Source organism: Ochlerotatus camptorhynchus, unplaced genomic scaffold (genome assembly GCF_037179485.1).
Source record: "Ochlerotatus camptorhynchus isolate MF236.1 unplaced genomic scaffold, CSIRO-AGI_Acam_v1.1 ptg000276l, whole genome shotgun sequence".
Taxonomy (NCBI): domain Eukaryota; kingdom Metazoa; phylum Arthropoda; class Insecta; order Diptera; family Culicidae; genus Ochlerotatus; species Ochlerotatus camptorhynchus.
In genome coordinates, this window is record NW_027040765.1 from 1,917,857 (window position 1) to 1,972,566 (window position 54,710).

The 54,710-nt window shown below is 39.5% G+C and overlaps 1 protein-coding gene across 1 annotated transcript; it reads left to right on the top strand.

The window, feature by feature from the left end:
* The first annotated feature begins 21,396 nt into the window (after positions 1 to 21,396).
* On the top strand, positions 21,397 to 45,553 carry LOC135706241 (uncharacterized). Its single transcript, XM_065227807.1, has 5 exons — positions 21,397 to 22,039; positions 35,143 to 35,215; positions 35,681 to 36,155; positions 45,205 to 45,351; positions 45,413 to 45,553. The coding sequence occupies exons 1-5, from the start codon at positions 21,593 to 21,595 to the stop codon at positions 45,492 to 45,494; spliced, it is 1,224 nt and encodes a 407-aa protein (XP_065083879.1). The 5' UTR covers positions 21,397 to 21,592; the 3' UTR covers positions 45,495 to 45,553.
* The last annotated feature ends 9,157 nt before the right edge of the window (positions 45,554 to 54,710 follow it).

The window sequence follows — 54,710 nt, forward strand, 5'->3', positions numbered from 1 at the left end:
TAAAATCATGTTATTCTTTTTTTTTTTCTTTTTAATGATGGCAACTGGAAAACAACTTTCGGTCTGATTTTTGGCGACCAAATTTCATCTCACTTTCTTCAACAATGGCTGAAGCCATCCACAATTTTGAGTGGATCTATGAACACTCTATGCGCTCATCAGATGCTTTAAAGCAGGGTTGCCAGGTTTTTTTTTAATATCAGAAAGCTAGAGATAAAAAATCTGGATTTATCTGTACAGGCATCAGTGTTGGTAAAATCACCAATCAAATGATATTTTTCTGCTCTCATACGCACTCAATGCATTGGAACGAAATATCATGATATTGATTTTACAAGCTACTTCACAACATGCAAATATCAAGTTGAGAGTTAACACGATACATAAATGATTCCGTTGCACATCGTTTTTTAGAAAGAGAAAGTATAGTTTGCTATCTTTATTTACTCTTCACCGATGGCAGACAAGAAGATACGGCTGCCAGCAGTGGCGGTAGTTTTGAGTCACATTGGCGTTGACGGCACTGTCGAAAAATTTGCTCTTCCAGCAAATGTAGACAGTTTCTTATGGGAATTTTCGGTGGAGCGAAAGGATAGTACAAAGTCCGCCATGTTTCACGCACAGTCTGACGTTTGCTTATGGATTTTCTCATAGGAGTAAAGAGCTACAGAGTCGCCGTCAACGCCAATTCGGATGTAAAACAGAAATCACTAAACTCAAACTCACCACTTTTTGGTTAGAATTGTAGCTGGTGAGTTTTGTTACCTTGATATTTGTAGCTACGATATCACGGTTTGTAAAATCATCCGCTGTTGTCACGGCCGCCGACATCGACCTCCCCCAGTGGCCAAAGTCCATTGGCATGGAGAGAAAAGTTGGCACTCTTCACGAATCCAATTGAACAATCGGATCAAGAACCGCTTCAAAGCAGGGGATGCATCCATGATTTTGCGCAGATCGGTCGCCGAGTTACTTGGGTCCAACTATGCCGACCACGTACACCGGTACACCGACGGCTCCCGATCGATAAACGGTGTAGGTATCGGAATTTTTGGAGACGGTATTGCTGAAAGCAGCAGTCTTCCTCCACAGTGCTCGGTTTTCTCGGCCGAGGCTGCAGCGATCTTCCGTGCCGCTACGACGCCAGCCAACAAACCGATACTTATATTAACCGACTCACACAGCGTCGTTCAAGCGCCAAAACACCCATGTATCCAGGCGATTATCACCGAACACCGTGTACACATGGATTCCCGGACACTGCGGAGTGCCAGGTAGCAAGTTTGCTGATCACCTTGCCGGAACCGGACTCACCGATAAGGTACCCCTGCAGGACGTCAGACGGTGGATCATGCGGACCATTCGAGCGGCATGGGAAGCCGAGTGATTCCGCAACAGAACTGCCTTCATCCGCAAAGTCAAAGGTTCAGTTGAACCATAGGGCGAACTGGACAACCTGAGGGATCAACGCGTGATTTCGCGGCTTCAAACCGGGCATACCAAACTCTACTATAACTATGGTGGCCTGCCGTTCCGCAGAAGCTGCATCATCTGTGGGGTACCCTACACCGTCGAACACATCCTGTGCAACTGCCCGGAGTTCCAAAATCTTCGTGAGTCACTCTGCCTAACTTCCAGCATCAGCGATCTGCTCGGGAATGAAACTTCGGCCTCGGCAGCACTAGTAACCTTCTTAAAAGAAGCTAAAATCCACCACTTGGTATAGCAGGAATTTCTTTCGGCCGTCGGGACACCTCAGGGTGATGGATTTCCTCTATTGGACCCATGCCAGCTGAGCTCTGTTTTGTTTGGATAATTCGTTTGTAGCTTGTTTTAAATCATTTTGTTTTCTGTTGTTCCTCTGTTCCATTATTTTATATTTTGTTATTTTTTCCATACAAGTTGAAGAGCCAGCAACCAAAGTTATTTACAACATTTTAATATGCCATGTATTTAGAGGTTACTCACTCTGAGTCCTCTCCTTTCTCCGGAGATGAACTAGCCATAGGCTAAAAATCTCCTTAATAAAGAACTAAAAACAAATCCGCAGTTGCTTGCTTGTTGATTTTTGACTGCGAAAATCAAGCCTGATCTTGGGCATTGGTGAGTTTTGATTTTTTGATATTTTCCCAACACAGATAGGCATTTTGGATATCAAGTGGAACAGTCTCAGTCCGCATCGTGCTCTCTTGCCGTGTGGATCTATTTGCTTTTTGCTGAAGGAAATGTTACTACTACCTAAAGCTACAACAAATTTAAACAGCACTTTTCAGTGCTCAATATACCTGTAAATTTTCTACCTTTTTTGACTCTTATTCCTCTTTGATCCTTGTTTGGACCCTACCCGAGGTAATCCTTCTTGGATATCGATTTGGAAAATTCCTTCAAATTCTTATACGAATCTGCTTGGAAGTTGCTTTGGATAAAAAATTTAATGCCGCCATGGCGCCTAAGCTCAAAAGAAAAGGGCAATCTCTTGATCCCCCTTCTGATGAAATTAATTTTTAGCAATCAATTTGATTTGCTCATGGATGATAAGAATGATCCATCATCCAGAAAAAATTCTAGTAAACTTTCCCAGCTTAATGCCAAGAAGGAAAAGATTCCCTCTATTGTGATAACCACTTCCGATTTCCATGCTCTTCGCATGGAACTTTTGAACTTCGTGAAAGTTAAGTTTTCACTACAAATTGGACGTCGGGGTGTCTTCTCAAGTATCTTACTGAGAAGCAGCACAAATTTTTTACTTACGACCCCAAAACTGAACCTGTGTTCAAGGTTGTCATGAAAGGACTGCCTAGTGGTGAATCCCTGGATCAGATCAAAGATGAACTGGCAAAATTACTTGGAGTTGTGCCACTCCAAGTAATCAAAATGAAAATGAAATCCCGTCCTGGCGATTCGCGCAACGGGATTTCTAATGATTTTTATTTAGTTCACTTCAAGTCTAGTGAACTAAACAACCTTAAGGCCTTAGAAAAAGCTAGCCTTATGCTCCATGTCCGAGTGAAGTGGAAACACTTCAGGAAGACTGGAGGAAATTTCCAAAACCTCACCCAGTTCCGTAAGTGCCAGGGATGGGGTCACGGAACTAAAAATTGCTACATGCCAGCCAAATGCATGAATTGTGGTGATTCCTCTCACACAAAGGACGACTGTCCGGTGAAGGAAGATCCTTAGAAATTTGAATGTTCAAATTGTGGTGAAAACCACAAATCCCATTTTTGGGAATGTAAGACTCGCAAAGCGATCCTTCAATCTTGTTCTAAGCGACAGGTATGAAACGCTCCACGTTTCCGACCAGGTAAAAATTACTCTGCTGTTAACAACGGTCAGCGAGGAACAAATTCTATATTCGTACCCGTAGGTACAAATACCACCCCTGCTTCAAATTTTTCATCTTTACCTACCAACAATCAATTCGAAACTAACGATTTTAAATTGGCTCACTACTTGACTAGCCCATTGGTCCCAAGCAAATCGATTACCGTATCCCATTCTAGTATAAATTCCAGTACTACACTATGTTTGTTTTGATTCGCTATGAAAGTTTGGCAGATAAAACGAGGGGTTCGTGGATTTTCCAATGTTTCGAGAGTTGCATCGATTAGCTTGGGAACGAAGATAGTACCAGAGCTGAGCCAAAAATTTGAACCTCTATGTACCTACTCACCTCGCTACAAACAATGTTCAGCGAGTAAATGGAGCTACCTATGCTTCTATTGCAACGGGTTGAAATCAAAATACTAGCCAACGTAATTCTAAAGGACATTTTGAAAATTTTGACTTAGGAAGCATTACTGCTCCTAAAATGGAATTGTTACTGAAATCATTAGTTGACATGATTACTGATATGCTTAAATCTAACTCCATGTTTGATGCTATTCAAACTGGAGTGAAATTTGCGAACAATACCGTCATGACTTTGAAATTCAGCAATGGATTTTAAATCATTAAATATTTTAAATTGAAATGCTCGATCTCTTAAGATAATGAAGACGAGCTATTTTACTTTTTGGAAGTTCATAACGTGCATATTGCCGTTATAACTGAAAAGTTCCTTAAACCTGACCATAAGGTTAAAAGGGACGCAAATTATTTCATTTATAGAAATGATCGTCTTGATGATGATGGACCGAATCAAACATAAAATTCTTTCTTCATTTGAAACCAAAGTTTTTGAAACTTTGGGTGTTTCTGTTGAAACAAAATTTGAACAACTTACGTTTATAGTTGCCTATTTGCCATTCCTATTCGTAGGCCAGCAAAAGAATTTGCTCAAGGGTGACCTTCAGAAACTTTCCCGTCATAGGTCAAAATTCTTCATTATTGGTGATTTTAATGCTAAACACCGCTCATGGAATAATGCTCAAAGCAATTCCAATGGTAATATTCTGTTTGATGATTGTTCTGCAGGTTATTACACTATTCAATATCCAAACAGCCCAACATGCTTTTCTTCAGCACGAAATCCCTCAACTATTGATTTGGTCTTAACTGATTCATGTCAAATTTGTAGCCAATTGGTTACCCATGCTGACTTCGGTTCTGATCACATTCTAATAACTTTTGAAATATCACAAGAAATAATGTGTAATCCCAACAGCTCTACTTTCAATTACCATAGAGCTGACTGGGAGCAATATCGAACATTTATGGAATATAACTTCGATCCAAACATTCCTTTGCAAACCAAAGATGAAATTAATTATGCTCTTGAATCTCTGACTACTTCTATAGTTGAAGCAAGAGCTGCCTCAGTACCAAAATGCGAGGTTAAATTCGATTCAATTATAATAGACGACGATCTTCAGCTCTTGATCCGTCTTAAAAATGTCCGTAGGAGACAATATCAAAGAACACGCGATCCTGCCATGAAGGTTATCTGGCGGGATTTGCAAAAACAAATTAAAAAGCGATTCTCTGCCCTAAGGAACAAAACTTTTGAAAATAATGTTTCTAAATTAGACCCGAGTTCCAAACCCTTTTGGAAACTCACAAAAATTTTGAAAAAAACCTCAAAAGCCTATTCCAGCGCTTAAAGAAGGTGGTAAAATTTTGATCACAAATTTGGAAAAAGCTCAGAAACTTGCTAAGCAATTCGAGAGTTCCCATAATTTCAGTTTGGGTCTTACTAGTCCTATTGAGAATCAGGTTGCTCGGGATTTTCTGAATATTTTCTCTCGGGAAAATATTTTTGATGATTCCTGGGGGACTGATTTGGACGAAGTAAGGTCTATAACTAAAAATTTTCAAAGTATGAAAGCTCCAGGTGATGATGGAATTTTCTATATCCTCATCAAAAAACTCCCAGAGAGTACCTTGTCTTTCTTGGTAAAATTATTTAACAGATGTTTCCATTTGGCATACTTTCCTGATAAATGGAAAAATGCAAAAGTTGTTCCAATTTTGAAGCCGGATAAAAATCCAGCTGAAGCTTCTAGCTACCGTCCAATAAGTTTGCTTTCTTCAATAAGTAAACTTTTTGAAAAAAGATAATTTTGAATACAATGATGCTTCACATCAATACGAACTCAATTTTTGCAGATGAGTAGTTTAGATTTCGCCATGGGCATTCAACTACTCATCAAGTCTTAAGAGTTAACAATTTAATTCGTTCAAACAAATCTGAAGGCTGCTCAACTGAAGGTGCTCTTTTAGACATAGAAAAAGCATTGGACAGGGTTTGGCATGAAGCTTTGATTGCTAAATTGAAAAAGTTTAATTTTCCACTCTATAATATGAAATTAGATCAAACTTATTGAACTGGCAGAACTCTGAAGGTAAATTATCAAAATTCCAAATCTAATCGACTACCTGTTAGAGCAGGAGTTCCTCAGGGTAGCATTCTTGGGCCTATATTGTATAACATTTTCACTTCGGACCTCCCTGATTTGCCTCAGGGTTGCAACAAATCTTTGTTCGCTGATGATACAGGCATTTCCGCTAAAGGAAGAAGTCTTCGTGTTATTTGCAGCAGACTGCAGAAAAGTTTCGATATATGCTCTTCTTATTTACAAAAATAAAAAAATCCTCCCAACGCTTCCAAAACTCAACTTATAATATTTCCACATAATCCTAGAGCTTCCTTTTTGAAACCTAGTAGTAGTCACATAGTCACTATGAACGGAGTTCCAATTTCCTGGTCAAACCAAGTGAAATATATTGGATTAGTACTTGACCAAAAATTAACTTTTAAAGATCACATTGAGGGCATTCAAGCCAAATGTAACAAATATATAAAATGTTTGTATCCTCTTATAAATAGGAAATCCAAACTTTGCCTGACGAATAAACTTCTAATATTTAAACAAGTTTTTAGACCGACCATGCTTTACGCTGTGCCAATATGGTCTAGTTGTTGCACGACCAAGAAAAAAGCACTTCAAAGGATGCAGAACAAAGTTCTGAAGATGATTTTGAAGTTGCCTCCCTGGTGCAGTACTACCGAGGTACACAATCCTCAATTGCAATGCTTAATTCCCTTTATACTTAGATAAGATTTAGTGTAAGTTTTTAGTTTTAAGATGTAAATTGTTATACTGACATACAGGTTAAAAAACAAAAAAAAATGTTTAAAATAATGAATTGCCAAGGCAGGAACAATGTAAAAACACTTAGATATAAATCATAACAATTAAGGCTGGTAAGTTACTGTAGTAACTGGAGCACCTAGGTTAAAATGTAATGTAATTTATTTTGAATTTGGAACAAATAAAGAGTTTAAAAAATAGGTATGCGCGATAATTTGAGAAAATGCCCATATAAGTGGGGACGCTGCTTACATTCTCAAAAATACGTAAAAGGGAAAAATATATTTAAAAAAAAGTACATTTTTATGTACATAGTAAACACGCCGAAATGTTGCAAATCAGCCCGCCGGCTGCTTGCCAGCGCATTGCCGGCGCGCTTTTGGGCGAGCATGTCTAAAGGGGTAGCGTGCGTGATGATTTGCGCCTTTTGTTATACTGCATCCAATAGCAAAATGAGCGCAGAGCAAAAAGTACACCGCCGTACAATATTGCATCCAACTTCAACGAGCCAATCATATACAAACATGCTAACGAGCTCGGTCGCCGCATCACGTTTCCTTTAGTACATAATGTTCAATAAAAGTGAAAGAACTTGGCATTTGTTCTTATAGAAAAAAATCTACTACAACATTTACACGAACACTGAACTTGTGTTCTGTTGAGGCTAATGCCGAGGACGCTTTCCATATGGTTTACTGCACATACCTTGATCGGGAGTTGCAACCCAATCACTGACACGTGGTCAACGACGTGTTATATTCCGTTTTCAAAATCAATACAGCATAGACCTTGCCTGGCCAAACCCATCACCCATCAATTTAACTCAATAATTAGAAAATGGTGCACCATAAAGATATCTCTTTATTGAACCGGATGAAACAATCGTAGTGTAGTTGAACAATGAAAACTAAGCGTGGGCATGGACAAGGAGTGGGCAGTGACCGTGAACTTCCCACGGCTTTCGGCTTTAACTGATAGGGAATCTGAAAATTCGATTATATTGTCCACAAAATAGTAGCATACAATCAGGAACATCGACGAGCGATGCCTATCATTAGACAATTCCAATAAAATGTTAAGGGCAATCGAATCACTCGGCCGTAATAGCTTAAGTGCGATCATTTCAAAGAAAGACACGGCACGGCAGCAGAGAGAGAAAAAAAAGCGTGTGTGTGTATGCACCTGTGTCCGAATGGTGGTGCGTCAAAACAACGTGAGTGCAACACGCAGCGCGGAATTTGGTCTTGGAGAGGTTACTATACCTTTGTGGTAGCCCCAGTAGCCTACTGCTGCCTTCCAGTCAATGAGACCGGAAAATTGGTTTGAGTGGAAGTGAGGAAGCATTTATCAGCACGTGACGGATCTCGTAGTAGACACAAATTGTATCGTTCTGTCAACCAGTTGTTCGCGTCCATAAGATTGCGATTGAGAATTATTGGTAGGAAGTTCCAATTCAAGGCGTACCCAGACTATTTTTGGATGAAGTCCACGTGTTATCCTATGTATTGCAATGAAACCATTTAGAGGAAATTCGTTGCAATTTTATAACACCTGGGTAAAATAAGTTGAACCTAATGATATAAGCACTAGTCTAGACTGCAAATGGTAAATGAACCTCTCGCAAAACAAATTTCTCTTACATTTGCTGCATATGATTCATAAAACTAATGTAATGGCAGGTCTTGCAGGTTTGCAGAATGCATATTTTTGAAGAAAACCTTCATGAGATGATTTCTGAAGTGTGACATAGTAGCCATGATTTTTGTGCTCTATTCTAGGCGCCAGAAACACCAATGCTGCTTGATGAACAGTTGCTTGTGCATAATCATAAGACATCAGTGACTTGAACCATTCATAACTTTTATTCCTTACATTTTATCGAAAATTGGTCTTCAACAAAGTTGTAGCGGAGAAAATTTTCTGCAAGCACAACTATCTTTTATTTTCGATAGATATTGACAAAAGTCAATATCATCAGCATCAGTCTAATGAGTCGAAGATGCTGATTTAGAAAAGGGAGGTCAACGGTGGATGCAATTCGGAGAGTGATCGAGAGAACCGAGAAGTCGTCCAAACATTGCGCTATGATAATGATCAGACGTCAAGAATGCATTCAATAGTGAAAGCTGAGAAACCATTGCCGAAGCGTCACACAGACGTCGGTTGATGAAATAAATAAATCTAAAGAAACAAAATAATGAGGAACCTGACACACAGGCAGGATACTGAGGAGTTATTTTCAGAGCCGGGTTCTGGTCTACGAGACAGACATGGGACAGCGAAGGATTAAGATCAAGGCGGGAGATCCACAAGGCTGCATTCATCCTTGGTACAACACTCTGGAAAGGGATGTACATCAGCGTGCTGATGCTCAAACTAACCAAAGATGTCGTGATCGTTTGTATATTTTACAAAGTGTCTAACAACTTTGTCCAAGGATGTGCGCTGTTATAATGTCTCTAAAAAAGTTATAACTGCTCAAAGATCGATGTTTCGAATTATATTCCAAAAACCACTTTTCCTGCTACCCAAAAGGCAATACTAAGGAAAGTAGCAGGGCAAAGGAAGGAAAGAACCAAACCAAAGTTTGGCAATTGCTTATTCAGACCAATTGCATATGAAATTTATTTGTAAAAACCAGCATACGGTTGACTGGTACCACCTCTGATAGCGATGACTTTGTTTCAACCTCGTTTTTCAGCTCAGATGACGTTCGATAGAATTATTTACATTTTCGTTTTGGATGATCTGCGTTATGGGCCGTTATTCTAATGTTGGTCGATTTCCCTGCGCTTTGGTCAGATAGCGTATAGGGCGTCGTTGTGCCAATTTGGTCGTGGCACATTTCGGGTATGAGAGAGTGATTGCAGTTTGCTCAAAAGTGCCTGAGTAAAATGCAAGTACTTTCGATGATTGCCCGTAGTTGTTACAGTGAAGATATACACCCATATTCTCGTTTATGTCTGGACGTGTTTGTCATACAGAAACATTTTTATTTGATTTTGTGTGGGGGATGGGTTTCGGGCGTGGACGGTAGAGTGATGCAAAATTTGAAATTTTCGCTCCACAATACTTAAACGATTCCAAATTGGATCCTGACTAACCTCTCAAAATTTGAACCCATTTGGTGAGAAACTGAGATGGCACAAACCATTTAAAGTTTGTATGGGAATTACTATGGTAAAACCAAGATTTTTGTTCATGTCTATCTAATAATTCACCATATCGGTCTGCTTCAAAAGCTTTCAACTGTACTTGTAGGAAATTTTCGCAGCTACAAATTTGCTGAAGACCACTTTTTGATTAAATGCAAGGATCGAATGTTATCAATGGTTCAATGCGCTGATGTCTTATGATCATGCTCAATCAACTGCTCTGCAGGCAACATTGGTGTTTCTGGCGCGTTGAATAGGACACAAAAATCATGACTACTATGTCACACTGCAAAATACAGTGTTGCCTACAGAGCAGTTGCTTGATCATGTCATAAGTTTATCAATCTCTTAAATAATTAATAACATTTTCCTGCCTCGTTTTACATAGAAACGATCTTGAGCAAAGTTGTAGCTGAGAAAATTTTCTATAAGAATGGCTATCGAACTGTTTCGTAGCTCAATATTAAAAAAGACTAGAAGGCAATGAACAGAAAGTTGAGATTTCCCATATTAATTTACATGTAAACTTCAAATGGCTTGTGCGAAGCCTGTTTCTAACCAATTGAGTTGTAACTTTGGGAGGCTAATCAGGACACGATTTGAAACCATTTAAGCACTGTGGAGCGAAAAAGTTAAATTTTGCATCAGTCTAGTGGACGGGCATATGGGTCATAATATTAAGTTTAAATTAGGATAACGTTGAAAAATTGAGAAATGTATCGCTTCAGTTTGAGAAGCACTTCACTTCACAACCGATGAACCATTCCACAGTGGTCCAGAATGCAGATTTAGGTGGAATGATATGTTTTGAACCTGAAATTTAAACTTTAGACTAAAAGTCTCTTCTACAAAGTTGTTCCTTATAGTTAGGCCTTCATTTTTATGGCAATGAATTCTAGGGTGGTTCCTATTATCATTAAAATCAAAAATGTAACATTTTTGTTCGAATAAATTAAGGTATACATTCTCCGGCAAAGTTATAGCTGAGCTAATTTCAAGCAACTTTGTTGAAAATAACTTTTTTTTATCTCTTAAATTGGCCGATTTAGAGCTATTTTCTTGAATTGAGTTAGGGTGGCTATTAAAAAAACAGTTGTTTTGCTCTAATTTTCTTATTTCGAATTTCTCAGCAAAGGTGTCTCCAAATAACTTTTAGATCTTAAGAAGGCGTAAATTTTTGCTGCACAAAGCTTGTCAATATCTTTCGCCGATCAAGAGTTATCGACGGTTTTATACTAAAAATATGCACTTTTCAAATGTTAATATCTCTGGTTGGGGCAAACAAAATTTGAAAGGGCGTATATTAGTATAAAACCGTCGATAACTCTTGATCGGCGAAAGATATTGACAAGCTTTGTGCAGCAAAAATTTGCGCCTTCTTAAGATCTAAAAGTTATTTGGAATCATCTTTGCTGAGAAATTCGAAATAAGAAAACTAGAGCAAAACAACTGTTTTTTTAAGAGCCACCCTAACTCAATTCAAGAAAATAGCTCTAAATCGGCCAATTTAAGAGATACAAAAACGTTATTTTCAACGAAGTTGCTTGAAATTAGCTCAGCTATAACTTTGCCGGAGAATGTATACCTTAATTTATTCGAACAAAAATGTTACATTTTTGATGCTCAGCTATAACTTTGCCCAGAAATGTATACCTTAATTTATTCAAACAAAAAAGTTAGCTTTTTTATTTTAATGATAATAGGAACCACCCTAGAATTCATCGTCATAAAAATGAGGGCCTAGCTATAAGGAACAACTTTGTAGAAGAGACTTTTAGTCTAAAGTTTAAATTTCAGGCTCAAAACATATCATTCCATCTAAATCTGCATTCTGGACCACTGTGCATTCTGACGGCCCACATTACCGTGCAGGCGCCGTGTGTTGGCAGGGTCCAATATTGGACAGTTTGATATTTATAAATTACCATCAGTTAAAACTGTATTTTGAGCTTTATCTCTATACTTTGTTAGGTGTTCCTTAGAAGATTATTATGTTTGTATACGCTGATTCAAGGAGTAAATGGTATTAACATTGAGCTGTCCATAGTTAGACGTTGTTGAACTTATAGTACTTGCACAACATTTTATGTGAGTACCAAAGTAACCATATAATCACAAAATAAATTTTAATGTAGGTTTAGAGTGAGACAATGTCACTGAGATATGGTTAGTTGGGTATTCAGATGACTATTACTTTAAAAAACTAATCCTGGTTGTATCTCTTTTTCGATTTTTTCGTTTGCATGTAACACTGTTTGATATTACTAACCGCACCGAGGCTTCATTCCGGGTGGTGAGCGCACCTGAAGAAGAAGAAGATGACCATCAGCCCCTTCTCGGAACGAGTGTTTTGATGATGGACCTGGTCTACGATTCAAGGTTGGATTATGTGATGATGAGTATTACAAAAAAGGTAAAATAAGTAGCACGATCTTCATTGAAATGTAAGTATTATTGACAATAATCATAACAATCAATTCGTATATACATTGAAATACATATACCCGATTGAAGCGATTTGGACGGGGAGAGTGGGAATGCCAACCCTGCCCTGTTGATAACATTTCGTGGATAAAGGGCGAGCTCTTCTCCCCACTCATTGGGGCATCTTCCTGTTCGGGGGCTTGTTTTTTGACCAATTGGCTGATCAAGTTGCTGGAAGGAGATTTTTTATTGTTCCGTAGATGCGTATAGGCGACTTTGCCTATCGATCTACCCAATCCGTTTTTGGCCCTTCATACAGCGACATGTTGAGGACAATCAGAGGTTATTAAGCTTGATCAAGACAAACAGAGAAGAGAGCCCACTGCTGTCGGATTTAGTTTCCGTGCTACAATGGGTGGTAAACCACAATCATATCATATCATCATATTCTAATTTTGGTCGATGTCCAAGACAATCATCTGATGTAATGTGATGTGATGTGAATGGAACCCACCATCAGTGCAAGAATTACCAATATCTGCAGATACTTTACCGGTTGTAAAGTTCTGCCTGATGGTTTGTTGCAGCAGGGTGAATCAGCTTCATTGAAGACCTTTGGAAGACAAAACGACCAGATGGCCATCTTTAATAACGTGACAAGGGACTGGCAAATCCACGAACCCTCGTCCAGTCAACAAATCCTTTGATTCCCTTAGGCTGCCCCCCAAACAAGTATATAATAAAATGTTTTAACATACATGATTTACAGTAATGTTTCACCATATGCTCAAAAATTTGCAGACAATCCATATGGCGTACAATAATGATTTCAAAGACACAAATATGGGATGCGTGGAAAAAACTCCATTGAGAATTTGTCAAATTTAAGAGAATCATGTAAATTTAGTTTAAATAGATAAAATCACATACGATCTCACCATGCAAGTCCAAATGAATCCACAGGAAGCATCCGTGCTATTGTTGCATTGTAGTTCCAATCAAAGACGGTTCGCTTGATGGGGATCAACATAAACTAGTCCCGTCCTACGTAGAACCAGTTTGAAGTGTCAAAATGTAGTGATCCTCCGGCTTGGGATAAAAGATAATCGGCTTTAGTCGATTGCTGGATCCGAGTGTAGCCAAGTATCAGGACCAGCAACTTGCAATTCCTTGTCGCGAATACGACCAACAATGGAATATCTTGGTTCCAATAAAGGTTCCTTTTCGTTTTCGAAACCGTATGTATGCGGCAAATCACAGTCAGTACAGCAGCAGTGCTTCTTCTGCATAGATGTCGATGTCCAAGACAATCATCTTTATTCAAACTCGAATATGATTCGGAGCATAAGGGGAGCAACGCAGAATTTCCATTGTTCTTTATTCCACTAATTCCTTGAGGACACCCATCAGTATTGTGAGAACATCCCTCAACATTTGCAGTAGCATTGCGGCATTCACCAGGTTCACTGTTATTGATGCCGATAACTTCTATACCTTGTTGATTTGTCTCACGCATCTCCGCATCCTCGGAAATTTCGTGGATTCTAGAACTTGTATTGAACTGTTCTGAATCGTCCTTTTCCTTTTAATCACCAAGCTGATCTGGTTCTTCGTTAGTTCCTGATTTCCTGGAGGATTTTTTCCTTAGATAGGCAACTCTGAATTAATAACCTACAGTGAAATATCATTTTTCTAAAGTGCGAAACAGCATCAACAGTCAAGACAAGTTCAACTTGATACTGTTTGACTGTATATCTTTTAAGGATCTTCCAAGAGTCAATCGTAAATCCTTCATTTTGGCTTTCCACCAAGGCAATGATATTCTCATTTGAGTCACTTCGTGGAAAATTTTCTGACCTACTTAGGTATGCCTTTTCCTTCAATTGCAAATGAGGCATGCTTTTTCCCAATGCATAATACTGGGAGTTGTAGCCTTTAGCCATATGGTACGAACATTCGTAAAGCATGGAAACCGAAGATTGGCTACTTCGTGCACTGCTCTGTGCGGAATAACAGTCCGATTAGCATTTTTGGTGAAAATGAGTTATAATGAGTTATGGAATCGATTGTCAAGTACCATCACTTTACAATGAAGAGGAGAAGTTTCCTACCTTGTTCATAAAATGTCGCGAAAAATACGAAAACTATGTTGTCCCGTCCATAAGACCTTGTACAGACATACAAAGTACACCGTTGTAATACCGTTGTACGGTTGTACCATAGAGGTACCTCTAAGACTAGAATGTCCCGAAAAGTGCTCAACTTTTTGGCTCAGCTCTGGTACTCTCTTCGGTCCCAAACTAATCAATGCACCCCTCGAAGCATAGGAAAATCCAAAAAACCCATCATTTTATCTGTCAAACTTTCATATTGAATCAAAACAAACATAGTGTAGTTCTAGAATTTCGACTAGAATGGGGTACGTTAATCGATTTGCTTAGGACCAACAGGCTAGTCAAGTAGTGAGCCAATTTAAAATCGTTAGTTTCCACCGGTTGGTTGTACTGCTGTAAGCTAGTACCTCAAATTGTAATTTTGAGGTACTAGATTAAATGAGTACAACCAACCGGTCGAAACTAACGATTTTAAATTGACTCACTACTTGACTAGCCTATTGGTCCTAAGCAAATCGATTACGTACCCCATTCTAGTCAAAATTCTAGTACTATACTATGTTTGTTTTGATTCGCTATGAAAGTTTGACAGATAAAATGAGGGGTTAGTGGATTTTCCTATGTTTCGAGGGGTGAATCGATTAGGTTGGGACCGAAGATAGTACCAGAGCTGAGCCAAAAAGTTGAGCACGTTTCTTCGGGACCTACTAGTCTTAGAGTTACCTCTATGCCACTAATGTTTCCAATAAATCATCTTATAGCGAGGTATTAAACTCTACCAGGATTGGATAATGGATTTTGCCCGATGACTATTGGCAAATGAAAGCAAAGCCAAAACTAGTCTTGCGACACCTAGTTTTCAGATCCGCAATTACAAAAATGATGATGTACTAAAAAAAAATGTCATGCAATTTTGTTGGCCCACTGCCAACATTGATGGAGACGGATGGCCACCAACACGTTAGCTCACTGCTAACCACTACTTTCACAATTTGCACAATATGGATGGCCATCCACGTATCAGTCCACTGCTGATCGATGTCGTGGCGATTGTGTTCACACACTGTGAAAACCACAATGATTCTATCGACTCACTGCCGATGTCGATGATGGTGATGACTCACTGCCACCGCACGCACACTCACGCTAATGTCGACAATGCAATCAGCCTGCTACCGACGTTGGATATCAATGAAGAATTGGCGATAATGGTCCACTACCACTACACGCACGCTAAAGAACGATGGCGACGATGCAATCCAGCAAGATAGCTTCCAAACCACCCAGCGATAAGCTTCGACTACCGAAAATTCTTGCTGAGCTCTGAAAAGAGCTCAACGCGCAACTCTTTTGTAGGATGTAGTGAGCTATGTGCATCGGGTGAAAAAGAAACCACGCTTTCTCCGAAGGTCGGGCTCAAGCTGTTTCGAGGCGACGCTGAAATTAATCGGCGAATCCAGTCAGGTCAGTTCAAGCAGGGGAATTTCTTCTTGCTTGGAAAAACGGCTTCTTTGGGTTTGATAAGAACAATGTTTATTCCTCTGCTTCTGGTATAAAACTGAATTATGGTTCGAAAATGGCTATTGCTTTTATAATATACAAAAACTACGAAAAGGTTACATTTTTGATACATTCTGCTCTGTGATTGGTCGATGGAAGCTCACTGTTGATTCGGCCAAGCCAGCGACGGTCGGCTGTACTTTTCCCTCTCTCTCTCTACGACGGCTCGATTCGTAACGCATACACACACAAAAGGACCGCGAGTGTTGTAAACGCTTCTTGCCGGAGAGTGGCGCGTTGACACGGCTGACGGTGGTGAACGTTAGGAAGTTTCGCTATTGCGAACAAATTTGACAGATATCAAAACGTTATTACCATTTTCACCCACTCGCCATCTGTGAGTGAATCGTCACTTTGATTCTTCAATCCTCAAGTAGAGCTGAGCACACAACAATTAGTTGGTACCCAAAAGACAATACTAAGGAAAGTAGCAGAGCAAAGCAAAGAAAGAACCAAACCAAAGTTTGGCAATTGCTTATTCATTGCTCTGTTCGAATGTAGCCTCAGACCATTAGAACCGGAACATCGGAATCGCTTCTGCGAGTGATAGCCCTTATCTGCTTTCACATAATATAGGGCTTAGATCTAACTTTGGACCTACTAAGCACAACCCGCCCTTGGCCTCTATTTTTTGTGTGATTTTTTTTTCACAAAATGGAATGTTTTCACTGCAGATGGCTTCTAAATTTATCCCATAAACCATTTCGTCCACCAACGGCGCCAGAAGATGTCTAACTGATGTCGGATCTGCTTCCAGCTGCTTACGACTGCGTCCCGGTGATCTGTGGGATTTGTGACTGGTTGCTTGACCCCACTGGAGCTCCCAAGCAGAAAGTGATTTGGCGTTCGGGCCTCTTGCTCTTCTGACTCCACAGGCAGGTAGGTTAACGGTCTAGGGTTGACCGTACTTTCCGCTTCGACTAGCAATGTGTGGAATCCTTCGTCCTTAAGCTGCCTTCTGGTGTCGATACTTTCAATGGCGGATTTGATAGAACGGACCATCCTCTCCCAAGATCCACTCATATGTGGAGCTGAGGGTGGGTTGAACAAACATTTTGTATTGGCATTGGTTAATGTTTCTGCCAGGCCGTTACAGATCTGTTCTCTAAGCACTCTCTCAGAACCTTGGAAGTTGGTGCCGTTGTCGCTGTATACTTCCAAAGGGGCTCCACGCCGCCCGACGAATCGGCGAAAGCACGTTATGCAGCTCACCGTACTCAGGCTATGCGCAACTTCGAGGTGAACTGCGCGAGTCATCAGACAGTAATCAATGACACCCAGCGCTTTGCGTGAGCGCGCCCAATCTTCACAAGCACCGGGCCGAATTAGTCCACTCCAACATATGAGAAAGGACGTTCAAAGGGTGCTAATCTGGCGACCGGCAGAGGTGCCATTTTTGGCGTTGACGGTTGTTATCTGTAGACCTTACACTTTTGGCAAAGTTGAGAAGTCTTCCTTACTGCTGCCCGAAGATGATAAATATAGAAATTCTGGCTTACCTCATTCACCACCGTCTCTGGATTCACATGATGGTTTCTACGGTGATAGTGGTCCAGAATCAGAGTTGTCAATCGGTGTGACTTCGGTAAGATTATCGGAAACTTTGCATTGAACTCTGTGTTTCCTGCTGCTCCATTCCGTCCATCCTGCCTCCGAATCTCTGACCAAATCCAGGCTAAGACGGTGCTAGAGTCTGACCAGAAAACCCTTTTTTAGGCGGATCAAGTATAGGTATCTTTGACGAACGATGCAAGTCGAACCCCAAGGACGGCCGCTTGTAGTTCCAAGAGGCGCCACTTTCGTCTTCGCCGATATTAGGCTGCAGATGATGGTCCCATTGACCATAATGAAACGAAAATAAGTCGTTGCGCTGTACGCTTCTTCGCTGGCGTCTACAAATACGTACAGCTCGACGGAACGCAGTGATGTAGAAGCAGTTGAACCAACGTAACAACGAGGAATGCGAATATTATCGACCTGCTTCAAGATTCCTATCCATTTCAGCCAACGGTTGAAAGCTTCCTCTCCAATTTCCTCATCCCAGTCCGATTCCGATTCGATTGGATCAAAATCTTCAAACAATGACATGACACACCGAAGAACTTGGCTCTTAGTCGGTCGTCGGCCTTCATCGATAATCGCAGCAATATATTTTCGCATTTGAGCTGAGAATCCCAGTACATCCTCTATTGGGAGCCACAGCATACCAAGAACTTTTTCTACCCCCTCGGTTTTCTCCAGGTTCAGGTCCTTCACTTCCGAAGCCACCGTTTCGCCTAGATGGCTCAGCACATCGTGGGAATTGGAGTGCCAAACTCGAATTTCGAAACCGCCCTTTCCGTGGATCATTTTCACCTCTGCTGCCACTCGTTGAGCTTCTTCGATGGTGTCGAAGCTGTCCAAGTAGTCGTCCACGTAATGACACTTGATTATCGCCTCCGCTGCCCTGGGATAGTCAACAGCAAATTCGTCTGCGTTACGGTTCTTGATGAACTGGGCACTACACGGCGAGCAACTGGAGCCAAAGGTGGCTACGTCCATGAAGTACACATCTGGTTTTTTACGTGGGTCTGTTCGCATCAGAAAACTTTGGGCAGGACGGTCTGCAAGTCGTATACGAAACTGGTGATACATTTCGCATATGTCACCACTTACCCCCACAGGCTTCTCTCGAAAGCGGCATAGAACCTCTGGCAGACAAGACAGCAGATCCGGTCCTTTAAGAAGAACCATGTTGAGAGATATGCCGTCCACTTTGGCCGCAGCATCCCAAATCAACCGGACCTTACCAGGTTTTTTGGGGTTGGTCACAACGCCGAGTGGTAAATACCATGTTCTGCGTGGGTCAGCATTTTTCAGCTCCTCCTCAGAAGCGCGATGCGCGTAACATTTCGTCTGGTAGTCTTCTATCTGTCGAAGGACATTTGTTTTCAGTTCGGGCTCACGAAACATCCTACGTTCCAAGCACTCCAATCGACGAAGAGCCATGTGGTAACTAGCTGGAAACTCGAAATGATCGTATCTCTTCCGTCCACACGAACAGTGGTATTGGCTAGTATCTTCCTTGCTCTCGTGTCCTCCGCTGATTCCAGTTTCATCATCGGCTTGGTTCCTGTATCTTCCTGCTCGAAATACCGCTTGACTACCTCGTGAAGATCCAATTCCCGGTCCGGTCTAGGAATTTTTCGGGTTGTGAAAATTTCTCGACTTCCCTGGGCATAGAAGTATGATTGGACTTGCCACACAATTATACCAATGCAAAAATGGTACAGGCATCGAAAGCTCTCAATTAATAACTGTGAAAGTGCATCTAGAACACTAAGTTGAGAGCACGCAATAAGCTAATATGCGATATGCAATAAGCTTGAAATGCGAAGAAGAAGAAGAAGAAGGACTTCGCATTATTACCTCCGTCGATAAATCACTTCGGCAGGATTTCCCTGAACTTTGGCAGGACTTTCCCGAAGTTCGGCAGGCCTTCCATGAACATTGGTAGGACTTCCCTTTAGTTCGGAAAAACTTCCCTGAACTTCAACAGAACTTCTTTGAATTTCCGCAGAACTTCCCTGAACTTTAGCAGGACTTCCCTGAACTTCGGCAAGGCTTCCCTGAACTTGGAATTGAAGTTGTCATTTCAGTAGTAGAATTATTATAATTATACAATAATATTGTGTTTACGATTATGTTCAAAATTTCAAAACTTCCCATTTTTCTGAAAATTCCATTTCATTCCCCGGTTTGTGGACTTTGGGGAGACCTTTGATCCTGGGTAGAATGGGATTGAATTCCCGTAAACGACCTGCTCCTACAATTGATTTACACTCTTTCAGTGTTTTCTCCACGTGTTTCACCATGCTCTGTTGGGGGTCCACTTGAAGCGACTATACGGTCCGTTGTTAATTTTTGTTGTCATCTGATTGTCGTAATCGTCCAATGGACAATGATAACGACCGCGATGCCTGTGAGGTCTATTCTGCGCCACGAGTGAGGTGACAAAAGTCTCCGCGAGTCAGGGGACTCTCCATTTGATTTGCACCTCACTCGCGGTGACTAAGGGGGCTTATCTACTTTTACATAATATCCTGCTTTAGCTTTCAACTACTTTACAATGCGAATTTCCTTTTCGTTGCTGCGACTTTGTTCCTGTCTGTCCTTGATTATGTTCGATGTGATAGTCCTGGCTGTATTCTGTGATGATGTTGGAAATAACGATGATGATCTACTCCACGTCTGGTTTGATTATAACCGCCGTATCCTAGCCTCTTGTTCAGGTGTGTCAATTGTTATGACACTTTTTATCGGTGCATTTCCAGTGTTTCGCTCAACTCCACATTTCAATTTCTTTAGAAAAAAAACCAAAATAATAAATCACAACAACTACATTCGTACAGAGGGAGTCACACTCATGAATTTGTTTTGTTTATCAATCTGAAAAAGTTTGAAATCCAGCAAAGCAGTCTGAAAGTGTCTATAACTTGATCCCGCTTTGGTTTAGTTTGTAAGAAAAATATTGAAGCATAAATAATCACGAGTGAACAACTAAGATACTGAAATGAGGACTTAAAACTAAACACAAATAGTCATAAATAAAGAAAGAAGTGCAAAAGCGTAGTAAAGAAAAAAAAAGAATTAAAGAAATAACGAAGAATAAGCTGAAACAAAAAAAAATCTAAATGAAGATTTAAGGAAAACGATAAAAACACAAGGTAAAAAGGGAATTGAGAAATTAACACCAACAACAATTTAATGCATAACAAACGTCTCTAAATCCTAATGCTGAAGCACATCGTGCCGTCACAATTTCAACGACAATCGAAAACAACCGCTGATGAAGCTATATTCGCCAACAGCCCAGCAACCTAATGAGCCTTCAAAAAATGGTTCACCACAAGCCAGACAAAATACAATAACAAACGCGACCAGTAGTTTTACTTTATGAAGGTACCCATTTCACCTACGGTAGGCGAAACCGCGCGCAGAAGGCTATGCCATGCTACGCCCGTTACATTTAGCAGAAGGTACCAAACAATTTTCCACCCAACGCCTGCTTTAGTCCATTTCCAACCACCAACCGAAACGGATTACTATGGTCTCAACTTCACATTAAAAAAAAACCGCGATCGCGTCCATCATCGATATCGTTCTTCGGCAACTGAACATCAAATCGGTCTTTTATTGGTTTTCATCGCGCGATCGCGAACGATTCACGCGGAAGTCTCCCATCATCCGTGCGGCACCACTCGTTGCTGTTATTGTTGTGCGGAACAAATTGGGCAGCGTCGTACATCTTCATCAGAACCGAAGTCATCCACCGTGCATATGTAGATTTGATCCGGCTGGTGCCGGCTGCTGTAGCATCATCATCATCATCATATTGCTGACGTTTAATAAATAATTGCATACGTTTCTTTGTTACCCACCGTCGTGTGATTCGATGTAATCTTATGCTGAACAAGTTTGAAGAATCTGTGCGCCTGCTGAGCAAAGTCAAGGATATTCGACGACCGTTGTCGTTGTCGTCGTCGTCCGTCGGAAGCTGAGCTGAGATCGGTTGCTGATGTAAATCGCTCTCCGGGTGAAGAATTGCAATCCACTTGATAGCCGCAGGTGATTGTGATCGGAAGTGTGCATTCTTTCCGGAGAAAAAATTCCAAAGTCCAGTTCAATTTTCATTTACAAGAAACAATCAGGTGTGTCGAAAAGGGCACGAGATGATGTTTTGAGCAGGCAAGTATGAAGAAAGCTTTTAAACTAGCCGTTAGTGTCGGAGCAAGTTTAGTAGAGTGTGGATTAGTCAGCTGCCAGGATGGCTTCGAATCGGATGCTGGAAAAGCTAGTGTTGGTTGTGGTGGTTGTGCTGGGTTTGCTGCTGCAGATCGTATACAATGATCCCATGCGAGGTTCGCAGCGGCAACAACAGCAAGTGGTGAAAAGCGAAGAGATGCAAACGGAACGCCAAGATTTGAAATCCAGTGAGCCGTCGACTCGGTTTCTGAACGTTGCGGGAACGGAATTGAAGAGTGATGGGGACGCTGTGTCTACGACGGAGAACGAAGCGGATAGTGTGGGAATCAGTACGGTGATGGTGGAGTTGAAGCATTTTGGAACGAAAAATTTCACGTTTTTGGAACCGGATCATATACCGATCAGTGATTTTATGGATTTGGACGAGAACGTGGATCTGGAGCTGCTGTTCACCGAGCAGGTCAATGCGGACCTGCGAGACAGTGAAAATCCAACGGAGAATGTTGTGGTAAGTGAGGTGGAACGATACATCTTCGGAGAAAAGGTTGAACATTAGAATTACTGTGCTTTGAGCGGTCAAAATCGAATTAAGTATTTCCTATCAGTTTTTGGTATTGTGAATCACGTGAGACACTCTACAAAGGATAAGACCAAAGATCCCAAATAGAACAATTCAAACGATACTTTGAGGATGTCCAGTAATCTTGAGTGAAGTCCAGTGCTTCACATTGGTTCATATATCATAACCATTGGCAAGAATAGAATTCTTGTATATGATCTCAGTTCCCTTGAAAAGATCCACAACAGGTATTCTTACCATGAACAAAAATGCGCAAAATATATCAAAACTGCCAGGCTGTGCAGCATTTAAGGGGCAAGATGATTAAGATTCATCGGGCCCATTTAAATCAAAGATTTAAACGCGATGCTTCAGAATCCAATAAATGGATGAAACGTGGACATCTCGTCACCGTCACCAGCGATTTCGTACCGTACGTTCCGTTGTATTTTTATTTATAAATGATTGATCGTTGGGAGCATCTAGTCTAAACAGGTTAAGTGATCCTCCATTTTCCTCTAGTGGTCGGAACATGAGCACTAACTCTTGTTCTAGCCCTATATGGCTTAAAGTTATAGGGTTCGCTTTCTGAAAAGAGAAGAATGGAAGAAAAGGACGTAGGAGAAGGTAAAAGGAGGAAGAAAACTTAGTTCTATCAAAATAGAGTAAAAGCGAGTCTATAATCATTCTCGACAACTCACAATGACTCGTGAACTTTTCCTTTTGTGAGCTTCATAAAATCTCACGAAATTGAACAACGCTGAACACGAAGAAGTGAGATTTCAGTGGATAGAACGAGTGTACATTATAAATTTAAGAACATTCAAACGAAAATAAAGGAAACATCACATCCAATTTCATAATATTGTACAACTACTGTTCTGCTGTACTACTGATGAGCCCAAGATTATTGCGGGTTATTGCCAAACTAGTTCAAAAACTCTTCACACTTTTCTGGACATGGCTCAAAAAATACATTACGGAAGCGACTATCCGTTGCGTTGCGTTGCGCTGTAACGGAGTAATTCGTATATTGCATACTTGTAAACTGTCATGTATCTTCTTTGACGGTCTTGTTCTGATTGCTTAAGAACAACTATTTGGGAGTGAATAGTTCTCCAATCAATGTTCAGAACAGGAAAAGCATGACAATTAGCATTGTCGGTCACGCCCATCTTCTCCGTTACAAGGAAAGGAAGGATATTAGTGATGTAACATCTCCAGCCATGTGTGATAAAAAAAACTTGAAAATATATGCACTATGGGAGGTCACATGGCCAGTTCTGAGGACTACTCCACGACGGTCGATAGTTGTGAATATTAATTCGCACTCGCGACAAGTTATATCCTTCTGAATTTAAATAAAAACTATGTCACTATTAAAAATAAGTAGAGTGACAGTTACAAGCGAAAACAAATGCGAGCAGGACAACAAACACAGCCACCCGCGACCTAAATCTCTAAATCTCAATTCTAGATGCTCAAAAAATTTCACACTAGCGAATCAATCTTCCATGGTTGCCAGTGAATTTTCATTTTGAATTTCATTTTTCATTTTGAAATTCCCGGTTTTTTTCCCGGTTCAAATCTTAAAAATTTTCCGGTTGTTAATACTCAACAAAAAACAAATTGAACGCATTTTTAAAAAGACGGCCAATTGTAAATTTTCGGACGTTATTTGTAGGAAAAATAAATGCAAAATTACAGAAAGTATTTTTTTTAATGCTGAAAGCATAAATTCAACTTTATGATTCACTTAATGTATTCAAAACAAAAAAATTGATCTTCCAAAATACTTTGAAAAATCAATTTCTATAACGTTTTTATGCTCCATACATCTTATGATTTCAAAGCCCTAGAGTAACAGAGATTAAGGTCACTAGGCCAAATGCTATCTGGAATTATAAGACAGAATTGTGAAAAAATTAAAGCTTTAATTATAAAAAATGTTTCAGAAAATATTAACTTGATTCAAATGAGAAGTAAAGGAAATTGTTAGATATATCGGATGAAGAAAATTTGTATTCACTCCGTTGTCTATACTCATATAAATATTAACCTTTCAGTACTCGCGTTGATGTACCAAGTTAAACACGAAAAAATATGTAAAACCTACCGACTTTGGAACTCGCTCAACGTGAAACTAAACATGGTTCATGAAATTTAATATCCACGTATAATACCACCTATCCACCTATATTGAAAGGTTATTTACTGAAAGGAATATACTGAAAGGATTATGATTTAAGAAGAGTCCCAAGATTTTGGGACTTTGACATTTACTCCACACAAATGCCAGAGTCCCAAAATCTGAAAACTCTGGAAACCCTGGATTTGTTACTAAAATTCAAAAGTATTCAAATTGTTGATTTCAAACAAATATTGAGAAGAATTCCCACACAGTTTTTGAAGGAGAAGTTCTGAGCAGAATTCCAAAATTATTCTGACATGAAGTCCTTAGAAATTGTTAGATGAATTTGGAGGGATTTCTGTGGAGAAGGATGCAAGTTCAAAATTAAATTCTTAGGTAACTTTAGAAAATTTCAAAAGGAAAGAAAATTATGTTGATAATTCAACAAGAAACAGAGTTCTAAGAGTGCGAAAGATTCATCACAGAGCTCCAACAAAATTGATAGCAAAAAAAAAATGCTGAAAATTAGAAAGAAATTCTTTAAAAAATACTACAAGGGGTTTCTAAATAAAATTTTGAAAGATTTCTGCTGTTTTGAATAGAGTTAAAAGAAAATTTTGAAATAAATTTCAAATGAATCAAAATCTCCGAATAGGTTCAAGGGAATTATGAGAAGGATTCCAATCAAATTCTTAAAAGGGGTTCCAAGGAAGTTCAAAAAAGAATTCAACGGTAATTATTACGCGGAGTATTTTCTGGTTAATTTGAATTCCATGATAATTCAAAGCAAACTTCCAAGTTAATTCTGGAATTCATATTATGAGAATTTTGAATAAAATAGCATGGCTATTTTGGTTTCGAATTGAAAACGAAAAATTAAAACCCTGGAAAAGAATAGTTCAGATTCGGTTTTTACAAATATTTTTGTGCATAGTGCAGCATCTTCAATATTTTCTTTAAGGCCCATGCCTTTACATCTGAAATTGAAACGATAGAAATCAATTTGAAATATTGCTGAGTGATAAAATTCTAAAAACAATAAGACGGGAAACTGAAAAAGTTACGCAGCAAATAGAGCAAGACATTCATTTGGTAAAAAAATTCTGTTTTAATGGTTTATTAATGGTTTAAATGGTTTAAAAATTTGTTCCTATGGTATGGTAAATTTATTTTTCCCGGTTCTCTCGTCGAATTCCCGATTTTTTCCCGGTTTTCCCGGTTACTTTTCAAATTCCCGGATATTTCCCGGTTTTCCCGGTTCGCTGGCCACCCTGATCTTCGAAAAATCTTCTTTCATTTCTCACATCTTCCTGCATCGCGCATCATCTTTTGACGTAAGACTACGTGTGAAAACCGAACATGTAACAAAATTATGAAAGACTTTAACCGATAATAACTCAGCTGCCCTTGGACCAATTTCAATAATTTTATAACCAATCCATCAGATATATTTCTACGCATCTGTTAAGTTTAAGACTTTATGATTTTTCAAAATATCACTGTAGAAAATTGCACGAATGTGCAACTGTTGCTTTGATATTTAAAATGATCACCGATTGCCAGCGAAAAGCGATTTCCCTAATACAGATTTTAAAGATGAATTCCATCCGGCCGCACCAAACGGTGTTTATTCAATCACCGCGTGGTGAGTAGGGTGTTTCATTTTGAAAAAAGTGATGAATTTTTGATAGGCCACCCTCCAGTTCGATTCATAGCCCCAAAATATGAACCTGTGCAAAAAATGGTAAAGATTGATGAAGGTTTAGAGGTCGCGCCAATGATTTGGATTTTGTATGGAGATTTTGGTGAATTAGTATGGGAAATTATTGATTTTCGTTTACATTGCTCTAACTTTGGTTGTAGTTGTCCAAACGTTGAAAAAAAAAATATGTGGTTGTCATGACAATGATCAACAAGCCTGTTGTTGTTGCGATGAAATTGGCGTTGTTGCCTTGTACATATTCATCTGTCAATTTACCCTATTTTGCCATTTTTTCACATTTTTATAATTCTTGATACGCTGCAAAACTGAGCGTAGCAACTGTAGGCTTTTTGTTTATTGCCATAGCAATAACATACTAAATTTTTTCGACATTTGGACAAGTAGAAGCAAAGTTATAGCGATATAAGCGATTTTTTAAATTCTTCCATAGTAATTCCCATACAAATTTCAAATCATTGGCGCGACCTCTAAACCTTCATCAATCTTTACCAATTTTTGCACAGGTTCATATTTTGGGGCTATGAATCGAACTGGAGGGTGGCCCATCAGAAATTCATCACTTTTTTCAGAATGAAGCACCCTAGTGGTGAGTGGTGGTGTTCTCCAGTGCACAACGAAAGACTCCCCGCAAGCAGCTAGCTACCATGGCTGGCCTCTACCACTGAGCGGATTCAGTTTCAATCACCGTGTATGGTGGTGTCCGGTCGTCGGTATCAGCAGCAGCAGGGCTTTCGGCGCATGGCGTTGAACATTATTCTCCAGTACACAAAGAAAGGCTGCCTGCAAGCAGTGAGCTGCAGCCCACATGAACATCCATAGAAAGAGGAAGAAACTGCATCGCATGGATACATACAGCTCACCAGCCTCATCTGTGTTTAACACCCTAATAGCTAAGCATTACTCAACCATCACGACAAAACGGTCCTTTTCAGGACCTCCATAAATTTGTAAAAAAGTATTTTTTGGACATTTGTCAAGGTCATCAATCGGATGACCCATGATCCCATATCAAGATAGAGCTGGAATGAGGGCGTAACAGCTTTTGTAAACAATTACTTCTTTCTATGATGTCTTGAAAGTCAAGGCTCGCCTTCGCAAATCAACATCACCATCAGGTAGGTTAAGACTTCCCCTACCCGGCGGTAATGTTGGTTTGCATGGGCGTGCCTTGACTTCCTAAAAATCATCGAGAGAAGTCATTGTTTACAAAAGTTGTAACGCCTAATTCCAGCTCTATCTAGATAGGTTTAAATCTAACATGACATGTACTTTAAGGCAACATTGGGGGTGTGATTTAACAATCCAAAGTCAGTCGCGGCATGGAAGTGGTCTGATTTTGATCCAGAGATGACGGATTTTAATTCTTAATACGCCAATCGATAGGAATTTTACGAAGCTGTTAAAATTAAGACTAGCATTTTTCAAAATGTCACTATCGAAAATTGCACGGATGTGCAACTGTTGCTATGATAATTAAAATTTTCACCGATTGCCTGCGAAAAGCAATTTCCCTAACACAGATTTCAAAGTTTAATTCCATACGATCTATGTGGGCCATCTATGTCAACTAAAGGGTATAAACAGAGAGAACCCCGCTCTAATTCCTATTCCTACACAAAACACAACCACGTAGTCCTACGTCACTATTGCGTACAACCCCATAGGGCTGTCCCTTGTAGTTTTTGCAGGAAATCTTCAGAATCGTCATCATTCTTCTTTCTATCTACTCAGCGTACACGCAGCGCAGTACAACCAACAATCAATACGAAACGAACGATTTTAAATTGGCTCACTACTTGACTAGCCTATTGGTCCCAAGCAAACGATCATCGTACCCCATTCTAGTCGACATTCTACTACTACACAATGTTTGTTTTGATTCGATATGAAAATTTGACAGATAAAATGAGGGGTTAGTGGATTTTCGATGGGTGAATCAATTAGCTTGGGACCTAAGCGAGTACCAGAGCTGAGCCAAAAAGTTGAGCACGTTATTTCGGGACCTTCTAGTCTTAGAGTTACCTCTATGGTACAACCTTGAACAGACGTTCAGTTTTGGTGTCGTAAACAGGCATGGCAAATCATTTACATTCATTTCGTGAATTCATTTACATTCATGTGCCTCTAACTTTTTTCATCAACAGAATTCCATGAAATGGTGTATGCAGCTTTTGTAGGTTTTGATATTAGCTACAACTTTGGACGATAACTCAAATCTGTACCTCTTATGCATGATGAACCGGGGCGAACAGAACTTACCTATGTTTTTAAGTGAATGTAAATTACATTCACTGAAATATAGTAACAAGTTGTGCTCACTCTAGTTCATCATGCATATGAGGAACAGATTTGAGTTGTCGACAAAAGTTGTAGTTAATATCAAAATCTACAAAAGATTCCTGCATCATTTAACGGAATTCTGTTGATGGAAAAAGTTAGAGGCAATTGAATGTAAATGAATGCACGAAATGAATGTAAATGGTTTGCATGCCTGGTCGTGAGTAAAAAAAATCTGTTTTTTCTCAGTAAGATACCTGAAAAGACGTTCAGCCTGACGGCCAATTTGTCAAGTTCAAAGGTTTCATGCGAAGAGCATGGAAATCGGAAGTGGTTACCAAAATAGAGGGGACCTTTTCCATCTTGGCATTAAGCCGGGAAAGTTTATTCATATTATGCATTGATTATGGATCACTTTCATCATCCTTGAGCATATCAAATTGATTGCTCAAATGAATTTCATCAGAAGGGGTCAATAGATTAACATTAACATTTTTTTCATAGTTTAAAGCAATTTAAACAAGCTTATCAAAATGAAGAAAAAAAAATATTCTCCTTCAAAATGAAACCTGTTATGCTCAAATCGGTCCAAAATTAGATGAGTACAGGTACACTCCCGATCATAAGTTTGGGATCACCCTTTAAAAAACATTTAAATGTTCTTTGCTCATATCTCTGCCATTTTACGACCGATTTTCGATCGTTATATTTAAGTTAAACGGCATTGACTGAAACGTAGTTTTTTTTTTATAATTATTTTATTATGTACTGAAACTAAGTTCGCAGGTAACTGGTTTAATATATTTGTATAGTAAAACATCTCTTTTCCAAAATTCACACTGAATGTTCATAACTTATTTTCTCGGAATTGGGTCGGCCAAATTTTGAAATGAAAGTGGAAGTAGAACCCTCATCATATACCCATCGAGATACGTTTATGAAAGATTGGTTGACATTTTTTTTCCTTGATTTGTTTTCCGTTGATCTTGATTTCCGTACTCAGTACCAATGCTACTGACGCCAACACCTGAACCCTACCTATGGACCCATCAATTCATGGACCCGAGACCAACGGTTTTACTTCCCTTGATGAGAGATTTTTATTCCGATGGCGCCGACTGGGATTGAAACTGAGCCCTTTGGAGTGACAGGCAGTCACACTTACCACTACACCCCTGAGGCCGCTGGTTGACAAAATTAGAATATGGTTTAAGGTTCATACGTTTACTTGTATTTGTTTTCCACTTTGCCGGTATTGGTGTTATCGAGAATATCAAAAATCATGTAAAACTTATAAGGACTGTTCATTCATGAAAGTAGACACCTGTTTTTCAAAGGCAATTATTTATTTTCGAACAAATTCATAAGTTTACTTTATATTAAGGGGGATTTCCGGTTCAATATTTTCAAAAAATCGATTTTTTTTTTTGCATGAAATCAAAGCTAAACATGTCTAGAATATGTGGGTAAAAGGACATTTCGATCCGGCAAATATTTACGTCGCTACAGGCCTTTGAGTGCATCGACCTCCCGAGCGGTATGGGTCGCGCAGGTATAAGAAAAAATGTTTCGCAAACTTTAAACGCGTTTTTCTCAAGACTACATTTTTCAAAACTGCGAGCACTCTAGCTTTTGAACGGTTCAACCAATTGACTTCGTTCTTTGCTTCCCTTATTGAAAATAATTTTTTTCGTGGAATGATCTATAGACTCAAGGAGAAATGTGCAATTTTCGATTTTTCACAGCCTGTCAAAGTCAAAAAATCGACCGAAAAAAACGACTTTTTCTCAAATGCCCGCCATTTTGTCAAATTTTTTCATTCCATTCTCTGAACTATACTCTTCAAGAAACTGAGCCAATTTTCTTTCTAGGTGACGATTTGCGACCTCTAGGCTGCTCGCAGTTTTGGGAAGTACCCGCCGGGCAGCCGCCATATTGGACGCCATTTTGGATTTTTGGACTTGAAAAAATTCCCAGTTGTAGGGCAAGAATGAATAAAGATTTGACAAAAAACTCAGGTCTCTAACTCTTACCAGTTCCCTGGAAAAAAAAATCCAAAGTTTAGGTCAATTGAACCGGAAATCCCCCTTAATGAAAACCAACATACATACGACCAATTTCACGTGAGTTTGAATGTTTACCTCTCATTTCTGAAGAACGCTCGGACTTTTCTCTTGATACCGCCCATTAGATTCTGCACAACTTTCTTCTTAACGTTTCGTTGGGCTGCAGACCAAATTTTCTTGAAGCAGTCAACAGATCTTGCTTCTCTTCCATCTTTCTTAAGATGCCGTTTAATTATTGCCCAGTTTCTTTCCATAGGACGCAGTTCAGGGCAGTTTGAGGGATTTTGGAATTTTTCGACAAAATCGACTTTTTCCTTCTTGAGCATCTCCAACATAGCAGCAGCATAGTGAGCACATGCCAGATCCGGCTAAAACAATGGAGGATCCGTATGCTTTCGGTAGATGGGTAGAAGCCGTTTTTTATGCATTCTTTTCTGTAATTTTCACCATTGATTGGGCCCGTTGTGAAATACGAAGAACTCTTCAAGCCACAGGGGCAAATGGCTTGCCACACCAAAACCTTTCTTTTCCAAATTTTCCGGTTCGTATGTATCGCAGATCATCAGGCACATCTATCCTCTGCTCAGCGTTGAAAAATTGCGGCCCGGGAAGTGTACTACCCAAGTAACAATTCAGCAGCTACTTAGCATCCAGTCTGGTTTATGATGGTTTTATAACGGAAATGAACAATTCATTTAGTTTGAATACAGCATTGCAAAGTGTAAAACATTCCTGATTAATAATTCAGCTTATTGCTGTTTTAAAAACCTTCTATAGTCTGTTGAGAAAGTCAAAATCTTTCTTGCTTTAAAAATAAATTTAAAACAGCTCTCAACCCCTTCATAAAACTGTTCTGTAAATCAATTATAAACTTCATTAGTTATTGATTATTAATGCCTTGATAAAATACGCTACAAAGTTGTTCTATCATTATAAAAGCAACCATAAAACCATTCGGTTTTAAATGAGAGCAAAAGGCATACATTGTTGTTGTTAAGACTTGTTAAAGTGTATCATAAAATCCCCAATTACTCTATTTCCAAATTCGAAGACGAAAGTAGAATGAAAAATTCAAGCGATGCTAACGACCGAAGGAAAGTCAATTTCAGCAACGACTGAGCATCTAACGTTTGCATCACGTTCTGACTGGTGTTGACGGTCTCCTTTATGAAAAAGTTTAAAAACAGACCAGCCTTCTCCAGATCAGACGAACGAAATAATTTGCATTTGTACCTACAGAAAACCACTGAAACTGGCAGTAAGCGGAGATTGACTGGTTTCCGATTCATAGCAGTAATTTTATTCCGCGAAAGGTTCAAAATTTCATTCAAGCGTACTTAATTTAAACTGCACCGTTTGATGGTGGACTTCGGGAACCATCGGGAAGAAGGGGATCTTTTACAGGAACAATTGAGCTTCCAGCTGTTTCATTATACATGCGAAATGTTGCAAAACAGTTCCGTACATTTCCTTAGTAACTGCTTCCAATCCAGCGGGAGAAAATCGCCTGGAAGAACGCTGGAGTAAAACCTCGTTGTAATGATCTAACAACGCAACTGTCGAAAGATAAACCAACTTTGACGTTTAACTTTTTGCAGGCAACATTGCCTCCATAAATGCTGCCATAAATCTCAACGGGTTAGGATCAAGCAAAATGGCTTTGGATAAATACGATTCAGTCAGGAAGTTTTCTTCATAAAAGCTATTTTAAAACCTTATGAATTTGTCGGGGATTTCATTAAAGCAAAACAACTTTTTCACAAATGGCCCATGCAAACCAACTTTTAAGCCACCGCCATATTACAATTATTTAGTTTGACTTTTTCAAACTTCGTTTTCAATGTGTATTTCCATGGATATAGCTTTATTTTGGTCAATTTAGGAATGAGCAGATATTTGAAATACGATAATCATAAAACAAACCTCGGCTGGGCTTAATGATCAATCTGAAGAATAATGAATTTTTCTTCTCGATTAGAAATAATAAGTGAGATCAACGTTTTCCGAGGGCGTACTTATTTTTTTCGATGTTTTCAAGTACATTTCACATAAGATTTAATATGGCACCTTTAATTTGGCCATCTTATGAGAACAATTTTAATAATTTCGGAAATTGAATAGGCTTTTTATATGATCAGTTTGTATTTCAATTATATTGGTAAGATCGGATGGTACTTTTTGAATCCTTTTCTATCTTGATTGATGATTTTTCTAGTGGATTCAGCAAGCGGCTATCCCTGGCTTAAAAAAGGTTTTTATTGTTGCCAAATAGCTTTTATTGTAGCTTAAATACGGGTTTCAAATGGTTCTCAATACGTTCGTCATACAACCTTTTTGCAGTAAATCAATCTTGAAGAGTTTCGAAAATATACCCTTCAGAACCTTATCCAGGATGGGCCAACTAGACAGATTCTAGTCTTAATGAGGTTTTGGTGGATGCATCAATGGCAAACTAGCCTTGACCAGAATTTTATGAATGTTGTTTTATAGTAACTTTGTATTAATTCATAAAACTTAAAATGTTACTTGAGTAGTATCCGCGCGGGCTTTAATTTGGCGTCCAGGTTCAGTTGGTAGTTCCGTTAGAGTACGGCAGTGTGAAAATTGTATATTGCTCGCTTTCTACTCGCTATATACAATTTTCACACTACCGTACTCTAACGGAACTATCAACTCTATACTTTCATCTCCTCATCTATCGTATAAAAATTACCACTTTAGTCTGTTATTTGAAATTAGCATATTCAACTATTTCAATTAAGATTTATCTCCTCAATTGCTCGTAGAATTTATTGTTATGTTATTCATCTTCTGTTAGCATTATATGGAATTTCGATTGGGATTATTTAGAATCTTCCTTGAAGTGATTTGGATTTTCTGTCTGTTTGAGAATGACACTTGGAATAATCAAGAATCCCATTTGATTTGCTACAGAATCGCACTTGAGGTTCTTGGTTATCCCTCTTGGAATTCTCAAGAAATGCTCTTTTGTTATCCAGACTAACTGTGGTGATTCACCGAGCGTCCTCCGATTTGATTTGTTGGCTATGGATAGTGATATTCGGCAATCCTTCTTGAAATCCCACAGAACCACAATGGAGATTCATTTCTAGCATTATTGTTGAAATACTGGACATACAAAAATAATTCAACTTTATTTTTCTTTTTGTTTTTCATTGGAATATAGAAGATCTGACATTATTTGTCATTTAATTTTGCTGCTTGTTTTTTTATGTATTCAAGTATAAAACAGCAAAAATGGTTATCTTCCATTTAATTACACTTCATTAATTTTGGTATCCATGACACATACGTATTTCGGCTACAATGTACAGTCTTCATCAGTGTCATTCCCACTAAAGAACCTATCAAAACCTAACCTCCTTAAGTACTCATCCCCTACACACTTAGAAATACCTAATCTTACACATGACGGAATCCATCTTTGACAAAAAAGATAAGACGTAAACAAACATGTCATGATTTTTGCGTCTATGATGACTCAATTTTATGTCAAAATTGACGCTCGTTTATATGTCAGTCTCAGAGCACATAAATTTACATTAATTTTTCCAAGTGTGTAGGTCAAAATGTCAAGATCACAGGTATAAAAATGAAACTACAATGTGCAGTCGAATAACCTTTTTTGCTGTTTTATTCAAAGCATTCCACTAACAACCTCATTTCATTTCATCATGACTACCAAGCCTTTGGGAATTTTCCTTATCTACTCTCATCAAATTCTATCAAAAAGCATGAAATTGCATCACAATTTTCAACAGTCTTCTTTTTACTTATTAATTTGAACCGTGTCTCACGACAGCTAAACGAAATCTTCCCTGCATTTTAGATAGAGTCGCTCCCCTCGTAAATAATAACAGATTATATTTGAACAGAATAGAAGTCAACATTTGGATAATTTGGCTTTATCGATCAAGCCACAAATCATGGTGATAAATTTGTGAATACTTCATCAAACAGGAGCTGAAAATTCAGAAATCATGATGCACAAACTGAGAAGTAACATCTCTTTAAACTTTCAAAGGGTGTCGATGTATTTTTTTTGTTTTATCCAGTGCTGTACATCCAAAAATGTAAATCTAATTTGAATCTTATTCAGCTGTTTATCAACTTTAATTGTTTGTTGAGCATTTAGTAAGTTAATGAAATAACGAGCAAAGGCGTAAAATGACAATTTGAGAATATAATTGATTTACTAGAATAAAATAAACAGTTTGTATTACGCTGCTTTTACTGCATTTGTTTATTTTTGTGGCCATTAAAATTACATGAGATTTTCGACATGATTGAGGTGCATCCTCTTGCATGCAAGATTAAAATTTATTTTTTGCTGTATTAAATTGCTGCAAGCTGAATTTAACCGAGCATGAATGTTATAAGTGTGATACACGCCAGTTTCCCTTTCGAAAATAATTATTACCAAAACGCCACTCACCAAACAGCAAATCACAATATGTACTGTCTCTCCAAATTTGAAATTCAACCTTCGGTCTGATTGACGGAGTTCATTAAAAACCAGCTCTTCATCCTATTAATGTGAACAATTTTCACCTTCGCTGACCACCAAAAAACATTAATAATAACATTCCAAACCACTAATTGCCGCAGTAGGTATGGATGCAGCTGAAAAAACTGCTTAAACCACATTCAACGGTAGAACGATTGTGACAAAATTACATTTTAATTGCGGAAAAGGTCGTTCGTTCGACAGGTTTTCAAAAATTCATCATTCAAACAGGCAATGGCTTCCTGAAGATAAAAAGATTCACAGCCTACTGCTACAGCTCGTATCAATTTTTATAACCTAATGCTCACTTTTTGTTCCTGTTCCCAGCTCCAGATCGAGGACTACGACGACGAAGGAAACTCCCAGAGCTACTTTTTACACTCGTCACCACATTCCGATAGTAAGTACAGTACAAATTACCGCACCTCGTATATCTACTAAACAGCTGTTTACGAACGATGACGGAGAGTCAGAGCACGTCCAGCACACGCTTCACCGATTCCGGACAAAAACACCGCCGACTCACGTAACTCCTAACAGTATCAGACCTATGCTTGCCGCCCAACGAGTATGTACATAAATTGGTGAACAATCGGCACGGAATCGTACTTTTGAGCCCTTTCCTCTATATCTATCAAAATTGGTTGCGAAATACGAACCACAACACTGTCGTCACTGTGCTATTAGTCTCTATTCACCTACATAAAATGTAAATACAATTTTTCTGTAACGCATGTAAATATGACCGAGCTTTCGTTCCCTTTCACTTTGCTCCTTTTTTGCTGTGGTGGATACGCACACTTTTAAATCCAAGATCAAGACAATAAAACCACGTGGAGTTCAACGAGCGTCTCGCGAGTTACAGGCTTCTTCCGGGACGTTCTGCAGCGATTGGGCGTCTACAAGTACATTGAAAAGCATCAGGCGGACCAACAACGGTTCGGTCCATTGAGCCCACATCGATTCCACCCGCACTTCATCAACACCCCCAAGGGGCTTCGAAATCTTCCGGCCCATTTCAGCGACCAGGTGACACCGGCGCTGACGACCGGTAATGCCGGGGTGACAACGCCGATTACGATCGGTGGCAGCTCGTCGAAGCGACCTCCACGGCCCTCGAAGACCGCCATCGGGGGCCTCTTCAATCAGTTCAAGCAACGCATCAAAGCAATCTACCCGGGTACGGTGTGGTGCGGCGATGGCAACCAGGCCAAAAGTGAAAACGACATCGGATTTTTCTACATGACGGATGCGTGCTGCCGGGCGCACGATCTGTGTCCGGCGTCGATCGTCCCCGGAGAGCAGTTCAATCGACTGAAGAACAATGGGTATTTTACCAGGTGAGTTGACGGGTTGGAACAAGGAAAATTTTACTCCAAGAATTATAAAATGCTTGAAAACGGAAAGGCATTGAATAGTGACAGTTCGTAGAACTATCGATCATACTTCAGTAGACTATGAAGAAACTTTGGCTATGTTGGAGAGGTTACGAAGATTTCAACGTGAAATCTTGTTACATTAAGATTCATAAAGATGATCCTCGAACCTGAATGGAAAGCTTATATTACATTTAGGAAAAAATCATGATATTCTTTAAAATCACCTCCGTGAACGTTCGCAAGACTTCGTGCAATTACAAAGATTTTCAGAGTTGGTTGAAAAAGCTAACATGAAGCTTTAGTGTGATAATTTATTAGCTAGAGAATGATCTTTAGAACAGGGTAGGTGGATAGTTCATTTAGATTACAACAGTATGAAAATTGAATAGAAGTTGAATATGAGCGAAGGGCCATTAATGCGACAGTATAAAGTCAAACGCACATCTTTTGCCTAACCCGTACGATGTACGCGGAGACTTGAAGTATGTCTTCAAGTCTACAGGCAAAAGATGTGCGTCCTCCTTTTGCTCATTACTGACTGCGGCTGTGGAATAGTTCTAGCGACGTTTCATCACTACCTAAAGCCCCACGTTGCGAGAGCATTTCCAGTCGATGGTCTGTTATAATGCAATTCTTCTTTACCCAACTATTGTGTTGCTCTTCTCGTCAAGGCTACAAAGATTATTTAGAGGCGGTTCAACAGCTTATGGAGTGTGTTAAATACACTTCCAGTTAAAGCAGAAAGAACCTAAGGTCAATATGAGGAAAAATTATGTGGGAAGTTCACAGAACTTCATAAGTTGTCATAAGTTCTCAAAAAACTCTGAGGATTTTTTGGAGAAGATCGTATATCTGCCGGAGAAAATTCAAAGATCTTTCAGAGGATATTGACAGTACTATTGGGAGATGATCGACGCATCTATAGAAGTTCAAAATAATCTTCAGAGGTCTTTGAGTGAAGTTCAGAGGACACTCAGAGAAAGTACGGAGGACCTGCATGGAATGTCCAGATAACTTCCTGCAGATATTTCAAGGACTTTCAGGGAAACCATTTCATTGTTTTTTTTTCAGGATATACTGAACAAATTTATAAGACTTGCAGGGTAGCATCAAAGATAAATTAAAATTACTTTTGGAGATGAACAACGCGAGGTTCAAGGGTTTCTGAAGAAAATTCAACGATTGTGCTCAGATGGCTTCCAGGTGAAGTTCATAGCCCATAAAACTCACTGAAAAATTGCATTTGTTTTTCTGAAGAAGTACACCCTAATAAAAAATACCATAAACGAACAAATGATTGAACTATTCAACAAATGGTGGATGATACCACGAACACGTCGTTACGCAAATTAACCTTAACATTTTTATTAGGGCAGGCAAAATAGCGAAAAAGAAATTAAATTTTTGAATCGACCTTCTCCGAATTGGACCTTAAAAAAAATACAAAATAGTGTACTTATTGCAAAAAAAATTGTAGTTTTAGAAAAAAATCATGTATTTCTGGGACAAATAAATTTTTAATTTTTTTTTTAAGTAACAATTAAAAAAAAAATATATTACAATACATATATCTCAAAATGTCATCGTCTGATTTTTATTAAAAAAAAAACTAATGAAAATGCATACTTTTTCAATGTTTAAAAGCATTGACACTTGAAAACTGACAAAAATGGTAGAACAAGAACTCTTGGAGGCGAACCAGCCTAAGGCTGAAAGCCTCCTAAATAAAGCTAAATAATAATAATAATAGAACAAGAACTTTTGATCAAATTTTTGATTTGTTGGTACTCTTTTTTGTGTATTTTGTCCCAGAATATGATTTAAAATGTCTCAAATTTGTTTATCTATTCATTTCAATCCTTTAAATTTGTCGAACCACTGAACGGAATCTTTTTATGAAAAGCTTTGAGTGATTTGGTTTATTTCCTTTAAATTCCATTATAATTGCTTATCTTTTGACAGATACGTGTATTTCGTCTACTACTTGCAGACTTCACCAGTGACAAGTGGTGTTGAGTACTTGGCACTGATGAAGTCTGCAAGTAGTAGACGAAATACGCGTTTCTGTCAAAAGATAAGCAATTATAACGGAAATAAACCAACTCACTCCAAGCTATTTATTTCGTCAAGCCAAATCTTGGAAGAGTGATTAAAGACAACCGTACACTCATAAAATAAATCACATAACCAGTGGAAAATCCATGTGGATTTCACATAAACTTCATGTGATCCCATAATTCGAAATTTCTCCACTAAATCACATGAACCTTATGTGTCCAATGAAAGCTTTATGATTACTCACATGGAATGTATGATGTTATGTGATATTCAGATAAAAATAATTAATTTTGTTATTGGAAAAATATGTGCATTCCTAATAGAAATTATGTGAAAACTTTTTTCAGTGTTGGTGTCGAGTGACTAATGTAAACTGTGTTTATTAATATCAATTTATTATCTAGACTACTGTGATTGGACTCTTCCGTCGAGTTGCTTCAGCTTTCTCCTTCACTCCTCCTCAAGCTCGACGCACTGAAGGTCAATCTTCTTCCGCAACTACTCTTAGGGTAATAAACAAACATCTATGACACCGGTACATACCAAATCCTTGACGAAATTGTACCTTGTGTCAATGTGCTTCGTTCGGCTATTTCCTCCTTCAGACCGTAGCATCGCAATACAACTTTGGTTGTCCTCCCGTCCGTACCGTGATAGGATTGGCAATGATCTATCCTAGGTTCTCCATTAGCTGCTTCCTAGCGCTCCAGCTAATTGATCCATCAAGCCGGAAAACGAATCCCACGATCACCAGCTCAGTCAGCGTCTACATATGCTTCTAGTGGTCCTGCAACTAATACACACTTAGAAAAATTAATGTAAATTTAGGTGCTCTGAGACTGACATATGCGAGCGTCAAATTTGACATAAAATTGATTCATAATAGACGTGAAATTCAGCTCAATCAAACATACTTTCGAACTTTTCAGTCACGGAGCACTTAATTTAACATGATATGTTTGTTTACGTCTCATCCTTCATGTCAAAGATGGATTCCGTCACGTGTGAGATAAGGTATTTCTAATAGCGAATTTGTTTTTGTTTCAGTTCCAACCTGGATCGGGTATCAAGATTGGGTCTCCTTGTTGTCAGTGTGAACGTTTGTTTTTGTAACCTGGCTCGGGTTGAGGTTCACACTGACAGGAAGCTCGGGTTTGCACGGGTTGGAACTGGTTCCAACCTGGATAATAAACAAATTCGCTATAAGTGTGTAGCTTCAATTTCAAATCGGCGGTAGTGTAGAGATATCGCAGTGTGCGTTAGGCTTCCGTCCAGTCTGCTTCGGTGGGATGGCTAACCTTGCGTCCCAGAATGGATGCACTAATAGCAATGTCAGGCCTCGTATTCACCGCAATATACAACAAAGCACCTACTAAGCTTTGGAACTCCTCGCTACGAGGCAACGGATCCTCCTCCATTTGTTGTAGATTCGGATATCCGGGGTCCATTGCGATATGAGACGGCTCGCTTTGTATTGTCCAAACTTAGCCGCTACCCTCCGGATGTAAGCGCTTTGAATCAACAGGAACTGGCCACTTTGCGTTTTCTGAATCTGAATACGCAGGTAGCTTCAAGACATGTGATTTTGAAATGTCACTGCAGAAATTTACGAACCCTTTCGTATTCTTCTACATAGAGTAAGACGAACGACTTCTTTCCGTGGCATGTTCTCATGTAGAGACAAGGATCGGATTCAGATGGAACGTATCCAAGTTCATGTAACACCTCGCTGATTTTCTCGTTCCACACTCTTCCCGCCTGCTTCAAACCATACAGGCTCTTTCGCAAACAGCATACATCATTCTTGGCACGGGACGTAGCAGGTTGCTTCATGAAGCTCGTCTCGGATAATTTGCCGGGAAGGTATGCCTTTTTAACTTCAACGTGCTGCACTATGTGGATACTCAAGAGGGCACGAAGAGTCGTTTGCTTCGCAACCAGTGCAAATACCTCGTCATAGTCTGTTCCATACTTCTGATTGTACCCTTGAGCATCATTCTCCTCCTATCCATGGGTTGATCCAGTCTCCTCCACAGTTTAGTCTTCATCGTCGGTCGTTTGATTATGAAAATCATCACAGGTTGACTCATAGCCGTAGACAACTTCGTCTTTTGCTTTATTATAGAGACTTTCAGCCCTTAGCTGGTTCGTCTCGTGCCGTAGAAATCATTATCGTTAGAATCACTATCTTCGTCGTCCGGTGTTAGGAATACTGCATCACGGCCAACAGTCAGTTTGTCGTTCTCACGATCCATGAAGCGATACGCCTTGTGCTGCAGAGAATATCCAACGAACAGAAGCTTTCTTGATTTTGCCTATTGGGCCTATTCTGTTGGGGAATCCACACGTGGGGTCGTGGCTATTTGTCTCCAATTTCTCGATCATCCGATACTTCCTAAATCTTGTTCGAACTTGACCTAATTAAGGCCCACTGGCTTTCTCTGCGTATCGTACATCGCGTAACATTTGAAAAGGGCCTATCCTCGTTGATCGATTCTCTTCATGGGAAGATTCAACGAAACTCGTAGTGTTTACAGAAGGTTTTAAAAAGTACAGTTACAGGTTTTTACAGATTGATAGAATTGCTGTAGATCAAGAAGATTAAGAGAAAAACCTCGATAGATTTCTTGGGAAATGTTGTTTGATGAAAATTTAAGAACTAGTGAAACAACCTACATTAGATCTTTCGAAAACTTCTAAGTAACATCCAAATTGTCCCGAAATGATTTAAAACTGAATAAGCCATTTTTTAGCCAAAGATATAAATATTTGGTTGAATAAGTTATTGTTCAGCTATCAATGTTTGTTGGGTACTATCTACTACTAGGAAGACTTCAGTGATAAGTGCAGAAGCCGGTCTGAGGAACTTCAGTGGATTTCTAAAGGAAATTCTGAGTACCTACATGAAAAGATTCGATGAATTCCTAAAAAATCGCATGTGAAAATAAGGAATCCCGCTGAGGACTAGCCAGAGCACTTCTATAGAAACTTCTAAGAGCTTCTCAGGGTAGTTCGAAAGACTTGTTTAGAAGACACCTAGACAATGTGCAATGCACTTTCTAAGAAACTACAAAGGAGTTTGAGAAAATTCAAAGTTGATGAAAAAATGTATATGTGGTTTCCATGACAACAATTAACAAGCCATGACAACGATTAGCTTAGTAAAGAGTATTTTAGATTAAATTTCTAACTAGAAAAATTCAAACTTATCGATATGTTTAAGGGGAAAGAGGACGTCACTATTTTTTGGAATAGCAGTTAGGCTAGTAGAATGCAAGTAACACATTTTCATGAACGTAATTTTGGTGAACGAAAAACCTGTTTTTGAATTATTGAAAATATCTGACCAAAACAATCCTACTGTGATGTGATGAACATTTCAAAAGGTCCTATCTGCATTGATCGATTTTCTTCATTGACTTTCTCTTTCGTCAATAACTCAGCTGCAAAACCTTTCCCTGTTGTATTTGACGGTTTGGACGCTAGATAAGAACCTTCTTTATCAAACTATGTGGTAGAATTAGCGCAAAATCTGTTTGCATAGCAGTGGTTATGAAAAGAGAAAGTCGATGAAGAGAATCGATCAAAGCAGATAGGACCATTTGAAATGTTCATCGAGATTTGACTTCGTTTTACCACAAACGAAGTGACAGACGGAGCGGCTCGAAAACATTGGTGACGAACCTGCTGTTGCAATTTTTCAGTGTACCACATGGCAACACTACTACTGGATTGTACTAGCATTTTCACAAAATGTACTAGAATGTTTTGGTTCTATCTCTTTCACCGCAACCACAAACGAAGTGACAGACGACTAACTGGCGAAGAAATCAATCAAAATAATGTGGTTTGCTGTAATAGAATTTTCTTAGAAGTTGGTGCCATCAGCCACCAGATGGGCTAGTATTTTTGTTTTGATTTTAACAAAGTTGATTTTGTGTGCAATCATCTTTAACAGTGTGCAAAGAGTGTATCATTTTGTCATTTTTTATGCATTTCAGTTTTGAGTAGAGTGAAAGAAATAGAACCAAAACATTCTATGTAGTACATTTGGTGAAAATGTTAGTACAATCCAGTAGTAGCACAAACAAAGTGACAGACGGAGCGGCTCGAAAACTTTGGTGACGCACCTGCTATTGCAATTTTTCAGTGTACCACATGGCAACACCACTACTACTGAATTGTACCACATGGCAACACTACTAATGGATTGTACCACATGGCAACACTAAATGTACTAGAATGTTGACAAAAATGACAAAATGATACACTCTTTGCACACTGTCAAAGATCATATTGCACACAAAATCAACTATGTTCAAATCAAACAAAGATACTAGCCCATCTGGTGGCTGATGGCACAAGCTTCTAAGAAAATTCTATTACAGCGAACCACATCGTTTGTGGTTTTACCATACAGGTAACTCTAAGACCAGAAGGTCCCGAAGAAACGTGCTCAACTTTTTGGCTCAGCTCTGGTACTATCTTCGGTCCCAAGCTAATCGATGCACTCCTCGAAACATAGGAAAATTCACGAACCCCTCATTTTATCTGTCAACCTTCGAATCAAAACAAACATAGTGTAGTACTATAATTTCGATTGGAATGAGGTACGTTAATCGATTTGCTTGGGGCCAATAGGCTAGTCAAGTATGGAGCCAATTTAAAATCGTTAGTTGTCGCCGGTTGGTTTTACTGTACTCCAAATTTCTGTCCTTGAAATGTTTTCAAGAACCTCGAATTGCAAAAACAAAATAAAAAACAACTTTTATGCGTCCTTAATGTAAAGAAAACTTGAAGGAGAATTCCAAGGTAAATCTGAGAAAAATTTCGTAGTGATTCTGAGTAAAATTTTACAGAGATTTAGGTAAATGTTAAGAAGAAATAAAAGAAATTCTGGAGTGAATTGAAATGGACTCGTTGAGACAAATACAATGGAATACTGATGAGAATTCCAAAATAATCTAATTTTGAATATTGTTCTAAATAAATTCTAGGAAGAATTTCTAGGTAAGCAGGACTCCAAGGGAATTCAGAGGATAAATTCACGAAACTGCAGATGAGAATTTTTAGAAATTTCAGTGAGTTTTTTATAGAACCGCTTAGACGAATTCCAAGGAAAATCTAAGAATAATTTCTTCATAATTCTGAAAAGTATACCAAGAAACTTGCATAACGAAGAAGTGAAAATCAGGCTTGTGGTAAATATTAAGAAATTTATGAAAATCGGAGAACGAAAACTTAAAGTTTCCAGGAGGGAAGTTGTAAAATGTTATCACAATTATAAAGGGAATGGGGGAGAGAATTCCAAAATTATTATAAGGGATGTACTATAGGATTGTTGACGATGTTCTGGGTTGCATCTGAAGATTGAGAAAATATCAAAGAGCGTCCCAAGAAACATTTGAAGTTTTATCATGGTTTTAAAGCATTCTACAAGTCCAAATCATGCTCTAGAAGACCTTCATGAAACCACAATTATTACACCCAACCGGGAAAAGTAAGATTATACAGATTTACATGAAAAGTATGTCGAATTTGCATTCTTTCGCAACAGGAACAAATTCTGTAATGTGGTCACCGGAAGGTTTTTTGAATATTGTTTTTTTTTAATTTCAATGTCAGCTTAATGTTCGAACAAAGTTTGTATTGCTAAACGCAATGTGGCTAGAAAATCATCTCGAGAATGTTTTATACAAAAATATGCGTTCTGAAAAAACTTGCTTGTACGCTGCAGTCCATTGCAAGAACTGCCATCACCGACAAACCGACATGAAACTTAAACTTAACTCTTGATCGAGAATCCATAACGGCGGATTCAAATGTGCAGCGATCCCATCTTTTTTGATTTTAGATTTTTTTTTTTTTTTTTTGACTATATGTTTTTAGTATTACTTCTACGTGAAGTCAACGATTTACATAGTTGAAGATGCTAATTTCAAATAACAGACTGTAGTGGTAATTTTTATACGATAGATGGACTGCCTATAACCGCATATCAGTCCCATATGGATTTTCGTCAATTTCGAGATAACAACGCTATCCACTATCAATTGGCATCTACTTTCATATTATGTGATAAAACTATGGACTTAGATCATGAAAAATATGAAAACAACATCAAGTCAGTTTGTCCCATCTAGCAAAGTAATCGCATATCAGTCCCATCCTGAAATTCAATCGTCCATAGTTTAAGTTAAAGTTCTGCTTTTCGAATTGCCATATTTTTTGTTGATATAACAGAACATGCAAGCTTCATTGTGACAGATTTTAACTTGAAAAAAATATCAATAAATTTACTATGATTTTTCAAATATTTACATGAGAATTGCACTTCGTAACTTCGACTGCCATTTTCTCAATGCCTACTTTTTCCATATGGGACTGATATGCAATTATAGGCAGTGGAGTAGATGAAAGCATAGAGTTGATAGTTCCGTTAGAGTACGGCAGTGTGAAGATTGTATATAGATATTAGACAAGCGAGCTAGGACAACTTTTAAGGAAGGTACAAATCGGATTTTTCATCTCTCTTTACCAAACTCCCCCTTTGGAGAGGGGTGGTGAGGGGTGTCCCCCCCCCCCGCCATCACTGAAATTAGCATCTTCAACTACATAGAAAATTGTTAGCTAGATAAAAATAATTGGCCAGGAATAGATTAGACACGAACCATCTAATACATTTTGTATGCGTGTTCGTGGCTAGGATACACATTTTTCGCGAACAAGGCGGCAGATGTCGGTTTTGTGCTTTGATCAGAAATTTGATGGTACTTTGGTCATTCATGTCGGTTTGTCGGTACTGCCATTACATTTATTACTGCCAGTAAAGATACAATAGGTAGGAGCTGTTTACTTTGGTTTTGCATTTCATTACAGAACACCTTCTATAAGCCAACAACAGCAAGTTTGTGATTTCCTTCAAAAACCTAAACCTTTCCTCTTTTTACAGATCTCACTGCGACTGTGATAAACAATTCTACAACTGCCTTAAGAATGCCAACACGCTGGTGTCGAACCAAATCGGATACACCTACTTCAATCTGCTGAAGCCGCAGTGCTTCCGCCACGAGCACCCGAAAGTTGCCTGTTCGAAAAAGTACCAATACACACAATAGGAATTCCACTTTTGATTAATGGATATTATCGCATCTTTTCAGAAGCAAAGGCAAATGTTTGACATATGTGGTGGACGAAAAGCAGGACAAACTGTGGCAGTGGTTCGACAATCTAATCTATTGAAGCTAATTCTTCTTTTACAGGGATATTCAAACTGTATCATATGTGTGCGCGTGTATGTGTGTGACTTTTACCGCTATACAAATTACGTCTGAGACGTAGTCTTATTTATTACAATTTGTTTTAACGTCGCAAACATTTTCCAGTAGACTGGAAAAGCGAAACCCATGTGCAAAGCGAGCTACAAAACAAAACAAAACAAATGTTGCCAAATATACCGTAGATTAAGTGTACAATTTCTTTTCCTAATTAGATGCCTTTATGTTACGACGCAGGATTCTAGCAATGCGAACAAAGCCACAAATCAAGTTGTGCGACTTGTCACTAATTATCGCCATGACTGCTGCAGAGAAGCGTCCAGTCAAGTCGAGCTTTGTGGTTGCATGCTCGGGCACAAAGTTGCATACACTTTCATTATCATTACCACGGTCGACGGACGGGTACCATAGGACTAACGTGTGCGTGGTAGTAGGATAGAGGGAACGGTTACATAAAGCTGAATGAAAGAAAGAAGCTCCTGACGCGTTGGGTGGCATTGAGGGAAACGTTTCTAGAAAGATAACGTAACAACAGAAAAGCTTCGGAGCGTCTTGAAACGCAATGCTAGCTGAAAGCAAACGTATGAAATGAATGATTCCTAATTGCCCTTTTACTTTGTCCACATAACATCTAACTACCCTCGTGAATGAGAAATGAGGTTGGAAAAGGCAATTTTTCATGGATTGAAAAACTTCATCCATAAGATGATCAATGTAAGTAAGGGGCCTCAGATAGCCTAGTCGGCAGGGTATTGCCAAGTCGTAGGCTGCGGCTACATTCTCTCGAATCCTCTGGGCATAAAGTATCAATGTGCTTGGCATACAATGTACAAATGCATACATTGGTTGGCATAGAAGCCTCTCAATTGATAACTGTGGAACTGCATTTAGTAGAACACTAATTTGAGAGATAAAACGCTTGTTACTGAAGTGTAAAAAGCCAATAGGCTTTCTGGCATATAGAAGAACAGATCAATGTAAGCTAATTCTTAAGGCGACAAATTGGCACTGACAAAAAGTTCAGTTTCGCACCGGTAAAAAACGAATTCGTTATAAGTTTCGAAAATGATGAAGCCTACAAGTAATAGACACAATGCGCGTATCAGTCAAGATGCAAAAATTGCTCTTATTGAGTTTTCCAAATAAAATACCGATTTGTTAACTTTCGATCGTTTATTTGCGAACCAGGAACTAGTGCTGGTTCTATGCGGATAAAAATATCCCGATATCCAGCAGGTATCCAAAATAGATATTACGGCCGTCATGTCACAATGAGAAAACAGATCCTCTCACTATCACGAGACGAAACGAGCGATCATTAGCTTTCTTGTAATTTTCCAATGATCAAGCACTCAAGAGTATAAATCTTATGCAGTTTTGACATCAACATTTCTAACTAATTTAGATGTATTTAAGCAAGTAACTGTAAGTAATCGGTAGGATGAATATAGTTTTAAGATTTTAAACTTTAAACTTTAATAGCAATATCATGAGCTAGTAATCATGATGATCACAGCACTGCCACGTTCTGTCATGACAAAAAAATCGATGAAATTTTGAAGAAAATCTCTGTCATCGTTTTCTCATCCGATGATAGTGACAGAAGTATTTCTGTAAATATCGCGTGAGATCTTTCATTGAAAATGGCATTTGCCTGATCCGGATATCGTAATTTTAAATACTATCGGATAGTGTAATTAATACAGTCTAAATTCGCTGGTTGTTCCACCATTTCGGCCCAACTAACGAATTCGATTCGTTAGTTGAGTCAACTGACAGAAGGCTAAAATTTTTTGGGGGTATGCGCATACTTTGTTGCGGTTGAGAAGATTTAACAAACATCACTTCGGATTGAAATTAATCGCTTAAAGCTGACTGGAAAAATTGAAATACTAATTTGCTCGATACATGTTTTTGACTTCTTCTAAAGGGTGATACGGTCAAAATTTGGTCAATATCAACTTGACGTATTTCTTTCAATTTTGCATTTAAAAAACCTGAACACCCCTCATTTTGAAGGTGTGTGTGTGTAGAATGTTGCTCCTATTTTGATTTTGGAATTCACTCTTCAGTTGTCAAAATGCCGTCCAAGCAAGAAGAGCAGCGTATCAAAATTTTGCTCGCGCATCGCGAAAATCCGAGCTACTCGCACGCAAAGTTGGCAAAATCGCTAAAAGTTGCCAAATCAACCGTTACAAATGTAATTAAAGTGTTTGGGGAACGTTTGTCGACAGCCAGGAAGTCTGGATCGGGAGGAAATCGAAAACCGGAAGCCGCTGAGACGACAAAGAGAGTTGCCGGTAGTTTCAAGCGAAACCCTAACCTCTCTCTCCGAGATGCCGCAAATAAGCTGGGTGTATCGTCTACAACCGTGCATCGAGCCAAAAAACGAGCCGGACTATCGACTTACAAGAAGGTAGTGACTCCAAATCGCGATGATAAACAAAATACGACGGCCAAAGCGCGATCCCGGAGGCTGTACACGACGATGCTGACGAAGTTTGACTGCGTGGTAATGGACGACGAAACCTACGTCAAAGCCGACTACAAGCAGCTTCCGGGACAGGAGTTTTATACGGCAAAAGGAAGGGGAAAGGTAGCAGATGTTTTCAAGCACATGAAACTGTCAAAGTTTGCAAAGAAATATCTGGTTTGGCAAGCCATCTGTACCTGTGGCTTGAAAAGCAGCATTTTCATAGCTTCCGGGACTGTCAACCAAGAAATTTACGTGAAAGAGTGTTTGAATAAACGTCTGCTGCCTTTCCTGAAGAAACACGGTTGTTCCGTACTGTTTTGGCCGGATTTGGCATCTTGCCATTACGGTAAAAAGGCCATGGAGTGGTACGCCGCCAACAACGTGCAGGTGGTTCCAAAGGACAAGAACCCTCCCAACACGCCAGAGCTCCGCCCAATTGAGAAATACTGGGCTATTGTCAAGCGGAACCTAAAGAAGACCAAAAAACTGCTAAGGGCGAGCAGCAGTTCAAGGCAAACTGGCTTTCTGCGGCGAAGAAGGTGGACAAGGTGGCTGTACAAAATCTGATGGCAGGGGTCAAGCGTAAGGCCCGGTAATTCGGATTTGGAAAAGCGGAAGCCTAACTGAATATTTTTCCTGAATTTTATACTAATTGAACTTGAAAAAGAAATTTAATTTGATTTTTTAAATAAACGATTTCACCGATTTACACGCGTTTTCCCTTGACCAAATTTTGACCGTATCACCCTTTAGAATTTAAAATGAATCTCATATGTTTCGAACTAATGTTTACATTCATTACATATATTGCGCAGTTCAAAACGCGTATGCTTACCCCTTGGAGGATTGTTTGTATGATTGTCAAATTTAATTGACACGATATTTTTATATCCAGTTGCGTTTTAATTGGTCATGCTCCAACCAGCGGAGGCCCAACTAACGAGCACCCAACGAGGGAGTTTCCGTTTTATTTTTGCTTCTTCTATTCTACATTTTGAGACTGATTCGAGATTGGGCGCAACTGCTTTTGTAAACAATGACTTCAATCCCCGATTTCTAGCAAATAAAAGCTTACTCTCAGAAACTAACTATACCAACTGGTAGAGGAATCATTTCCCTACCTGGATGTGTTGTTAGTTTACGAGAATGAGCTTTTATTCGCGTTTAATTGGTGATTTGATTCATTGTTTTTAGAAAAGTAGTTGCGTCTTCGACATCGCCCAACAACATGTCTAACATAGTTTTTTTGCTTTTTCATTGTGACAGCCACAAGTGGTCACGGTAGTCGACACATTTTCTGTGATAATCGACTGCCTTTGCCTCCGACACTTGCAAAACAAGCTATCATAGCACAGTACCAAACTAAAATGTCATATGACAGGCTCTGTCATACGACACTGTCGCCGAAGACCGTCACGAATGTATTTATTTTAGTTTTTCTCATAATAAGAGCTGCTGATATTGTGCTTGTGTGATTTCTGAAAATAGCAAGCAACGATGTCCTAGTAAAAAAAATGGTTTAATTTACACCAAATTGAGGAATTAGAACGAAATCACACAATGTCATATGATAGTTATTTGATAATTTTCATTTTGCTTGAACGTTATTCTACCGGTTGTGTTGTGTGAGACAGACGACGGTAGAGCATGAGTGTATGAAAACAAACAAACGTCAACTGTTTCAACCCCTGGTGACAGCTGAATCCGTATTAGGGGCTGTTCATAAACTACGTAGACATTTTTTGGGATTCTTGACCTCCTGCGTAGACAATTGTCCATACAAAATTTTTAAAATTTGTATGGGCCGTGGATGATTGTCAACCCCCCCCCCCCCCCTAAACTGTCTACGTAGTTTATAAACAGCCCCTTAGGTATCTTGAAGGTTGAATTTTCTCAAGCACTACTGATTCTTCAGAAAGCAATGACTTATGGCACGCGTCAAGGAAACGTGTGTCTGTTGGAGGAGCATAATATCTCAACCTTCTGCAACTTCCAAAATGATCCTGTTGAAATCAAACGTATTTAAAATACTAATACAGTAACTATATTGAACGGTAATTTAACTGCTGTAATAATAGCATTGTCGTGGTCAGTTGCCTTTGACAGGTGTCGGGTAGTTCAACACTGCATTATAGGGAGTTTTAAGGATTCAGATATTCTGAGGAGAGATTATTTTATGGAAACATCCAACAGAATCTTGAGCAAAATGTTAATGGACTATGAGGAGAATTCAAAAGGAATTCTACAAATATATGAATCTATATTTGATGTTATTTTGATAGCAAGTCAATAGAAATCTGAATCTGAGAATATCTGAATGGAAATCACGAGAAAAATTCTAAGGGAATTCTATGCAGAGTGTCCAAGAAATGTTGGCAGCATTCGTAGGGAATTTAGAGGAGAATGTTAATTAATCCTTGGAAGTTTTGAGGAGGATTGCAAGCAACCAGTAGATGAGTACTTAAAGAATCGCGAAGATGGTTCCTAATGAATCTACATGGCAATTCTGATAAGAACTCAAAGGAAGTTCTGTGCAGAATTTCAAGGCAATTTTTCGGATAATATAATATAAATTTCATAGATATTCCCAAAGTGTACCCAAAGTAGTACCATAGAGCCTCTTTTCGGAACGAGTGTATGCATTGATAATGGACCTGGTCTACGATTCAAGGTTGGCTTCGGTGATGATTGGTATCACATAAAATGTAAAATAGGTAGCACCATCTTCATAGAAATGTAAGTATTATTGACAATAATCATAACTAGATGAAATGCAAATTTCTATGTAAAGAATCAACTTAACCCTCATTTATTTTCGGCAGATTTCAATCGACTAACATATTATTGTAGACGTTATGCTTCTGATTATCTGATTATTATATTACATATGTTTCAGCCAACCAATAGGCTTTCAACCTGAAACGAATTAAAATGATTAATTAATTAATGCTAAAAAAACAATAGTTAATTAGTCTTACTATCAAGCAACTGCAGCAGCAGAAAATTAGATTTGTTTTGATTCTGCTGAGTTGACAGCCACAATATATGCTCCACAATAGTAGTGTAGTAGTAGTAAAATAAGATGAATATCGACTGAGTTACATGAGTTAACAACGAGTTCACACTCGGTCAAACACTCAAAACTTGCATGCAAGTTATTTGAAAAGGAAAGAAGACAAGTTTAGATGTGTGCATAAAATTGGTAGTTGAAAAAGAGTAAATGGCTTATGATTGTGCTTAAATTAGGGGGCAAATGAAGGTTGAAAAACAACTTAATTTGTACAATAGCTCAAAAAACCTGCCGGTGACCCATCGATTGACTGGCAATTTCTGTTACCTTCCAGGACCAGATCACCTTCCTCGGATGTGTTGGTCGTAAGTCCCTTCAGTTGCAGTTCCGGAACGTACTCCTTGCTCCAACGGTCCCAAAAGTGTTGCCGGAGCTCGTTGACGTAACGAAACCTAACGTCGTATGGCTCGTCAGGACTTGAAAGATAATCCTGTTCGTTGATGGCTGTTAGCGGTCGTCCGATCAAAAAGTCCCCTGGTGTAAGGGGACTTTTTGATCGGGATACTCTCGATTTCGGGGAGCAACGTTCCGAACTCTTCGAATGTGAGCCGAGCTTTCTGCGTCACTATATTTAGATGATGTTTGGCCGACTTGACTGCTGCCTCCCAAAGTCCTATGTGGCGAGCCGAGTGGGTTGAAATGCCACTGTGTACCATCCATCGCTAGGAAGTCCGCTACACGATTTTTGTGGTCGGATGAACTGATTTTCTGATACCAATATCTCATTCCGTTGTCTGCTCCCAAAAAATTGGTGCCATTGTCGCTGTACATATGCCCACAGTCGCATGGCTGCCAAAAATGCTTTCGTGGAGAGCTTGGAGACCGCCTCGAGATGTACTGCTTTGGTCGCGAAGCAAACAAAAATTGCTATGTAGCCTTTGACAGCTTGCTCTGCGAGCAAGGTTGCTGCACACAGCTCCAATCGAGGTAGCGATGGCCTGTTGATGGGCGCCACGCACGATTTGGACCCAAGTAGGTGCGAACTGATATCGCCGTTTTCGTCGATCGCTCGTAATTATACAGCTGCTCCATATACTTCGAGTGACCCACACAAACTTCGAGTCACAAAACCCGTGGAGATGATATTGTACCGGCTGTGGGACGCTTATGCACCGGCGTGGGACCTTGATTTGTCAGACATCTCGTAGATGCACCAAGTATGTACGCCACCGGTGGTTGAACTGATTTGGCAGCGGCTCAGACCAATAAATTTGGATTTTCCACAACTCCTGCATCATCATTTTTGCAATCACCGCTATTGGTCCGATGAGTCCAAGAGGATCGAAGATCTTGGCGATGGTGGATAGTACTTCTCGCTTCGTGAAGCACTCCTTGATGGGATCATCAGATGCCTTGAAGGTGAAGAGATCTTCCCGATGTTGTGATTGGACGCCGAGTGTCTTGATGGTCTCCTGACTGCCTACCGCGTGAACTACGCTGACTGCTCTGTCTTCTGGCGGTATATCGTCTAGCACTTCCCTGTCGCTGAACGCCCACTTTCGGATCTAAAATCCTCCTCGCTTCATCATTTCAGTAATCTGCTGAAGTTTTTCCTTGGCTTCCTCGCGTGTTGCTGCACCGGTAAGTAGATCATCAACATAGTAATCTTTGATGAATCTCCTAGCTGATATAACGTTCTGGTTGCCAAGAAAGGAGCACAGGACATGCCAAACATGACGGTGTTTAGCCCGCATTCCGCCATAGGTTGTCCGAATTCTTGCCATAGTATGCGGATTCGTTCACTGTCTTCCTCGGTCACCTTCACTTGAAGAAACATCTTCGTAAGGTCTGCGGTGAGTACGAACGGATACAATCGGAAGTTAATCAGGAGGTTATACAACGTATCCTGCACGATGCGTCCGATCGCCAACAGGTCGTTGAGCGACAGTCCTTTCGATGATTTCTTTGCTGCATTGAACACCACTCGAAGCTTCGTAGTAGAGCTTTCAGCTTTGATGACGCCGTGATGCGCCAGGTAAATGATCTTCGGGTGATTTGGATTGGGTGCAATTCTCGTGATGTGGTTGTTTGCAAGGAACTCTTCCACGTACTTGTGGTAGAGTACGTACTTTTCCGGATCCCGCTGCAGTTGCCGTTGCATTGCCGTAAACTGTGTCAATACGGAGTAGCCGGTTTCTCATATCGCTGTAGGATCGCGGATGAACGGCAGTTTATCTATGTAGCGTCCGCTGGCATCGCGCACCGTAGTCTTAGTGTAGAGCTCCTCGCAGAACTGCTCCTCCTTCGTTAGATGCTGACTGGGCTTGAAATCTTCGATCTCCCAGAACTTAGAGACTAGCTGGCTCAACGATGGTTCGTCCTCGGGGTCAACATGCGACACGAAGCACAGTGGAGCTTGTAATGTGGAGTTTTTTTTTGATTCATATAAACCAGCTACCACATGCGATCGGAATGCAGAAGGTTGTAGAACACGCTGGCCCCAAGTAGTAGATCCACTTCGCCGGGAATGTTGAATCGATCGTCTACCAGCGGCTTGCTGGCCGGTTGATTCGGTCCGGTTTCAACATATTACTATATATCAACAATTCGGGATGAGAATGAACCATCAGGGAACCCAATTGAAGCGATTTGGATGGGGAGAGTGAAGATGTCAACTCGCTGTTGCTAACATTTCGTGGATAAAGCGCGAGCTCTTCTCCCCATTCATTGGTGCGAATTTTTGGTGTTTTGTGTTCATAGGATAATTTCCTGTGTTTTAGGGTTTTATAATGCCCTCAAAGCCAGAAACCTAGCCTTTCGTGATGTGAAAGCAACGGTCTATCAGCGGCTGGAAAGAGTTGGAACCGGTGGGGAACATTGTTGGAGACCGTCTATAGAGGATGATGAATAGACTTTTGTAGTTTGTTTTGTGTGGGTTGCAGCATCATTTGGGGTCTGATTAACTGCCTCTTTCTCTTGAGCCCACTCTAGAACCTACATTTTGTATTTAGATCTATAAGTGAACTGCTGGTTTGAGCTTCTCTGATATATTCAATTAGAGGATGTTCCTGAATATACAGTACGTAATGTTGTGAACAACTTCAATGACAGTTTTCCAGAAGGGGTCCCATTTTATTTACAACAATTCAATGCCTACGAAATTGTGCCGAAGATATGCCGATGGATGTGCCCAAGCTGTGCCGAATCTCATTTCGACACAATGTGCTGCCCGACGACGAGATAGAATAAAACGTATGCGCAGCTGGAGCAGGCGTCAAAATCGTCATCGGCGACATGAACGCTCAGGTAGGACGGGAGGTAATGCACAAACCGGCAATCGGGCCAAACAGCGTACCTGCCGTATTGAACGACAACGACAAACGATGTGTGAACTTTGCAGCCTCCCGTGGTATGGAAGTCAGAAATACCTTTTTCCCCCGCAAGGATATCCACAAAGCCACCTGGAGATCACCTGACCAACACACAGAAAACCAAATCGATCACGTTCTAATCGACGGGAAATTCTTCTCCGACATTATCAACGTCAGTGCGAACATAGATTCTGACCACTACTTAGTTGCAGTATGTATGCACTCAAAACTCTCGACGGTGCATAACACCCGTCAAAGTCGAACACCACGACCCAGCATTGAACAATTACGGGACGCCGGAGTTGCCCAGGATTACGCGCAGCA

What these genes read in the sequence shown, in the direction of transcription:
- LOC135706241 (XM_065227807.1), top strand. Translation starts at nt 21,593, where the DNA reads ATGGCTTCGAATCGGATGCTGGAAAAGCTAGTGTTGGTTGTGGTGGTT. An exon ending in ATCCAACGGAGAATGTTGTG is followed by an intron (nt 22,040 to 35,142) that starts GTAAGTGAGGTG and finishes TCCTGTTCCCAG; the next exon opens with CTCCAGATCGAGGACTACGA. An exon ending in AAAGTTGCCTGTTCGAAAAA is followed by an intron (nt 45,352 to 45,412) that starts GTACCAATACAC and finishes GCATCTTTTCAG; the next exon opens with AAGCAAAGGCAAATGTTTGA.